This window comes from Anolis sagrei, chromosome 4 (assembly GCF_037176765.1).
Source record: "Anolis sagrei isolate rAnoSag1 chromosome 4, rAnoSag1.mat, whole genome shotgun sequence".
Classification (NCBI taxonomy): Eukaryota; Metazoa; Chordata; class Lepidosauria; order Squamata; family Dactyloidae; genus Anolis; species Anolis sagrei.
The window spans coordinates 86780471-86847158 of NC_090024.1; the positions used below are offsets into that span (position 1 = coordinate 86780471).

Below are 66688 nucleotides of genomic sequence, written 5' to 3' on the forward strand. Positions count from 1 at the left end.
CTATCACTGTGTCTCTTTTTCTATCATCTATCACTGTCTTTCTATTATCTATCCACTATCTATAATTTTCTATCACTATCTGTATATCTGTCACTCCCTTTCTATCAACTGTTTAAACTCTCTTGCTCATTCTTTTATTTATTTATTTAATTTGTATACCGCCCCACTCAGCCCGCAGGCGACTCAGGGTGGTTTACAATCAGCACCAAAATCTTAAAATACAATTAAAAACATTAACATAAATATAAAACCATAGCAAAATCAATAAAAGCGTGATCTGTCTATCTCACTCCCTTCCTCCCATGTATTCCTCTCTTTCTACCTATATATATCTCATCTCTCTCTCTCTATCTATCTTTCTGTCACCTATCTAACACCTATCCATCATTTATCAATCTGTCATCTGCCTCTCCATTCTGTCAATCCATCGATTAAACCTTTTTCATCTATCTCTACTTTGGGATAAGGAATACATCATCTGTATAAAATATACATGTATATGTGTGTGTCGAGTACACCACAGCAATGCGTGGCAAGGCACAGCTAGTGTCATTCTAATTTACTGGCATTTTTGGTCACCTTTCCACAATAGCAATGGTATTCAACCTTGCTAGAGCTGTGACCCCTTAATACAATTCCTCATGTTGTGGTGACCCCCCCCCCCCCAACCATAAAAAAGGCCCTGTCTCTTGTCCCCACCCGTCGCACCTGCGGAGAACACCTGATACACCTAAATTTGAATACTGGTGGGGTGGGGTATTTTCTCATTTGGGAGTTGTAGTTGCTGGGGTTTATAGTTAACCTACAATCAAATAGCATTCTGAACTGCACCAATGATGGAATTGAACCAGACTTGGCACACAGAACTCCCATGCCCAACAGAAAATACTGGAAGCGTTTGGTGGGCATTGACCTTGAGTTTTGGAGTTGTAGTTCACCTACATCCAGAGAGAACTGTGGACTCAATGATGAATCAAAACTAGAGCAAAAGCGGGTGCTCGCAGGTCCCATTTCGATGCCTGTTGACCTTGCAAGGGGAAGTCGGGCTGATTTTTTCTTGGGTGGGTAAGTCTCGAGAGGGAGGCATACATTTTCATGTTTCTCTCTTGAGGTGAGAGGGACACCGAGCACCTTAGGCATCATTTCTTGAGGCAACTTCAGGTGTGATGAGGCACAACTTGGGCACAGCCTCCCTCCAGTCTCTTGCCTCTATTTGTCCCTGTGTTCTTCCACACTTCTTTGCCAAGAGATGGGGTTTCGTTGAGGTGGAAACCTTGCTGCTGATGAGCTCCTCAGCTCCTTCCCTTGGAGAAGTGGGCTTCACACCCTTCTGCCCTTATCCCAGCCTCAACCTCACCCTTGTAATTTTTATTGCTGGTGAAAAGCCCACTAAATGGGGGACCCCGTCTTGAACTCCTCTGATCATCCGAGATTTCCTCTGAGCTCGACTTTGATGACTGTGCAGAGCTTTCCCCCTTAGAAGAACATGACCCTGTTTCATTTGTTCCTCTTTTCACTTGTTTAAATGACTAATATTGTTTCAAGTTCTTACTATCGTTTTCTTTATTAATAAATATACCTTATTATTTATACTGAGAAGACAGGAAAGCTTAGAGAAGACAATGATGCTGGGGAAAATGGAAGGAAAAAGAAAGATGGACCAACCAAGGGCAAATTAGATGGATGTTATCCTTGAAGTGACTGGCCTGAAATCTGAAGGAGCTGGGGGTGGTGACGGCTGACAGGGAGCTCTGGCGTGGGCTGGTCCATGAGGCCACAAAGAGTTGGAAGCAACTGAACGAATGAACAACACATTATTTATACTCCCTTATACATATTGTGTGTGGTATGCCTCATAGAACATAGACAGATAGAACTAAGCACTATGCAATTATTGGGGTTCCATGCGAAACGTTGACTTCAAAAAGGACTCTGGTTGAAAAAGATGTAACTAAAATTGTAAAAAGAACCAGTATCTTTTGCTTATGAATAGAATACAGATGTGATTTATAATAACATGATTTATGAATCCAAGGAAATTACTACAGTTGCCATATTTCTTCATACAACACAGCCATCAAGATGGACTGGTTGAAGAGAAGGGATGTGTTTTTCGCAAGGGAGCTGGAGCCCACTTTTCTCAATTCCTCTCTATTGCCCACTTAATATTAAGTGCAGCAAAATCTGACAGGAATGTAGTTGATGTTGGTCAATTGCTATCAACATTAGGGATACTACAACAGTGTCATTTGTCCATATGCTCACCTCACCCTATGTCTGTTTGTGATGTCACGTTGCTTTTGTGACACCTGGATTGACAGTCCTGTAGGAGCTGGGAAATTGTTTTTTCTGCCATTAAAACAAATAACCATTGGAATAGAAAGACAGAAAGTTGGGTTTCCTTCACTGGGTAATTGCCAGCGTCCTAATAACCTTGTGCGACAAAGAAAGGAGTAATAATTTCAAGGATGAATAGGATGAGATTTTTTCAGAACTTCTCACCACTGGCCACTCATCGATCACTGGGAAAGAAGGAGAATTTTGTTCCACAAACCAGATCTAGTCTGAACTTGCCACCACTAGTCATGTATCAGAAGCTGAACACCCACGACAGCCGGGAAGACATAGACTACGTATTCCTAAAGCTTTCTGGACTTTATGGCAATTTGAAAGACCCACTAAAAGAGATGCTGCTTCGGTGTGCTTATGAAGATGACGAAAAAAGTATGTGCTGCGCCCACACATTTTATACACTACTAGTCTATGTACTTGGCATTGCCAGATATGCATTATTTTGTACTATTCATTAGAATTAATCATTATTACCTTTATGATTTTATGAATGGTCCCTTTAGAAAAAGTATAACTGTATAATGAGACCTTTTATAAAATGACATCTAGGTGATGGGCTGTAATTTCCATGAGCTAAAGTCCTGTTCAGGCTGGAACTCCTATCACCCTGAGATTTGAGTATGTTCAGCTTTCATCCACTCCAGATCTGGCCAGCTGGAAATGGCATCAGCTCCAGATCTGGCTGGGTTGAAACTTCCATTGACACAGATCTCCAGATGTGGCTGGACTCCCAACTCCCATCATCCTCTATGATTCACCTCAAAAACCCACCAATAATTTTAGTTGGATCATGATGGGTCTGTGTACCAAATTTAGTTAATGTCCATCATGGGTGGAATGTACATGATTCTCCAGATGTGGATGGACTACATCTTCAATTATCCTCTTAACAGCCCACTCCCATCAGTATTATAACTTGGATTGTAAAGGGTCTGTGTATCAAGTTTAGTCCAGATCTATTGTGGGTGGGTTTCACACAGCTTTTTGGATGTGCATGGATCATCCTCTACCTCCACTCTCTCATCTCCAATTGATTTATATTGGGTAATGAAAGGTATGTGTGCCAACTATAGTCCAGATCCATGAAGCCATGTAGGAGGTTTTGTGGTTCAAACACGCATACATATTTTTATATATAAAGATATGCAGATGGTAATAAGACTGGAAACATTTTATTTGTTCTGTCTCCTGCATTAGGCAGCTTAAAAAGTTGGCAACTCCAGAGAATGTGAAAATATTTGCTCAGAGGAGATGTCTAGTAGGCAAAGCATTGAACACCTGATCATTTTAAAAGGGAACAAAGATTGGCAGTGTTTAAATAGCCTTGGGACAAGACAGGTGCAGCTGTAACTAAAGAGCTTTTATCAACACGGGATAAGAACTAAAAAAATACTCCTTTAGATGACACTTCTAGGTTGAAATGGATGGCTGCCAAAAGGAAATATTATGCCATGTTGTCACATGCTAATATAGTTTTTATGTGGCTAGTTCAGAATCTGAGAAAATTAATGCCTTAAGTCACAACATCTTAGCACCTAGAGCTTGAAAAGTTGTTTCCTGATCTTTTAAATAATACTAGTGATAACGAAGGCCAAAAACTATTTTAATGCTCCTTCGTGGAAGATAAATGTCTGAAGTGGGATAGAGAGGATTATATTTCAATAAAATTAATGCTTCCTAGAGACACATCCCATCTGGAAAAATCCAATTCAATATGATGGGAGAAAAGAGCATTTAACTTACTCAAGACTTTAAGGTGTTTAAAAATAGTAAAACAAGTGAAAACCCGTTAGGAAAAAAAGAAAAAAAACCCACCATACATGCCTGAACTGGAGAATAAATGGCAAGAAAGATGCACTCAAGCTATGCATGTTTGATTTAAAGAACGTTGATGATTGTTTGCTATGAGTTTGGCAATTTCCTTCCATATGATGCCTCTAATGTTCCCCTCATGTCACAATTCATTCCTTTCAGAAATAGAATGCTATCAAAAGTTGTACTGGTTTTGCAATGATGTCATTAAGAGAGGCATTTCTCCTTCCCAGAAGCTGAGTATCCCTCTCATGTTTGTGCCTTAGCATAGCGAGAAGCTAGAAAATGTGTGTTTTGCTATCTTGTCCATTGTATTTGCTGCATTTTAAACTTGTATCAGCCAAGATGTACGGTCATTATACAGGTTTGGAATCCTTTATCTGAAATGCTTGGGACCACAAGTGATTTGTATTTTGGATTCCCATCCATCACCCTCCAGATTATTGAACACCTGCATTTCCATATACCTGCATAATGAGGCATCTTGGAGATTGGACCCAAGACTAAACAAAAAATTAATTGACATTTCATAGACACTTTATAGCCTGATGGCAATTTTATACATTTTTTTTTACTAATGTTGTGCATGAAACAAAGTTGGTATGTTCAACCATCAGAAAATGAACAGGTATGGTTATCTCTAACAGCCTTGTAACAAATTTTGGATTTATGGGTATTTTAGAATTCTGTATTATCTTATTTAATATATCATTTTCATCTCTATCATTTGGAGTAGATATAAAGTGTTTTCACAATAATGTGTTACCCTGAGCCACAAAGAATGGTTCTTGGGCTTCAGGGGCATGAAAGCCACCTTGCTCCCCCTCCCCCACCCCTTGCAGTTTGGGTTTAAAACTGCTATTCTTTACACATTTACCTATGAATAGCTGTGATCAAGGAGGTTTATTTCTGAATATACTATAAGAGATCATATCATACAACAGTTACTTGAGTCTTCTAATTTCTGTTCTTTTACACTTAGAATATTGTGAAAATTACAATTAAATGTATACCCACACGCCTCAATTTACACAGCATTTGGTAGCGAAACTCCTTTTTATTAAAGCTTTTAAGCAGTCATTCAGCACCCACTTTTTCACCTTGAATTCAAAGTTTCTTAGTAGGATTGGCATTAGGAGGATACAGAAATAGAATCAAACAAGAAGACTTTTAAGATCAGATTGCAGGAGAATGTCTGCAGTATTAATAAACAAAGCTTGACCTGGCAAAGACCTGGATTCAACCTTAGCTTTATGTGCCTAAATGCAGCTGGCATAGCAAACAGCAGTTGCCTTCAGAATCCCTCAATATACATGCAAATAACAGCAAAATATACTTCCCTTTTCTTGAGTACACAAATCTGCGCCAAATATAAATCTATAGGTTTGGTTATAAAAATAGCAATCATAAGAAAAATGAAGCTTATAATACACTTTGGAATAAGCCTTCAAAGACCTCTAGAAAGTTCAAAATATTTTTGTCCACTTAAGCTGACCAGACTTGAGTTAAGAATAAAACATTTGCTGAAACATGTTGAACTATATTCTTTTCATGTTAATTCTGCCTCTTGTACTAATTTTGTATTTAAAAGTAATCCACCTTGTTTTCAACGAACCTCACAACCTCTGAGGATGCCTGCCATAGATGTGGGTGAAATGTCAGGAGAGAATGCTTCTGGAACATGGCCATACAGCACAGAAAACTCACAGCAAGCCAGTGATTTTGGCCATAAAAGCCTTAGACAACAAATTCACTTTTTCTTTGTTAACTGAGCTATTCCAGTAGCTTAACAATTAATAATGCATAGTCTAACTGCAAGTGTATATACACAACAAGGGAAAACTTTTGGCTAAGTTGATTGGATCCACACAAAGTGATCTCAGATCTTAATTTCTGGTATCTAATTACTTTTCCATATTTTCGAAGATTCCTCTCTAGTGGGACATTGTTAAATTGTGTACAAAAAAGATTTACATGTAATATCGCAAGTGAGTTGTGTGAGCTATAGTAGATACTAAAGTTGTTGATTTAACAGCATTCTGATGAATATCAATTTAGCCATCTTCTCTTGTCCTGGATATAAGTATTGGCAATTGTTAATTTATTGCATGTTTGGCTGCATCAGAGTGCCAGGAAAAATAAAAAAGTGCTGCTATCTTTTTGAGGTTTCAGTACTTAAGACTTAAGTTTCTTTTTCCTCCCTTGACTTCAGGTTTTAAAGTCTCCTATTTTGATATGTATCCAATGAAGGAACTACCTCAGGATATATATTCTTCACCACCACCTGATCACATGCCCCTAGTAAAAAGATTTTTTTCCAACAAGGCAGCCATAGAACATAAAGTGCCAGAAGTCTACAGAAACGATGCTCCAATGGCAACTATAGTTGCAAGGTATGATATATAGTAAAAGCTATTTTAAATGATCTTATATTTTATTATCTAGGTTTAAATACCTAATGGCATCAGGTTCTATCTGATCTTATAAACTAAGCAGAGTTAGTACTTGGGTGGGAGACTGTCAAATGAACACTGGATGCTGCAGACTATATTTCAAAAGAAAGAAATGGCAAAATCTGCTCCTATAGTAAATGTTTGTTGTAGATGACAGGCACCTTGAAGGTCCATACAAACATTTGATATTCAGTTCCTTAGTCACCTTTTATCCTACATTTAATTGTATGTTTAGCATCCCCCTCCCTCAATATTCATATTTTGGAGTTGGGGGATCCTCTTGATGTTCACTGGGAACCTTCTGGCAAGAATTTATTTGTTTGCATGTTATATTTATGTTAAAGCAGAAGAGTCAGCAAACCCGAGAATACGGCTATCCACAATTGTTCCTTCTTACCTATTTTTTTTTCTATTTCTTTGCTACATATTGCTCTTTCTTCAGGACACTCATTATCTCCTCATCCATTATATATTTAGGGATGTAGCCAAGTCACAGAGAGGTTGCCAGCTTGACAGTTAATTAAAATGCCTTTTATATATAAAAAAAGCTCTGGAAAGTTTCTACCTGGTACAATGCAAGATTCCAAAATATGAAACCTTAATGGCCAGGAAATAATCAGGTCACACTTTCTTATACAGTGTTCTCTTTGGAGCAGAACACCCTGTGAGATTTATACTTGTCAAAACACTGGAAATGGTGGAACGAAATAGAATCCCAAATATGACACTCTATGACATTTTTTTTGTGCTGAAGAGAACCACTGCAAAAGACAAAAGAAAACCTGAAGGAAGTCCAAACTAAAGGCTTTTGGAACAGGAGGGAATCAAACTAAACCTACCAAAGAAAGAGGGGAAAAGTGTAAACCCACGGACTCCTTTATTTTAAAAATTATGTTCCAGCTCATGAATGATGGATATTTGGACATAAGGATTAGTTCTCCCCGAGTTTTTTGCATTCCCTCACTGTAGATTCAACTCTGCCACTTCTTCCATCTCAGCATATCAAACTGAGAATGTCCTTACTTGACAGAAGATGACTATATATACTTATTTGACTGTAGTATTTATTTATAGGGATTTTATTTTCCACACTGACTGGGACACCAAGGTTATTCTCAATAATTTGAATTCATCCTCAATTCTATGCACGCAAGGAAACAGAAAAGAATGTTTGGAAGCTCTTACATGAGTTGCTGCAGAACTTTTAACTTCTTATCCTTCAGGATTTGAGAAAACTGTTTTAAAAAGCCATCTGCACAAATGGATTACTTTGATATACTTTATGCTGAATTTATATTCTCAGAGTCACATGAAATATTTTATCCAATTTTGTGGGGGTGCTTTTTTTTTCTAAAAGAAGCAACCACATAGTACATATGTTTTGGCACAGGGAGTAGAGGAAGGTGTTTCTCTCATTCTCAGGAAGGCATTTTATTTACTAAACACCCTGGTCAAGTTATTTGTCATTCTGTATTGGGGAAATGCCAGTATCTTTCCTATACATGATAAAAAGAAGTTTGGAGAAACAAAAAGAAAAATAACCATTGAGAAGGGAAACAATAAAGCAATTTACCTGAATTGCATGTAACAGAATGAAAACTAACAAGCTAACATTTTCCCCACAAATCAGCTTTCATCGTTTCAGATTTAAAAGCTTCTATTGATAATTTATAATTTACTAGTTTTAGGGGAAACTATATCTCTTTGCTCCTGGGTAAAAATCAAAGGCATCATACATTTAGCTCTAGCACAATTTTAAAATTGTTTTTTTAAATACAACTCATGTTTGAAGGGATAGTCCTATGAAACTCTTGCATCAAAATTGAGGAAAAGCTGTGTCACATCTTAAAGACTACAATATTTACTGTAGAGTGAGACTTCATAAACTAGTTCACTTCTTTCAATGCATGAAGTATTTTACATAAATTCAATTATAGAAATAGTTGGGCGAATGGTTATTGACATTGAGATTACAGGGAAAGGAAATCCAGAAAAATTAGAAAATTTCAGTGTATTGCTGGTCATGTACCCTAAATAGATTCTTGACACAAGTGTTAAATCGTTTACCAAATGCTAGAATGTTGATGTTCTGTGAATACCTGGATCTGAATTTTTATAGCTCATGTTATAATAAATTTGTTAATTTGGCCAAGAACAGCATGGGCTACTGGTAGTTCCACTAGGTAGTTCCACTAGTGAACTTAAGCTGCTGGTTCAGATGGAAAAAGCTTCTTTTCCTGCAGAACAAGAGTTGAATGGCTCTCAAGTGGAACTCCACTTCCGTGGTCATTGGGGTGTCTCAGTCCTACCCAGGTGACATTGTACAATGCTGTTGTGAAGCTCAAAGGAGGCTTTGAGCATGAAGATACAGAATACCTCTATGGTCAATGTCCAAAACTTGCTTGCACTGAGGAAATAGGGAATTACACTAGAGTAACTCATGAACAGATCCTGGCCTTTATTATACTAACCTGTAATGCTTATGAAATATCATCTAGGAAAGCAAGACACACAGACCTATTAGATAACTATAAAGTATTTGTTCTTAGTACAAGCATGGGTACAGAAAATATTTTAATTCAAATTTTCTAACAGAAAAAAACAGAGTTAACACCACAGTTCCCTCTATGACAGATTGACAGCAGAGAAAATGTCAAATTGTACAGCACTTGTTCTTAGTATAAGCATTTGTAAAGAAAATATTTTAATTAAAATACTCTAAGACAAACAATATCACCCTTCCCTCTCTACAACAGATGGACACCAAAGAGTATGTCAACACAGTATGACCAGAAATCAGTCCTTCGAGAGCTTGAGAAATTTGGTGAGATTGAATCAGTGACTCCTTTTGGAAGACAAACGGTCATTGTCGCATTTAGAGAAATCCGCTCAGCTTGCAAAGCAATGAGAGCTTTCCCACCTAATGGCCCGGAGAGAAATATGCGATGTTTCTGGCATCACAAATTCATGTCCAAATATAAAACACCCAAATTACGGAAGTCCAAAAACTCGGCGACATTACTAACCTTGCGACTTCAGTAATGGTGTCATCGATATAATAAGTGGATTACCCTTGTCAGCATTAAGGCACAATCTGGATAGGTAACTTAACTATTAATTAAAGGAACGTTGTTGTTGTGATAAGGAAACGAGTATTATAGAAATGAATTTTGCCTTGCTAACAAGACATCAGAGTTTTGACCTCTTCTGAAAAAATTTCATTACGGCATTCATGCACTCATCAGATGTCCATCTTTCTTGGAGGCAAGCACATTCTCGAGAGTTAGCTTCATGTAGCTTCTCTTTCTCCATCCTTCGTATTAACTTTTTAGAAAATGTCAAGGACTGTGAAAAGAGAGGTCAATTAACAACCTGTTGTTAGTTCCAAGCGATATTTCGTTAACAATTGAGAAACACATTAAAAGGCACACTCAACGCCTGGATTCCTGTTGGGTTCACTTTATTAGCAGTTGCACCATTCTCCATGTTTCAAAACATAGCTGTGTTCATTTGGAATATCAGCATGCAAAGGAATCTTGAAGCACCTTAGAGACTAACTGAAAGAGTGAAGTTGGCAGAATGAGTTTTTGTAGGCTTCAGTCTTATTTTCAGATGCATCTATGGAAGTAGACTCTATGAAAACTTATGGTCCCTACTTCATTCTCTGAGTTAAATCCCAAGGTGCTTCAATATCCCTTTGCATACTGTTTCTCCCATGTTGTATAAAAGTGGCATTGGAAGACTGAGCTCCAAACAGCTTATTACAATGCCTGACTTCCTTCACAGCCATAGTGCCAGTTGTGTTCCCCCACTCCTGTTGCTATGGCCTATGTCACTGTAGTTTGTGTCAGGATTTGGAAATTACCTGGCATTTTCTAAGTCAGGGGTCTTCAAACTTTTTAAACAGAGGGCAAGGTCACAGTCCCTAAAACTGTTGGAAGGCTGGATTATAATTTGAAAAAAACAAAAACATAAATGAATTCCTATGCACACTGCACATATCTTATTTGTAGTGCAAAAAACACTTAAAACAATAAAATAATTTAAATGAAGAACAATTTTAACAAATATAAACTTATTCATATTTAAATGGGAAGCGCGGGCCTTCTTTTGGCTGATGAGATAAGATTGTTGTTGTTGTTGTTGTGTGCTTTCAAGTTGTTTCAGATTTAGGTTGCCCCTGAGCGAGGGCTGGGTAAATGACCTTGGAGAGCCGTATCCGGACCCCAGGCCTTAGTTTGGGGACCCCTGTTCTAAGTAATAGCAGAGTTAATACCCCAGGCCTAACCACCTGTAAAAGAGGTAAGCAACTGTAATTAATGTGTGGTGGTTAATGTATTGGGAGTAGTATATAGATTTTAGTTATACTAAGTTCGATGAGGATTGTTGAGGGATGGATGGTGTATTGGAGGGTTCCTGCTGTGAATCGTGAGGAAGAAGCTGTAAAGTTTGTATATTTTGTATATACTGTGTAAACTGCTTCAATAAAGGAAAAATAAAAGCTTTCCTGCTTATTTGGGTGGCAATGAAAAAAAATAAAATTTCCTTACAAATTAAGCTGTCTGAGGTCAGACAGAGGAAGAGAATTTATGGAAGGACAATTCCAAGATAGGTTAAAAGTAAATGGAATTGTAGACCAGAGAACCAATCCTTATTCTCCAGCAGAGAATGGTGTAGCTGAAAGAAAGATTGGTGTGCTCAAAATAATGAAAGATAGCATGACATATGATACATAGGTGTCTAGCAGGCTGTGGGCTGAGGCTCTTCAAGCAGCTACACATGTTCTAAACAGAAGTTGGACCTCTTGTGTTAATGAAACTCCATTCTTCATGTGATACAATAAGAAGCCAAGCCTAAAATATCTGGAAATATTTTGTAGTTTTGCCAATGTACTGATCCCTAGGCAGTCTAGAAGAAAGGGGCAGAAAAAATAGGTTCTTTGGCTAAGAGGAGATTCAGGAATTACCCACTTGACTTAGAAAATAGAAAGGTAATGTTGTCCAAAATTACAAATTATGAGTTAAATTCAGAGTGGCAACATGTACAACAAAATTCAGAGGTATTGTTACCATAGATAATCCTGAAAATCTTAACAGTCATGGCAAGAGTAGTCCTGAAGGTAGAATGAGGCCAATTCCAGAATTTTTTGTTGTGTCAGAAGCGACCTGAGAAACTGCACGTCGCTTCTAGTGTGAGAGAATTGGCCGTCTGCAAGGACATTGCCCAGGGGACGCCCAGAGGATTTGATGTTTTATCATCCTTGTGGGAGGCTTCTCTCATGTCCCTGCATGAGGAACTGGAGCTGATAGAGGGAACTCATCCGCCTCTCCCCGGATTTGAGCCTGCCAGCACAGGTTTAACCCACTGCGCCACCGGGGGCTCCTTTTAGCTGATTGAAATGCAAGAGGTATTTCTAGTGTAATTACCCTTCTCCAGATTTATTTTCACTGATTTTCTACGTATTTTGTCCATAGTTATGCTCCAGTCGTGAATTGTGAACTTAGCTTGGTGGAAATCACCTTGGAAATTAAAGTTGTGCTCAAAAAGAATTATATGGAGAAGTAAAGTACTTATTTTCCAATTCCAGTTAATACTGCCAAATAAATCCTGCTGAAGTTCTTACCCAAAGCTGCATGCCAGGATGCATGAAATCATTCCATGCATATATTATATCACAGTGTAGCATGAAGAAATATCACAACAAAAGTCTCTGCTGTTTATTGAAAAGCATACTTGTATGACCTCCTCTTATTAATAAGTAGAAAATCACAGAGGTGAACAATCTTGGGTTCAATGGGATATTATCACATGTAAGTGTTAAAGGATATAGCCTTAGAGCTTTGATTCTTTGCAAAGTAAAACATTCAGAGTGAGAACAGAAAAGAAAATAAGGACAATGCCACACTTCTGTGAAACAGCCTTTCAATCTCTGCTTAAAAACTTCAAAACAGGGAGAGCCGCCAACCTCCAAGGCAGTCCATTCCACTGATTAGCTCTTTCAGCAGTCATGGGCAAACCTTTTAACATGGAGGCTGGGATGGGCGGCTGAAAATTACTGAAGTGGTGGGGGGGCGTGGGGCTGGAGCTGCATGTGCCTGCAGGACTTTCCTCTCGTCATAATGGTGTGGCAGGCCACTGCATCCTCCTGCTGAGAGGAGGGGGTGACATGTGGCTGGCTCCAGGGACTGAAGGAAATAGTGCAAGGGGCCACATCTGGCCTGCGGGCCTGGGTTTGCCCATACCTGTCTTACAGTAACTATACTTTTCACAAAGTTTAGAGTGGAATGTCTCATCTTTTGGTTTGTGTTCTAGTTTCTGAAAGAGCTAGATGATTCCTCTCATCCTTTACAATCAGGAACAGAGATCCTGCTAAGGTTACTCTCACTAAAGGGGTGCATAGCCAGGGCTTGCATAGCAGAAATGTCTCTAAATGGGAAGGAAAAACCTGTGCCTGATGGACTACACACTAATCCCAAAGCCTTAAGTGCCACCACCACTAATTTCTGACTCTACCAATTTCTCACTGATTTCAGAAAGACTGCTTTTCCCCCACACTGAATTGTTTTAGGATTTATGAAAGGGAACCAAAACATATTTTCTTCATCCAGATCACTAACATCTAACACTTACATTTCTGGGAAGACTTGCATATGCCTTCAGTCTTGTCCAGACTTCTTTCTGGAAAGTACTGTCAGGGAAAACCTCCGTCACAAGTCCCCAAGAACAAGCTTCTGCAGCCGTCAACTTTTTGTTGAAAAGCAGCATTTCAGTGGCCTGAATAAAAGCAAGAAAATGATTAAAATAAAATTAAAACATTTTTTAAAAATCTTATTGCAAGAAGGCTAAGAGCTTAACCATGGTATGCTTGCTTTTTGTGCAAAAGATCCCAAATTAAACTGGTACCTTCAGTTTAAAAGATTAGGTAGGACTTACTGGGAAAAATATCCTAAAACCCTGAAAATGAAAGTAAACAACATTGCACTGGAATGTCAGAGTCTTTGATAAGAAATCTTATTGCTCCCTATGTACTTGTTAAGTCTATTTTTAGCTGCCAAAAGTGTTGTGCAAATAAATGCTTTCTAGGACAGTGCTGTGCACCAAAGACACCATAAATCTCACACATGACCATTATTAATTGTAGTGACACTACATTCTGAAATGCTCTCTGGAAGACAGAGTGTATCTAGACCATGTGTGTCAACTGAAAGAAATGCTTCTTCAACTGGTTGAAAGCTATTTTGTTTGTTGGAAAATGCCTTTAGTCCCATCTCAGAAGAACGGCAGGATATCAAGTAAGTAAGTAAATCATGCAAATGAGTAAACTGAACACTAGACCTACCTAGAGAAACTTCACTTAATTAAATGATATTTAATTGAATTGACACTAACGGGTTCCATTCATTTCTATGGATCTAAGGGAGGACTGATGTTGGGTGTAACTCTGTTTCACCCATTTCTTAGGCTGGATCTACACTGCCCTATATCCCAGGATCTGATCCGATTATCTGCTTTGAACTGGATTATATGGATCTACACAGCCAGATAATCTGGGATAAGCAGATAATCTGGGATCAGATCTTGGGATATACAGCAGTGTAGATCTAACCTTATTTACTTCCATCACATTTCTATTCAAAGAAAGTAAGAAAGTAATGACACATTTCTATTCAAAGAAAGTAACGAGGACATTTCTTTGCTTCTGTGTTCAAGAAAGCATGCTGAGTCCCCTCCCACACATCTGGAAATATCCCACATTATTATTATTATTATTATTATTATTATTATTATTATTATTATTAACTTTATTTGTACCCCGCTAGCATCTCCCGAAGGACTCGATGCGGCTTACACGGGCCGAAGCCTCAAAACACAATACAATAAAACATAACACAACAATAAACAAAGCAAATCAAACAATTAAGCAAAATAACCACAACAATACATCAATACATCAAGACACTATTAAAACTGGTTCGGCCGGCGCAATGGGGTACAGGGTTAAAAGTGCTGGAGTGGCAGGAGGAACGTAGGATTAAAAGTGCGGTGTGCAGCAACATTGGTTGTGCTAAAGTGCTTCTAGGACTTGGGATGGGGATTCCTAATCTGGGAAGGCACATCGGAACAGCCACCTTTTTAGGTTCCTTCTGAAAACTGCTAGAGTAGGGGCCTGACGAAGCTCTTTTGGAAGGGCATTCCAAAGTCGGGGGGCCGCCACAGAGAAAGCCCTGTCCCGTGTCCCCACCAAGCGCGCTTGCGACGTAGGTGGGATCACGAGCAGGGCCTCCCCAGATGACCGGAGCGAGCGTGTGGGTTCGTAGATGGAGATGCGGTCACGCAGGTAGGGTGGTCCCAAACCGTTCAGGGCTTTGTAGGTAAGCACCTGCACCTTGAATTGGGCTCGGAAAATAAATGGCAGCCAGTGGAGCTCCTTAAACAGAGGGGTAGACCTCTCTTGATAATGAGCTCCAGTTAGCATCCTAGCTGCTGCCCGCTGGACCAATTGAAGTTTCCGAGCCGTCTTCAAGGGCAGCCCCACGTAGAGCGCATTGCAGTAATCCATTCTAGAGGTGACCAAGGCGTGGACCACCCCAGCCAGATCAGCCTTCACGAGGTACGGTCGCAGTTGGCGCACAAGTCTCAGTTGTGCAAAGGCCCTCCCGGATACCGCCGACACCTGAGCCTCAAGTGTGAGCGAAGAATCCAAGAGGACTCCCAAACTGCGGACCTGTGGCTTCAGGGGGAGTGTAACCCCGTCCAGCACAGGTAACCACCCTATACCCCGGTCCGGTTTACGATCGACCAGGAGGACCTCTGTCTTGTCGGGATTGATCTTCAGCTTGCTCTTCCTCATCCAGATCGACACAGCGGCCAGGCACTCATCCAGCACCCGAGAAGCCTCCTTGGAATTAGGTGGAAAGGAGTAGTAGAGTTGCGCGTCATCCGCATAAAGATGGCACCCAACTCCAAAACTCCGGATGACCTCTCCCAGCGGTTTCATGTATCTGCTCTGAACTGGAATATACTGCAGTGTGGACTCAGATAACCCAGTTCAAAGCAGATATTGTAATATTTTCTGCCTTGATATTCTGGATTATATGGCTGTGTGGAAAGGCCCTGATTTACAGTACTTTAGGGTTCAACTTTATTCAAAATCAGCCCAGAAACAAACAAACAAAGCATGAATATCTTACCTTGGACAATCCCATAATTTTGGGAAATGTATAAGAGGAACATCCTTCTGGACTCAGACCCAGGCTGCTAAAAGGTGTGTGAAATGTAGCCTGTAAAAAACAAAGGACTTTATCACCCCACTCTGTTGTCTTGCAGAAGCCATGTCCTTGAAGCCAACAAACATACCAATATGGAAACAATCAGGATAATGCTTCATGACATTCATGCTATGGTGCTGCTTTGGCAATCCATGGTCCTGCAATCACTTCCATAATGCCTTACTTTCTATGCATGTATGCTGTACCCAGTACATGTATACCTTTTGATTTTTTGATTTAAATTTGTCACACAATTATAGCAAAACATTTTTAAAGTAAAAGAAAAATATAAAAGAAACAAACATGGAGTAAAAACAATACACTGCTCTTATTGTGTGTGAGAGAGGAGGAAAATAATGGCCACTCATACTGCCAGAATATTGGAACTGCAGTAAAGTGGGACTGATCACAACAAAGGCAATATTGGAATAGCAGTGATATTGGGAGCTACTAAAACGTTTTTTAATTAGTGAAAAGATATACTCCAGTAATAATTTAAATGTAAACAGTAACCAGAGAAACATGTAACACACTCTACGTGGGGCTGCCTTTGAAGACGGCCCAGAAACTACAGTTAGTGCAAGGTCGGTGGCCAGGTTGTTAACTGGAGCGAATTACAGGGAGCGGCCAACCCCCTGTTCAAACAGTTCCACCGGCTGCTGATAAGTTTCCAGTCTCAATTCAAGGTGCAGCTTATCACCTTCAAAGCCCTAAACGATTTGGAACCTGCCTATCTTCGCGATTGCATCTTCCCCTACAGACTTATGTGATCTCTAGATCTTCTGGTGGCCCCCCAACTCTGGAACTCTCTCCCCAGAGAGATTAGACTGGCATCCATCCTGTCCACTTTTTGTAAAGACCTAAAAATGTGGATGTCCCACTGTGCTTTCGATTAGACAGTTCCCCAGATATTTTTGGCCTCCCAGCTATGACCTAAGATCCTGTCCTGTAGTTTACTTCTGTTCCCTGCCCATAGATATAGTGTTCTACTTCATATTGCTCTTCTATTCCTAATCTGTCATCTGGCCTTTTCTCTTTATCCATCAGCCCTGTCCTTGCAACTGATTTGCACCAAGCCGCCCAAGCTCAGTAATTGTTTACTATGTCAGGCCATTGGTTGTTTGCTTGATGGCTGTTTTATAGTTTTATGGTGTTGTTTTATGAATGTTACTGTGTTATATTTTAAACCATGTTGATTGGGCTTGTCCCTTCAGGAGAGGGTGGCAGGATACAAAAATAAAGTTGTTGTTGTTGTTGTTGTTGTTGTTGTTGTTGTTGTTATGAAAGTACCAGCCAAAAAATATATCATCTTGCTTGAATTTTTCCAGCATTATGTAATATAGCATAAAGAGTCTTCAATTAAAATGCTAAAAGCTCACTTTACAAAGACACAACTTACACCTAAACAATCGTTCAAGATATGAATAACAATCAGACTACAGATAAGTTTAGCTTGTGGACATTTGTAAACACAAATCAGATAATGAGTGTGGCCCTAGCTACTAAAGTCAATGTTTCTGCTGCTCATTTATAACACAAAGGAACAATGAAGCTAGATTTTGGTTTTTCAGACCCTCAACAGCTATCCAAAACAAGAACAGTGATGGCCTTGGACATGCTTTTACCCACGGAAGATCACAGCTCATTCCATAAAAGTCAGGGCCTAGATGTAATCAGTTAATAGAGACATGTCTGAAATCTGAAAAATTCACATTAATAGTTTATGATTTACTGGGACAGCAGTTATTTTCAGATGGGTTGGAAGTAATAAAGAATGAGTCTCCTGTCCAGATTCCCCATTCCTATCTCCTGCAAATAATCTTCCTCCACTAACTTGACATAATGAGAGTATGCACTTATGATCCAAAAAGAATGATAGAAATTCCAAATACCAACTCAAGGTCTTCTTGACTACTGACACTTAACTTACTGGAAAATTAGCAAGTTATTTCTAACAACCTTTTAATGCAACTTCTCCAGTTATTTCAAGAAGTACAAAGAAGGAAAGCTAATCCACAGAATCCAACCATTATTAATCAAATGCCACTGTAATTTTATTGTTGTTTGAAGCCCAGAGCAGCTTTGAGTCTTTGTAGAGAAAGAAAGGCTGTGTAAAAACTAAATAGATTTTATTCACCATCTGTATTAGATTCAATGAGATCTAATACAGAAGAACGGAAGCAACCATGCAGTAGACTTACTCTGTCAGAAGCATAAACAATGTCAAACAGTCCAAGGAGAGTTACAGCGATCCCGACAGCTGGTCCATTCACAACGGCAATCAAGGGCTTAGGAAAATCAATAAAATTGCCGACAAAAGATCTGGAAATAGAAAGGAACAAGACTGATACAATGATTTTCCCTATCAGACAGAAACTTTCTCATAATATAAAAATATGGCAACTGTAATAGAATGATGCTGTGCACTATAATATATGCCATCTCTGATCAAATAGTGCCAAATATCCACTTGAAATCCTAGTACTTTTTGTCCCTTTATGGTCTTTTCTTGACATCAGTTCATGACAGGAGATACCAAAACTATGGAAAATGCTATCTTTTTAGTACTGAACATTTGCATGCTGTTGCGCAATACGCACCTCACATCCTCAGCCATTTTGCATCCCAGGGTCTTAAGACAAAACTACTATTTTTTAAACTGATTGATTTCTATCATGCTGCAATGTCTCTTGGTGACTCAAACGAATGATGTTTCTGCTTCCCCTAAACAGCTCTGTAAGCCAAAGAAAGAAGGTCCAATTTGTTTGGGGATTTTCTCTTTGTTTAATATAATAGTTTCATAATATAGTGGGTGCTCTGCATTGTAAAATTGATTGCAGAATGGCAATCAATAAGAACCAAATAAATACAATACATAGTGTATTGCACTACAACTGGAAAGAAACCACAATATTATGAAGTATTTATGTAATTGTTCATTTAAGATTTAGAAATGCTTATTTCTGTGCCTCCCAGGTAGTAAAATGTGGGCAATTGTGGGCTCAAACTGTTGGATTCGGCAAGGATAACTCATTATTTTAATGGTGCTTAGTCAGTGTTCCACTATTTGCTTAATTTTATATATAGATCCTCTACAGATGAGGGAGACATAGGGCAGCATATTTATAGACATTTTTAAATAGATGGTTGAAGTCCTCCTCAATTGTGTTTTATCAGTAATGATTAAGACAAAAACCTACAAGTGGAAAGTAAATAAATCTATGTCTACAACACAAAACTATGACATATCTTATATTTTCCTAGGACACTAAATTTTTATTTCAGTCAAAATATACTTATCAATCGGACTCCTGTGAATGAAGTTCAAGGTTCGGATACTGAAGATGTATCTATATTTGTAATCCTAAATGCTTTAATGAACTCTTTGGGAGTTGCTTCTAAGTGAATGTGAGCAGGTTACAATCTGGGTTTTGGATTTTTGAAAAAAAGTGTTTTTTAATATGTTATTTACCACTTCATAAATATTCTGCACACTGATTACGTACAACTCAATACAAGGGAAAACATGTCCTACTTCAGCATCTTTTCACTCTCCTTTGCTCTCGTCTCTATTTCCTCTGGTGTGATGTCGACATAGTTATTCAGGTCATTTCCACTAGAGTAGAAATCTCCATTACCTGTAGACAAGCACAGAGTAAGGCTTCTGGACGAGCGAAATATATAAATTGGGAGCAGCAGTTATGTACACAATGACACATTAGATTGAAACATCAAACACATTGTGGGCATCACTGAATAAATTGTAGGATTTCAAGCACACACTTAACTTTCTTAATGATGTTATTAGGACTTGCAAATCCAAATTATTTAAATAAAAAGTTTTCCAACTGCATTGCTTGGGAGTACCATTTTTATTTGCTTAGAGATACTGAACACAATCAACACTATTTAGGATTTCCTCTGAACTGGGATAATATTGTATGATTTGCAGAACAGACAGGTCACAGTCGAAAGAAAACTCCAGTTTCATTTCATGGTAAAGAAGACAATGCAATGCAATGCTTCACAACCTGGCAGAATTATATGTTTTAATTTTTCTCTAAAAACAAGGACAAGGTCAACTGAATATGATCCAATAAAAACTAAATAAGCCCACATTTAAGATGCTAACACTTTTGTCCTCTTAATGTTTGGATTTATATGGACCAAGTTAGGTGGTTGCTAATGATTTGGATGGCAAAGTGGATCTTCTCCAAACAAATATAATGTGGCACAGAGCAGGGGATGATTCAGAGGGAAGAGTCTTGAGATTAACTCTTACCTAAACCTGCTACTTCTCCCATGACTTCCCATCCTCCAGATTTCCTCCCCAGCCTGGGTTGCTAGATGCATGCTTATGTTTGGGTGCCTTCACACTCTAGGCTAGTGGTTTTCAACCTGTGGGTCCCCAGATATTTTAGCCTTCAACTCCCAAAAATCCCAATAGCTGGTAAACTGGCTGGGATTTCTGGGAGTTGTAGGCCAAAACACCTGGGGACCCACAGGTTGAGAACCACTGGTCTAGACTTTCCTTTCCTCCATTTCCATCTCCCTTCTCAGACCAGCCATCTTGAGACTCATACTGTCTCTACTCTTTCATATAAGCCCAATGCCTAAGAAATGGCTCCATCCAGTTTATGACAACACACTATTTAAATGTACACTAACCTATATACCGAGCTTGGCCTAGGTGTAGGAGGGTCCGGTGCCTGCCTTTCTCCCCTTTCCAATTCTGAGAAAACCTACCTCACAATGCTTCAATGGCAATACTCTGGCAATTGTGGGCCCTTTATACCTTCCTCCATTTCCCTCATATAGCTTCTCACGTCTTATCTTATTTATTTCTTTCACATTTTGCTTCCCTCTTCTCATACCTGTCCCCCTTTCCTTTATCCTCCTTCCTCCCCTCCTTTTTCTTCTCCATTCTCTTCCTTCTCCCTTTTTCTTTCCTACCACTATCCCACCTCTTCCACTTTCCCCTCTCCAACCCTTTCTTTCTCTTCTTTTCCTTCCTTTTTTCCTCCCTCTCTTCTCCCATACATATACCACCTACCAATAGCCAATCGATTTCACTCCCTTTTCTCCCAGTCATATAACAGAGTTTTTGTCTTATCATCTTAAAGGCATGATAAGACAGAAGATTTTGATTCTTATCAAGGGATCAAAAATAGCACTTGTGCCTCTTGCTCTTCTAGGCTTTCACAAGAAAATAGGCATACCATGAAATTTTGATAATAAGCTCTAAAACAGTGCTTCTCGAGCAATCTCAGGGCTCAGAATTTTTCCCCAATGGGCCAGAAACCAGCACCATATTTTGACCCATTGACTACAACAGTCTCTTCCTTCTTTAGAGCTTCACCGGGGACCAGCATCTAAAGGTTCAGGGACCATCACTAGTCCAGGGACCATAACTTTGTTACAAAGGAAATAGAATCTGACAGAGGGGAGAGTGCAAGGCAGTACCTGTCACAACTGTGATAACAGAGTCATCCTTTGCTGCCTCCTCAAGTGCTTCAATGATCTCATCGTACATCTGCACAAAAGGATGAAAAATGTAAAAAAAAATTAATGCTCTGAAAAGTTAGAGAAAGAATAATCAAAGGACAGTTGAGATTACAACTTTACTTCATGGGCAGATCTGGGGTATCATTCAGATCCTAGAAATACAGGTTGTTTCTTTTTATCTATGAGAAAAATTATCTCAGGCAGGCGTGAAAAGCCTTTCCAACAAATTCAGCACATTGTGATATACCTTGCTGTGAGTTTTTCAGGGCTGCATGGCCATATTCCAGAAGCATTCTCTCCTAATGTTTTGTCCACATCTATGGCGGGCGAAATGTCAAGAGAGAATGCTTCTGAACATGGCCACACTCACAGCAACCCAGTGATTCTGGCCATGAAAGCCTTCGACAACACATTGTGATATACTTTGTGTCCCATTCTCAGAAACATACACATGATTAACCTTTATGTGAAAGGGAGGGAAAGTCTTGCAATCCATCTACTGAAGAAATCAACACTCTTTTTGTCATTGCTGATATGTGAGCTGCTACACATGGGGGTAAGCATAAAAGCTGTCTTGCATTTGTAAACACAGTACATCTTTACTTCCAAATATTTCAACAGGAGTTAACACAGAGCACAATATCAGGGCACCTTCCCCTCATCTACATTGACTATTTAATGCCATTTCAAACTGGTACTTAATAAAGAAATTGGATTGAGCAGATGATGATATAGGAAATCCTGGAACCAGTTTGAGGCCCAGATGGTGATCACAGAAACTACAAAGTATGGATGCAAATTAAGGGTGTTCATACTTCTTCATCAGAGTTTGCTATCTGGGCACCACAGTTTGAAGCTGAACTGCATTAAATTGTCAGTATAGTTGGGATCTTCTAAGAGAGAAATCAATACTAGGTTTCTACAGCATCCCTTATTTCTTGTCATGTATATGTTCATCACAGAATGGCTTCATTGATGACTGTTAGCTGCCAAACTCCAGTGAGGAAATGGGAAGTGGAAGGCTGATTTACTGCTGAATCTTCTTGTGAAAAACCAGTTCACTTACACACTGAAAGTTCAGATACTAAAGCAGAACTTGAAAAGCTTCTTGGTTCTGGTTTCAAAATACCAAACAGTAATTACTTTTAAAATTATTCATTGATTTCTCATTATTCCAAGGCAACTCAATACTTAGTTCTAAAAATCCACAACAGTGCTAAATACTGAACAATAGGATGTAGTGAGGAGATTTGCCATAAAAATGACAATAACTAAAACACAATTACAGTTACATTGTAAAAGAAGAGGTATTATTTGTTGTTATTGTTCATTCGTTCAGTTGTCTCCGACTCTTTGTGACCTCATGGACCAGCCCACGCCAGAGCTCCCTGTCGGGAGGTATTATTATTAACAAGTAATTTGTTATTTAATCCCAAGGACTATAATAAAAAGAGCTGCTTGTTTAAGTCATTTTGTTTGCTGAATTCTTTCCATTTTTTAAAGCAAGAATCTACTCATTTCCCTTTCCAACTTGGTGATACAAGATATAAAATAATCTCACCATTTTCATGCTTCACTTATTTATATTCTTTTCTTTCCTATAAGTGAAAGAAAGGCTGGATCTACACTGCCTTCAAATCAGTTTCAGAATGTAGATTAGCTGCACTGAACTGGATCATATGGCAGTGTAGACTCATAGAATCCAGTTCAGTGCAGTTAATCTGGATTCTGATACTAAATTATATGGCAGTGTGGATCCAGTCACCACCTGATACTGAAACTGCACAGCCTCTTACAACCATAGCCCTAGCTCTAAGTACAAACACAATTCGTCTCCTTATGTCTTCCTGCCTCCATTCCACACCTCAACATTTGTTGTTCCACCTTTGTTGAATTTTAGATTATGAACTCCTTAGTAAACTGCCATATAGCATTCTGGCAATGCTATATATACAAATTTGTTGTTCATTCGTTCAGTCGTCTCCGACTCTTCGTGACCTCATGGACCAGCCTACGCCAGAGCTCCCTGTCGGCCGTTACCACCCCCAGCTCCTTCAAGGTCAGTCCAGTCACTTCAAGGATGCCATCCATCCATCTTGCCCTTGGTCGGCCCCTCTTCCTTTTGCCTTCCACTTTCCCCAGCATAATTGTCTTCTCTAGGCTTTCCTGTCTCCTCATGATGTGGCCAAAGTACTTCAACTTTGTCTCTAGTATCTTTCCCTCCAGTGAGCAGTCGGGCTTTATTTCCTGGAGGATGGACTGGTTGGATCTTCTCGCAGTCCAAGGCACTCTCAACACTTTCCTCCAACACCACAGCTCAAAAGCATCGATCTTCCTTCGCTCAGCCTTCCCTAAGGTCCAGCTCTCACATCCGTAGGTTACTACAGGGAATACCATGGCTTTGACTAGGCGGATCTTTGTTGCCAGTCTGATGTCTCTACTCTTCACTATTTTATCGAGACTGGACATTGCTCTCCTCCCAAGAAGTAAGCGTCTTCTGATTTCCTGGCTACAGTCTGCATCTGCAGTAATCTTTGCACCTAGAAATACAAAGTCTGTCACGGCCTCCACGGTTTCTCCCTCTATTTTCCAGTTGTCAATCATTCTTGTTGCCATAATCTTGGTTTTTTTGACGTTTAGCTGCAACCCGGCTTTTGCGCTTTCTTCTTTCACCTTGATTAGAAGGCTCCTCAGCTCCTCCTCGCTTTCGGCCATCAGAGTGGTGTCATCTGCATATCTGAGGTTATTAATGTTTCTTCCAGCAATTTTCACCCCAGCTTTGCATTCATCCAGCCCCGCACATCGCATGATGTGTTCTGCATACAAGTTAAAAAGGTTGGGTGAGAGTATGCAGCCTTGCCGTACGCCTTTCCCAATCTTGAACCAGTCTGTTGTTCCGTGGTCAGTTCTGACTGTTGCTACTTGGTCCTTGTACAGATTTCTCAGGAGAGAGACAAGGTGGCTTGGTATGCCCATCCCACCAAGAACTTGCCACAATTTATTATGATCCACACAGTCAAAGGCTTTAGAATAGTCAATGAAGCAGAAGTAGATGTTTTTCTGAAACTCCCTGCCTTTCTCCATTATCCAGCGGATATTGGCAATCTGGTCTCTCGTTCCTCTGCCTTTTCTAAACCCAGCTTGAACATCTGGCAACTCTTGCTCCATGTATTGCTGGAGTCTTCCTTGCAGGATCTTGAGCATTACCTTACTGGCATGAGAAATAAGGGCCACTGTACGGAAGTTTGAGCAGTCTTTCGCATTTCCCTTTTTTGGTATGGGGATATAAGTTGATTTTTTCCAGTCTGATGGCCATTCTTGTGTTTTCCATATTTGCTGGCAAATGGCATGCATCACCTTGACAGCATCATCTTTTAAGATTTTAAACAGTTCAGCTGGGATCCCGTCGTCTCCTGCTGCCTTGTTGTTAGCAATGCTTCTTAAGGCCCATTCAACTTCACTCCTCAGGATGTCTGGTTCTAATTCATTCACCACACCGTCATAACTATCCTCAATATTATTATCCTTCCTATACAGATCTTCTGTATAGTCTCGCCACCTTCTCTTGATCTCTTCAGCTTCTGTTAGGTCCCTGCCATCTTTGTTTTTTATCATACCAATTTTTGCCTGAAATTTACCTCCAATATTTCTAATTTTCTGGAAGAGGTCTCTTGTCCTTCCTATTCTGTTGTCTTCCTCCACTTCCATGCATTGCTTATTTAAAAATAGTTCCTTATCTCTTCTGGCTAACCTCTGGAATTGCGCATTTAACTGGGCATATCTCCCCTTTTCACTGTTTCCTTTTGCTTTCCTCCTTTCTTGGGCTACTTCCAGTGTCTCAGCAGACAACCATTTTGCCTTCTTGGTTTTCTTTTTCTTTGGAACGTACTTTGTTGCCGCCTCCTGAACAATGTCGCGGACTTCTGTCCATAGTTCTTCTGGGACTCTGTTTACTAAATCTAGTCCTTCAAATCTGTTCTTCACTTCCACTGTATATTCGCTAGGAATGTTAGTGAGATCATATCTAACTGGTCTGTGTATTTTCCCTGATCTCTTTAGTTTTATTCTAAATTTGGCAATAAGAAGTTCGTGATCTGAGCTACAGTCAGCCCCAGGTCTTGTTTTCACCGACTGGATGGATGTCCGCCACCTTTGGCTGCAAAGGATGTAGTCAATCTGATTTCGGTGTTGACCGTCTGGTGAGGTCCATGTATAAAGCCGTCTTTTAGGTTGTTGGAAGAGAGTATTCGTTATACACAGCGAGTTTTCCTGGCAAAATTCTATCAGCCTGCGTCCCGCTTCATTTTGTTCTCCCAGACCATGCTTGCCTGTGATCCCAGTTGTCATTTGACTTCCCACTTTGGCATTCCAGTCTCCTGTAATGAAAATAATGTCTCTTTTTGGTGTATTATCCAGTAGGTCCTGCAGATCCTCATAGAACTGATCTACTTCTGCTTCTTCAGCAGCTGTGGTTGGGGCATATATTTGGATCACTGTAATGTTGAAAGGCTTTCCTTGCACTCGAATTGAGATCATTCTGTCATTTTTTGGGTTGTATCCAAGCACCGCTTTAGCGAATTTCTTATTAATTATGAAGGCTACTCCATTTCTTCGATGTTCCTCTTGTCCGCAGTAGTAGATCTGGTGGTCATCTGATGTGAAGTGGCCCATTCCAGTCCATTTCAGTTCGCTGACCCCCAGAATGTCTATCTTTAGTCTTGACATCTCACCAATAACAACATCCAATTTGCCCTGGCTCATAGATCTTACATTCCAGGTTCCTATGGTGTGTTGATCTTTAGAGCATCGGATTCGTCGTTCACCTCCAGTACCGTCGGCCGCTAGCCTTCCTTTCGGCTTTGAGCTAGCTGCGTCATCACATCTGGGGCTAGTTGAACTTATTCTCTGCTCCTCCCCAGTAGCATTTTGGCCATCTTCCGACCTGGGAGTCCCATCTTCCAATGGCATACCGACATATCTCTGGTTGTACTGGTCCATTTAGTTTTCTTGGCAAGGATACTGGAGTGGTTTGCCATTGCCTTCCCCAGGGATCACGCTTGGTCTGACCTCTCTGCCACAACCGTCCCGTCTTGGGTGGCCCTTCACGGTTTTGCTCATGACATCATTGAGGTGCTCAAGCTCCAGCGCCCCAACAAGGCGGCGATCCTTTGCTGGAGCGTATACAAATACACACACAGATACAAATAAAGAAAATTAAGAATACTGAGAGGAAAAAAAGAAAAATATATTCTAGGTTTTACATGGTGTTTCTTGAAAAGTGGTCTTCCCTCCCCCTTTTCATGATTTGTGAAATTTACCAGCCATACCTTTTTGTTGATAGCATTTTTCACCTTAGGACGATTTAACACAATCTTTGTGATGTTGTCTTTAGTAGTAACCTGTAGTGTTTGATAGTCAGGTTTGCTACCAGGAGAGGTTTCTTTAGCCACAGATGCTTCTGCAGAAACCAAACTGGATACGAGTTCAATGTATTTCTGCCTGGCACTGTCCTGTAAGGAGAAGCCCACTCCCATTAATACGAAGTAGATGACAGATTAAACTGCTGGCAATAAGAAACAAAAATTGTGAATACAGCATTAATAGTGCCTGAGTGAGAGATTCCCAATTCTTGCAGCCCAAGAACAAGCAATTAGAACCAATGCCATCAAAGCCAGAATTGGAAAATCGACGGCAGATTCCAAGTGTAAACTCTGCAAGGAAGCGGATGAAATGATGGATCACATACTCAGTTGCTGCAAGAAGATCACACAAATGGACTATAAGCAGAGGCATAATACCATTGCTCAGATGACCCTTATGCCACAAATACCATCTGCCTGTGACAAAGAACTGTTGGGATCACAAGCTTGAAAAAGTTACAGATAATGAACACGTCAAAGTACTCTGGGACTTCCGAATTCAGACTGACAGAATTTTGGAGCACAATACTCCTGACTTCACGATAGTGGAAAAAATCAAGTATGGATTGCCGATGTTGCAATCTCAGGTGACAGCAGAATTGACAAGAAGCAATTGGAAAAGCTTACATGAAATGAGGATTTAAAAATAGAACTGCAAAGGCTCTCGCACAAGCCAGTAAAGGTGGTCCCAGTAGTGATCAACACACTGGGTACAGTGCCTAAAGATCATGGCCTGCATTTAAAAACAAAATTGCCACCTGTCAGCTTCAAAAGGCCACCCTACTCGGATCTGCACGCATTATTTGCTGATATATCACAGTCCTAGACACTTAGGAAGTGTCCTACGTGTGATCCAATACAAAAGCCAGCATAGTGATCTTGTTTGCTGTGGACTCATCTTGTTATGTATCAAATAGTAATAATAATAATAATAATAATAATAACAACAACAACAACAATAATAATAATAAACTTTATTTTTAATTCGTCCTCTCCCCAAAGGGACTCAGGGCAGCTTCCAAAGGCAAAAAATGGCAAACATTCAAGGCCATATGCAATGACAGAATAAAACATGAAAACAAATTGCAATAAACATATTAAACACCTTGGCTAAAACATATAAATGAATCAGGCATCATAAATAACACAATAAACAATTAAAAACTGTATAAAAATATAAAAATATAGCTCTTCAATAAGTCAAGGTAATATTTACATCATCAGACGAGGTAGATTCGCTAGTAACTACTCCATCACTCTCTCCATAGGCTAACATACAAAAGTAGGTTTTTAGTTGTTTCTTGAAGGAGAGGAGTGAAGGGGCTGTTTTAATTTCCTTAGAGCAGGAGTTCCAGAAGGAAGGGGTGGCCACAGAGAAGGCCCCTTCTCTTGTTCCCACTAGCTGCGCTTGAGACACAGGGTTGGGACCGAGAGGAGGGCCCCCTTCGCTGAACGCAGTGTCCGAGCAGGTTTGTAGGCAGGGATACAGGACGGTGTGATGTATTGGTGAATAATGTGTGCAGATGCAGTAGGGTAGCCTTTTGCAGCTGGTAATTTTGTCAGCGCCAATTGTTTTTAAGTTCAGGCCAAGGTCTTTAGGCACTGCACCCAGTGTGTCAATCATTACTGGGGCCACCTTTAATGGCTTGTGCCAGAGTCTTTCACGTTCGGTCTTTAAATCCTCGTATAATGTAAGTTTTTCGAGTTGCTTCTCGCCTGGAATTGCAACATCATTGATCCATGCTTTATTTTTTTCCACGATCATGAGATCAAGATGACGATGCTGATGATAATTAATGTTTATTTATGCCTGTCATGTATCATGTCCTGCAATTGATGGTGGTTGGTGGTGGCAGACCTAGCAGTTGGTGATGGAAGGGTTAATGTAAATCTTAGTTCTAAAGGGCTGAGCAATTTGTAAGTAACAGTTTACAAGTAAAGCAATTAAGGGTGAAGACATGCAAGGGATAGGTTGCAGCTGGGTGTTTCTGGATATAAGGAACTAGACTTGGGACTGATCTTTGAGAGAAAAGCATCTGTCTATTTTGGTGGTAGATGCTGCTGGTTTTCCCCAAGGTTTGTGGATTTTCGATATCCTGACCTGTCTCCTGTACTCTTGGAACCTTGAATCTCTGAACTGGCTTTTGTCTACGATATAGACTCTTGATCCCTGGACTTAGCTCATTCAACTCTCAGCGTTTGACCAATGGACTGGACCTTTTGACTACGGTGTTATCTTGAACCTGTAACAGTGTTTTCTGTCAGTTTTGTTTTACATTCTGTGGCTGAGTGCTATGTTATGTTTTATGTTTTGGACTATTAAAACAGCCAGAAAGTAAGTGCTGTTTTAATTAAACTGTTTGATACAAAGTGGGTGTTTGTTTGATTCACCTCTGCCTGAATAACGGCAGAGACCTGGAATCGTGACAATGCCCCACTTTTTCTCTCAACAAGGAGACTAAAAGCAGTGATGATTCCTTAACATTGAGGCACGGCAGTTAAAGTGATGTCAAACAGTATTCATTCCACAGTGTAGATGCATGCTATACCTATTCCTGTTGTTGTTCATTCGTTCAGTCATCTCTGACTCTTCGTGACCTCATGGACCAGCCCACGCCAGAGCTCCCTGTCGGCCGTCACCACCCCTAGCTCCTTCAAGGTCAGTCCAGTCACTTCAAGAATGGCATCCATCCATCTTGCCCTTGGTCGGCCCCTCTTCCTTTTACCTTCTACTTTCCCCAGCATAATTGTCTTCTCTAGGCTTTGCTGTCTCCTCATGATGTGGTCAAAGTACTTCAACTTTGTCTCTAGTATCCTTCCCTCCAGTGAGCAGTCGGGCTTTATTTCCTGGAGGATGGACTGGTTGGATCTTCTCGCAGTCCAAGGCACTCTCAGAACCTATTCCTACACGTGTATATATAGAAGAATCTGGCTTTTGGAGAGCTGTATTTTTTATTATTTTTCTACCAAGCAAGTATCCAGATTTTCTGTGACACATGCATATCGTTTGCTCTATTCAGTTAATGAATATGCAAACTTTTGAACAAATGAATAGGATTGCAAGAAAAGTAAGTCTCCGTGTAAGAGCATATACACACCTGTGGCAAAGAGCCTAGAGAATTCCATGCATCCCATTTGGCCTTCTTGACAAAGTCCAACATGCCTGGTTTTGGAATATTACATGGACCTTCAGTAGCCTGCAGGAAGGGGGGGGGGGGAGAGAGAAGACAGAGATCTCTTTTAAATCCATTTGTATTAATGAATTAAAAGGTATTGCTTTATTACAAAATCATACTTCATAAGCAAGGACATTCTTGTTAAAAATCTTACCTAAATTTTTAGACCTCAATATCATACTTTGAACGACAACACAGAGGAAATTATCAAGGTTAAGCAGAGAATATGTTCAGTCTAATTCAGTGGTCTTCAACCTAGGGTCCCCAAATGTTTTTGGCTATAACTCCCAGAAATCCCAGTCAGTTTAGGAGCTGTTAGGATTTCTGGGAGTTGAAGGCCAAAAACATCTGGGGACCGCAGGTTAAGAACCACTGGTCTAATTTGACTTGTACAGCAATCTTCCCCCTTTCCCTGATGGGTAAAACGATACCCTTCTGTGAGCAAATATCCTGCACATGCCATCATTTGATACTTTTCAATTATTCTATGCTTCACATGCATTGCTTAATGTTTCATTTTTTAGTGTAAAGATGGAACCCCTGGGGGCACAATGTGTCAAGCCCTTGTGTCAGCAGGACTGCTGACAGACAGGTCAGCGGTTCAAATCTGGGGAGAGCGGGCTGAGCTTCCTCTGTCAGCTCCAGTTACCCATGCGGGGACATGAGAGAAGCCTCCCACAAGGATGGTAAAACATCAAACATCTGGGTGTCCCCTGGACAAAGTCCTTGCAGATGGCAAGTTCTCTCACACCAGAAGTGACTTGCAGTTTCTCAAGTCACGCCTGACATGAAAAAAACTTATTGTAATGACAAAATTAGTGACCATAAAAACAACAGCAATGATTAACAGTATGCAGTACGCGCAGACAAAACCATATGATCTGAAGCGTTATTGTAATTGTAAAATAATGACAATTTTGACCATATTGCACACATGTTAGAAGATTCAAAGACAAAATGAGCATAGAGGTTTACCCTTGTGGGTATATTGATATAGTATATGTCAGGGGTCCTCAAACTAAGGCCCGAGGTCCGGATATGGCCCTCCAGGGTCATTTACCCAGCCCTTGCTCAGGGTCAACCTAAGTGTGAAACGACCTGAAAGCACAAAACAAAGAACAACAATCCTATCTCATCAGCCAAAAGCAGGCCCACACTTCCCATTGAAATACTAATAAGTTTATATTTGTTAACATTGTTCTCCATTTTAATTATTGCATTGTTTTTAAGTGGGGTTTTTTTGCACGATAAATAAATTATGTGCAGTGTGCACAGGAATTCATTCTTTTTTTCCAAATTATAATCCGGTCCTCCAACAGTTTGTGGTACTGTGACCTGGCCCTCTGTTTAAAAGGTCTGAGGACCCCTGTTATATGTAAACTGAAAAATGTTTATGAAAATTGTTTTTGTGGTTACAACTAATTTCAGAGATATTTTTATTATTTAAATTTCTGCAGAAATACTGTATACAGATTTTATGAGCAGTCATTTTGATGTCATCTAATGTGATGGTGTCACACAATGTGGTCTGCACACAAACGCATGCATATACCCTGATGAGATGCCACTGCACAGGATGATCAATAATATATTAGAAAAGTGATTTGGCTATTAGTCTTGGAATATCATCAGACACAATGGTAAAGATGCCGCAGGCGTTCTGCAAAATGCTTGTTCTTGACAGGAAACTGTTAACAGCTCTATATAAGACATTTAATTGCCTTCAGAAATTATTCTGTGTAAGATTATCTGAAAAGAGGGATTAAGAAAAACTGGGAGAGTTACCAGACCAGAGAAGCTTAACTAAACTTGTGAAACGAGCAGGTTTATGAACAAAATAATTAAGAACACATTTTGTTCAATAGAATGCTTGTTTAACTCTTATCCAACCAGGACTTTTTAGTATCCCAGAATCAATTCACAGAGAACTAGACCGTCAAAATAGGTATTTTACGTTTTTGGGATGCTGTGTGGTTTCTGGGTAATATATTTTGGCAATACATTTTACGGTTTTGTTTCTTAAAAAGTTGTAAGCAATGTCCTCTCATTTCAGCCACTGGAGGTATAATCCCCTGTCCCCAACATAAAACAAATGGGACAAAAAAAATCCTAACAAATTCACTGCATTTGGGTACTTTTTTTATCCTGTGAATAGTAATATATTAGGGAAAAATTGCTTTGACATTTTGATGAAGGGGAAAGAACAATATTGAGAATTAAAGCTGACTCACAATGGGTGCCAGTAGTTTTATCCCATTTTGTGGGAAATTTTTCACAAATGGATGCGGGGACTGGAATTACTGGAGTTGGAAAATACCCCATGTTACAACTTGCATTGGATTCTTTTTCCTTTGCTGAATTCCCAATATTGTCATGGAACATAATTTTTTATGGGTCCGGAGCCATCCTGAGCAGATGGAAGTCTCCTACTCTTAGACAGAGAAGCTGCCAGCTCCTGATATATCATGGAAACAAACCGATCTGTTCTAAGAGGTTGTAAAATGTACATGATGTGGCAAAACAGAGCTGGGCCATTAAAAGAGCTGCAACTAGTCTGGGTTGTGCACCGAAATCTCAGGTTCCACATTCGCTTAAACATGCATCTACACCAAGAAGGCAATGTTACTTCTGCAACAGGCCAGGGGACAAAAAAATTGGTTGAAAATGAATCATATATGGGAAATGTGCTTGCAAATTACACTGGCACCGCACTGTCAAAGTAAAATGCTCCAGATGTATCCAGGCTGGGACAAATTGTCCTCTAATGAAGGAAATTCTCCTCAGAAGTTGCATTGTCACTGAGTTAGAAAATTCTCTCATTATATCACAAATACTAGATAGTCCTGCCAAGATATAACAATAGCTGTTTTCTTTAAGTTTCTACATTTATTTCCTAGGTTTTGTTGTTGTTCTAAAATTGAAATAAAATAGTGGGGTTTGGGTTATTGTTGTTTTGTTTTAAGACAGAAAAATAGTACTGGCAACGTTTTTTTTAAAAAAAAATAGTGGTGACAGCTATGTAAAACGAACATGGACATCAGGTCTTCTCTCCCTGTATTTGGATATGGTGAATATCCACAAACACTTCCGTGATCAACAACATCCTATAATACACTGGAATTCTCCTTAAGATCAGAATACAGATAGTGACTCACCTAATACAGCAAACGAGGCTTAAACAAACCAATCAATTAGGTCATATACAATTGTACATGGCTAAATAAAATTATTCCAACCATCTAGTTTTCAAAACAGTTACACTTTAAAAATGCAAATGATTGACGCTACCTGTTTAAACAAGGCATAAAGCTTCAGCTTTACTTCATTTCCAGGGTCATCCTCCAATAGCTTCAGACGATCTTTGGCCTTTTCAAAGTCTTCTTGGCTGAACTGCATGATATGTTTAGTTGTATGTAACTGGAATACAGGTAAATGAACACCGGATGCAGTACTCCTAGGAAGAAAAAGAAACAATTAAAAAAATCTCAGTAAAAAATGAAATGTTGGAGTTATTCATTATATGTTTAGAAGATCACAAACAATCACCAGTTAATCACTGACAAAGATCAGTTAATAAGTACCAAGATGTTGCATAAGAAACCGCGGCAAAATATCAAGGTGACATAATTAACCTTTGGACAAGATTATTTAACCCAAACATAGAAAACACATCATTCAATTCAATACCCTGCCTTGCATTGCTGTCTCTATGTGGAATGAAAGGAAAGGAAAGATAAAGAGGTTTTTTTACATAAATAATTTTTATTGTAAAGCTAGTGGATTGACTACATTTTTGGTTTGTCAGTTTTCTGCAGAAACATAAAGATCTGATGGTTTACTGATTCTGGAGAATGCAATGTAACCATGAGAGAAGCAATAGTTTTCTACATTCAAACCGCACACTTGCAAAGATTACCCCTGCACTTTATTGTTAGTCATAGTGAATGCAAGCCGTATTAGAAATGGAAGTTGTTAGTACTCAAATACCAAATTGGTTGGAATGAGTGGCATGCCAATAGCAACCAATCACAGCTCAGCTTTCATTTCTTATACTGCTGAGGTGAAATGTCAGCTGCACTGTGACTGATTGGTATTTCTTATACTGCTGAGGTAAAAGGAAAGCTGTGTTGTGTTTGGTTGTTATGTCATCTACTGCTGAGGTAAAATGAAAGTTGCTCTGTGATAGGTTATTATTTCTTTTACTGCTGTGGTAAAAGAAAAACTACATAGCAATTGGTTGCTCATGCTCAGTTTTCATTTCTTATACCGCTGAGGTAATATGAAAGCTAGGCTGTGTGTGGTTGTTTGGGCATCGCAGATTCCACTTTGTCTATTCCCAGACTGCTAATTTTACTCTAAACACACAAGTGTATTCGAATTCAATGTTGTGCCAATATTTCAGGGCTCAGTTTTCATTTCTTATACTGCTGAGGTAAAATGAAAGCAGGCTATGAATGGTTGCTTTGGGCATCACAGATTCCACTTTGTCTTCTAGTTTTACTCTAAATACATCTGTGTACTTGAATGCAACATTGTGTTTTACTTTCATTTCACTGTAAAAACATACGCGTATTGGAATGAAATGTTGTGTTGAAATATCAAGTCGACCGACTACTTTTTGAGTTTTGCGACCACAAACATATGCAGGCTGAGATGTTATATATAAAGATTATCTGCCTCTCCTAGAGGCTCAAGGCAAGCGACAACAGAGTTAAAACAGCAAAGTAGAACACACACACATAATACACACAGGTGAACTGCAGCTTAAAATTTACTGATAAAAGGCATGTTAAAATTCAGAAGTCAAAATTGACTGGGTAGGCCTGTCAGAAGAGATAGGACTTAATTTGTGTCTTAAATTCTGACAGCTGATCTAGCTGTTGGAGTTCTTCAGGCAGGTCATTCCACAGTCTTGGGACGGCTAATAAAAAGGTCCTATGGGTGACGGTTGCCAGTTGGGTTCTGGCTGGTTGAAATAAATGCCTCCCTAGAGAATCTGAAATTGTGAGACATGATTCTTCAGGAAACACAAAGGCAACAGGAAAAGAGAAAGAACACAATGCAGACAGATAAACTTGTTTAAGGAAACCATGGCCCCGGGGCTGCAAGATCTCAGAAGAGTTGTTGATGACAGACGTGGAGATTTCTCATTCATAGGGTCACCATAAAGTGACATCAATGTGGCAGCCATTGATGACAAATGTTTTTTTCCCCCTTTTATTTTTACATCCTGTTTGATTTGGATCATTCCCTTTTAGAAGTCCATCGTACTCCCCAAACATAGTTCCTGCATCTTTATTAGTCTGGCTTTCTCATTATAATTCCAAATGGTTTCCCTTATTTACCTCATTAAGCAATACCTTAAAGGCAGTAAAATAATTTGGTTTATCTCTATATAACACCAAGCTTCTGTCCTGCAGTTCATCCTTAATACATAGAGACATCCTTAGTTTTTAGAAGTCATTTCCACCAAGGACCTAACATCAGGATTATGACCTTTCCTAAAAGAGAAGGTTAAAAAACCACGTTTCCAATGGTGTGCTTCTCTTAGCAAGAGGTTATTGACCTTCCAAGATGCCAGCCAGAATCGGAGCAATTTTTAAAAGGCCACTAAAATCCTTAATGCAGTACAAAGAGATTTTGAAATCTGCACAGCATGAACAACTGTTTAGCTGGAGACCTGCTGTCAAATTGTGTGAGAGAACAATTACCTACAATGATAGCAATTTCTTTGGCAGACTTGATCTTTGACATGAACTAAGATCCTAAACAGTCAGTCTGTCAAATGCTGAAAAGGAAGAAGATGCAGCTTTTCAGCACTACAAAGGCTATGCATGTTTACTCAGTGTTCATTGAGTGTTTTTAGAATTGCAGCTAGGGTATGTATAAATATCTTGGTAGAAAAAAACAACAGTTTTTCTCTTAAGCAACTGTGAGATAAAGGACAAATTTATGCATATTAAGAAATGTTTGCATATAAAAAATGAAGTGTGATGAGTAATAGACTTCCTGAATTCTAGCAAGAACGGAAAACGTAATGTTGGTGGATAGGAGAAGAGATTTAAAGATAGGTTTAAAGTTAACCTTAAAAACGATGCCATAGACACCAAAAACTGAGAAGCCCTGGCCCTTGAATGCTCTAACTGGAGGTCAGCTGTGACCAGCAGTGCTGTGGAATTCAAAAAGGCATGAATGGAGGGCAAAAGGGAGAAACGTGCCAAGAGAAAGGCACACCAAGCAAACCCTGACTGGGACTGCCTTCCATCTGGAAACCGATATCCTCACTGTGGAAGAAAATGTGGATCAAGAATAGGTCTCCATGGCCACTTATGTATCCACCACCAAGACACTACACTTGGAAGGCCATCATCCTCAGACCATGAGGGATCGACTAAGTAAGTAGGTGGGTAGAATGGGATGTATATGAGGCCATGCACATTGAATGGTGTACTTTTATGAATTTTTAGATCATATTTAAAAAGGAATAGTTCTACATCAGGTGCTTACCACAAAGAAGCCATATTCTGTTCATCTTCTTTTTATAAGCACTATGATCAAATCATAGTGGTCCTGTGTGTCTTCGCATACACCCAATATCTTTTAAAAACTGAAATATTTCAATATATTCTCTAAATCCACCAAGCTGACAGAAAGTTAGGACACGCTAATGCTAAAGTGTCCAGTTCTACACCAGAAACAGCTTTAGACACAAATTAAAGTAAGTACAAAAGGCTTTACTTCAGCCAAAATAAAGAATGCAATAGTGAAACAATAAGTACAATCTCAATTATAATGCACAGTCTTCAAGCAAACATAAAACAAAAGTATTCACGTCAGACAGAAATTAAAGTATTTGATAAACAGGCTTACAAGTTGTAAACGACAAGAGCCTTCAGCAAGATCGGACGTTGGAATGAAGACACTGGTGCTTGGAATAGGAACTCCCCTGAAGTAGGTCAGTTACAGCCAGCACTGGGACCCTGACTTTGCTGCTAATTTACAGCCCTGAGCTTCCCAGCATTGCTATCTCTAGGATGCGTTTTGATCAGGTTTTCTGTACTAGCCTAGCGGATCTCCTTCTGACTTCTATCTCCTTTCTACATTACAGAAATACATCTGCCACTTCTCCTTCTTCTTTCTCAGCACTTAACCCAGTGTTTCTCAACCTGGAGGTTGGGACCCCTGGGGGGGGCGGGTTGTGAGGGGGTGTCAAAGGGGTCGTCAAAAACCATCAGAAAACCCATAATTCTGATGATCTTTGGAACCCCTCTGGCAGAGAAGGTTGAAGATCTCTCTGCCTGTCCTTCTCTTCCTTTTTGTTGTTGATAGACTACAACTCCCAGAATTGAAAAACAGACGCCCCCACAACTCCACCAGTATTCAATGTTGGCCATGTCGGTAGTGTGCCAAGTTTGGTGCAGATCCATTGTGGACTGGGTTCAGAGTGCTCTTTGATTGTAGGTTAATGATAAATCCCAGCAACTACAACTCCCAAATGTCAAGGTCTATTTTCCCCAAACTCCACCAGTGTTCACATTTGGGCATATTGAGGATTCGTGCCAAGTTTGGCCCAGATCCATCACTGTTTGAGTCCACAGTGCTCTCTGGATGTAGGTGAACTATTTATTTATTTATTTCCAACATTTCTACCCTGTGCTTCCCAAGTCCCGAAGGAGGACTCAGGGTGGCTTACAACACCAGCAATTCGATGCCAACAACATATAACACATTATGTACAAAATTATACAAAAGATAAAATATTAGATTAAAATACATTTAAAACATTATTATTAACATGTAGCCAAATCAATGTCTGATTTAGCAACCAACAACCCAGTCAAAAGCCTGTCATAGTCAAAATTCCAACATTATGATTACTGCCAAACCTGCTGTCCAAAGGCTTGGTCCCAAAATCATGTTTTGAGCTTCTTTCTAAAAGAGAGGAGGGTTGGAGCTCACTAGGGAGAGCATTCCACAGGCAGGGGGGCACCACTGGGAAGGCCATGTCCCTTGTCCCTGCCAAACGCACTTGGAAAGGAGGTGGGACCGAGTAGAGCATTCCCGGATGATTTTACATTCTGAGGTGGGACGCAGAGGGAGAACTACAACTCCAAAACTCAAGGTCAATGCCCACCAAACCATTCCAGTATTTTCTGTTGGTCATGGGAGTTCTGTGTACCAAGTTTGGTTCAATTCCATTGTTGGTGGAGTTCAGAATGCTCCTTGATTATAGGTTAATGATAAATTCCAGCAATTACAACTCCCAAATGACAAAATCAATCCTCCCCCTAACCCCACCAGTATTCAAATTTGGGCGTATTTGGTATTTGTGCCAAATTTGGTCCAGGGAATGAAAATACATCCTGCATATCAGATATTTACATTACGGTTCATAACAGTAGCAGAATTACAGTTATGAATTAGCAACAAAAATAATTTTATGGCTGGGAGTCACCACATCATAAAGAACTGTATTAAGGGGTTGCGGCATTGGGAAGGTTAAGAAACACTGATCTAACCCAAATCCCCAGGTACTGCTTCTTCAACCAACTGTCTCCATCTCCTTCAGAATCAGAAGTGCAGTCAACAATATAGAGACATTTAAAGCAGCTTGGGTGTGACAGCACAGTAACAATAGGCATTTCAGTCCAAAAAGGAGAAAATGAACAAGATACCTCAACCAAGAACCTAACACTCTGGAAAGCACTCTGATTAGAATAAAACCACTGGATCAATGAGATTTATTTCACAATTAAGCAACAGACTGAATGGGTCTACTCTGGTTAAGAGTAATGAACTGACTGCCAGTCCTCATCTGTCTTTATAACACAGGATCAATGGAAATACTTCAAGCTATTTACAATACTCTACTAGGCTGCAGCTGCGGTTCAAAACATTAAAGTGGTTTATGTCACTCTTTCCTAGGATTATCGAGTAGTGAAAAGAATTTCTGTAAACCACTCATCTTTTTTCAACCCTTATTTCAAAGAAGAAATCACTTCACTCTTTTCCTCTAAGAATGAGTGTAAAGTCACAGCTAGATTCACGGGGCGTAATCTTATTACGGATAATCCCATCAAATGAACAGCATGCCTGCAAGACAATCTTGTCAATATACAGGGTTAGTCAAAATGAATAGGCCAATTCGGGTACAATTAATTTTCTTATTGGCCTATTCATTTTGACTAACCCTGTATTCTAAAGCAGAAAAGCAGCATTGCTTTCATCCTTTTAATGATCTTTCCCCAGGCCGGAATTCTCCAGTGTCAAGAGATTTTTTTTATGTCAGGAAAGGCTTTTTTATTAAAAGATAATACTTTAATAATCAATTAGTTGGTCTACACTAATCTCGTTCTGGCTATTTTCCTGTCTTTATGCAATTAAAAATAATAAAAATTACCAGTTCCAGCACATACCTTGATTCCTGCAACTCTCCTATTCTCTGAAATGGGGGGGGGGGGGGGACCCTGAAATGCTGTTTTCACTTGCTTCAGGGTCTTTATGACTCTTCTTCTTTCTTTCAACATCTTTCTACCTGTTCTGTCTCATACTTGCAAACTATTTTCATTTTAGAAGACACAATTATCTTTTTTCATTAGCATTTTATCAAAGCAAAAATGTGAAAACATAATGTTAATCACTCTTTATTTGAAGCCAAAGGAGCATTACAACAGTACAAGGCAGTTCAGATTATCTCTGTTACCTCTGTTACGCCAAGCACAATTCAAAGCCCTAAACCAGGGGTCCTCAAACTAAGGCCCGGGGGCCGGATGTGGCCCTCCAAGGTCATTTACCCGGCCCTTGCTCAGGGTCAACCTAAGTCTGTAACAACTTGAAAGCACACAACAACAACAACAACAACAATCCTCTCTCATCAGCCAAAAGCAGGCCCACACTTCCCATTGAAATACTAATAAATTTATATTTGTTAAAATTGTTCTTCATTTTAATTATTGTATTGTTTTAAAGTGGTTTTTGCACAACAAATAAGATATGTGCAGTGTGCATAGAAATTCATTCATGCTTTAATCCGGCCCTCCAACAGTTTGAGGGACTATGACCTGGCCCTCTGCTTAAAAAGTTTGAGGACCCCTGCCCTAAACGGTTCTGGCCCAGACTACCTGTCCAAACGCATCTCCTGGTATGAACTATCACGAAACATAAGATCATCTGGAGAGGCCCTGCTCTCGACCCTACTGACATCGCAAACATGATTGGTGGGGACGAGGGACAGGGCCTTCTCATCAGTGGCTCCCCACCTGCGGAATACTCTCCTCAGAGACATCAGAATGGCTACCTCCCTCCTGTCTTTTAGAAGAAAAATCAAGACCTGGCTTTGGGACCAAGCGTTCAATTTTTGTGTGGACATTCATTGAGGTACTGGGATTTTTAATCCCACTTCCTTACTCCAGGTTTAGAGGCTGTCTGGAAGGGCCCTATGTGGCCAAAAAAATGGAGAAGGACAGCACACACAAATAAGTCTCACCCAATGACCTTGCATGATCACTGTTGACCTGTGAATACTGAGACTGAAATATGAAGTAATGTCAAACACTTTCTACTGAACATGCTTAGAATTAGAAGCTTCCTTGTGAAAGGAAAACAAGTGCATGAATACTAAACTTTCTTTCAAATCTTTTGTGTGGAAATGAAAACATCTATCACTTTCTCATTCATAGCAGAACTGTCTCTACATCTTCATTTAGAACACCACAAAAAAGCTACTTGATCTTTCATTTCAAATGTTGTTGGGGCTGCAACAAAGAGTGTACCAATTTCTACCTGGATGCTGGCAAGTTACACAAGACATAAACTGGTTTATTTTGCATTCCGGGCCCCCAAATAAAAGTTAACTGGTAAAACATGTTTCTACTGCTTTCGTCAGTAAGACAGCGACTGTATGATAACCACAGACACAGAGTGTGTTAGATCAACAGCCCTATTATGCAGCAATGATGATAAGATGTAGCAGCGTAACTGGGAACAAGATAGTTACAAAAAATGACATGCAGCTTATTAAGTGCTCATGGAGAAGGCAAAAGGTACCAAAGCATTTCACAATAACATTACTGTCCAAGTTCTCCAAACAGGGCATGAAAGGGTCACCACGTAAACTTGGCTAATTACGTCCAATCCTGAATTCATTTGAAGCATATAGATCACTTTTGCCCCTCTAGATATTTATTTCTTGCTAACTTCCAAGGCTTTCAATGGAAGTGGGAGCCAAGCAAAACTTTGTATAAAAGGAATATACAGACGACAACCAAAAATGGCCCACTTTTGCAAATAATGTTCAATGAATTAGCAGGAATACAAAAATGGTAGAATGCTTCATGGTAATGATTTCTTACTTTCATTAATGCTTAGAGCACAGAGAACAAATTCTAATTGTTTCCAACCTAGTAGATGCCCAAATGGCACTTCTGAGGTTATGCATAATTGAAACCACTGACTTTCACCCTGGATGGGACCAATAATATGAATAATGTTTCATATCTAAAATGAAGGCTCCTGGAGAGCTCTAAAAATGTTCTTGGTGATTGTATGTAGCTGCAATGTTACTTACTCCTGACCTAGGCTGGATCTACACTGCCATATAATCCACTTTGAAAATGCAGATTAACTGCATTGAACTGGATTATACGAGTCTACTCTGCTATATAATCCAGCTCAATACAGTTAATCTGCATTCTAAACGTGGATTATATGGCAATATAGATCCAGTCATAAATATGTATCTAACAATTCAACTCAGCTTTTGCATCTTATCAACATTTGATAGCACCTCCATGAAGAATGAAGACTTCTTTCTGCTCCAAAAAAAAAAAAAAATCAGATCTATAGACATAACAAATACAGCATAATTACCAAAACTAAATTTACAAATGCAAAATAAAAATTAGAATTAACCCCTACTGTATTTTTAAATGAAAATAGAAGGTGTTGTAAAGCATTTCCCTACTAAAACGCCAGTGTTTATATTTTAACTATTTCTGCAATTTTGTACCTGTAGTGTGAAGATTTGTAACTCATTATGTGCTCCAGTTTTGGAGGAAGGTCATGGTATAAGAATTGCAGGTGAACATATAACAAATGAAGAAATATGATGCAACTTGCTGGAAAAGCAACTGATAACAGGCCAAGTTCTTGTCGGAATAGTTATGTAGCTGTAGGTAACAAACATACTGGTACATTCACTGCCAGCAGCATTAAAAAGAGTGCAAGTGTGCCAGCGATAGGTAAAAAATGGGGGTGGGGTGGTGGGGGTTGTTAACATCCAGCTGCTAGCCCTAGAAATGCAAAATACACTCTTGATAGACTGCCTTGGGAAACCATCTATCTTTCACGAGTGACTTTCCAAGCCATCCTCCCCAAAGCTCCTCAAGGACCCACTTGAAAGCCAGACAGGATATTGGACTTCACCATTTCCTAACAAAATAGAACTCAATAAGATAATATATTTGCAGAAAAGTTTTTGCCTTTCATTAGCATTAAAAAAACTTTAGATGGAAGGCAAGTGAGGATGGTGTTTGAAGTCCAATTTGGGATATCAAAGTCTGAAATGGAAATAAATTACAAAACATTCCAAGGAAAAAACCAAAAGCATGGCCGAAATGAAGCAACAGTGTGATTAGTTAATAATAATAAATAATAAACATTATTTATTATTATTAACTAATCACACTGTTGCTTCATTTCGGCCATGCTTTTGGTTTTTTCCTTGGAATAATAAACATTATTTATACCTCACCACCATCTCCCAGAGGGACTCGGGGCAGCTCACTAAGCACTCAAAAGTGCAAACACTCAAAATACAAAAAGTGGAAGGACAATAACACAAAGCAATAACAACTAACACAAACATCATTAAAAAAAACCCTGATTAAGATTAGTAAAATGCAACAATAGCTGCAGAAAAAACCAACTGCAATCAGTATCAGTTTCATAAAGTGCACAATGAAATAATCTCTAGGTCCTCAAATTTCTAAGCATGGTCAAAGGCTTGTCTAAAAAGTCATGTTTCCAATTGTATAAGGAAGGCTTGGAGAGTGTGGGCTAGCCTAATCTCCCCCAGAAGGGTATTCCAGACTTGGGAAGTCACCACTGAGAAAGCCCTCTCTCTTGTCCCCACCAACCACACTTGAGCTGGAAGTGGGACCAAGAGGAGGGTCTCCTGGTAGATCTTAGTGCCTGCGCCAGTTCACAGAAGGAGATGTGGTCTCGAAGATAGGTTGGACTCAAAGCATATAGGGCTTTATAGGTAGTAACCTGTACTTTGAATTGGGCCTGGAAACTCATCGGTAGCCAGTGGAGCTGCTTTAATATGGGCATAGTGCACTCACTATAACCAGACCCAGTTAGTAATCTGGCCGCTGACCTTTGCACTAACTGCAGTTTCCGAGCAGACTTGAAAGGCAACCTCACATAGAGTGCATTGCAATAGTTCATTTTAGATATAACTAAGACATGGACCACTATGGCCAAGTCAGGCTTTTCAAGGTACAATTGCAACTGGCACACGAGTTTCAATTGTGCAAAAGTCCTACAGTGCATAACATACCTGCTTGACTAGTCTTTCCAGCTACCTTGCTTTTCGACAAAACAACCCTTATATCCTTTATATCACTTTAAGAGGTACCTGAAGATCAAATTTAATTATTATTTCTTTTATCAAATGGTGGTGGTGGGGAGGGGGAGGTCCGCAGGATGTTAAAAGGCAATGGGGAGAGACATTGCTTAACCCTGATTTAACATCTAATTACAAAACAGAAATTATACTTTATAAGTATTACAGATATCATTGCTACTTATGATAAAACAAACTAAATAATAGAGGTACCCCCCCCCCACCCCAACACATGTAAGAAAACTCTAATGATAGTTCTGTTGAAAAGATGGCCCAAAGTCAGATTCTCCCTGGGCCAAATGTGATCTGCGTACTGCTCCCAGGTACATACCTACTTGGACTCCTATTCCCCCACCCCATATCTTCCACTAAAAAATCCCGAAACTCAATATTTCTTGAATATAAATGTCCCTCCCTACTCTACAAATCCCAGGATTGCGTATGATGTTGCTACAGCTGTTCATGTGGGATCATAGCGCTAAATATTTCTACAGCGACACCTCCATATCTGCAGGACTGATACCCGCAATTTCATTTATCCATGTCCAACGAACTATCCCCATAATAACTTATGAATGTGAGAGCTGGACCATAAGGAAGGCTGAGCGAAGGAAGATAGACGCTTTTGAATTGTGATGTTGGAGGAAAGTTCTGAGAGTGCCATGGACCACGAGAAGATCCAACCAGTCCATATGCCAGGAAATAAAGCATGGCTGCTCACTGGCGGGAAGGATATCAGAGCCAAAGATGAAGGACTCTGGCCACATAATGAGAAGATAGGAAACTTGGATAAGAGAATGATGTTTGGGAAAATGGAAGGAAAAAGGAAGAGGAGCCAATTAAGGACAAAATGGATGGATGGTATCCTTGAAGTGACTGGCTTGAGCTTGAAGAAGCTGGGGGTGGCCACTGCTGACAGGGAACTCTGGCATGGGCGGGTCCATGAGGTCACGAAGAGTCGGAAGAGACTGAATGAATAAACAACAACAAACTATGTCCTGTCTAGGCATTTTCTAGGACTACAACCATTGTACTGTTGAGCTAAAAGTCCGTCATTTCAAAAATTTACATTCCTCTCACAAGCTATCCCTTGTGGATATGGGGGATGCACTGTACTCTAAAAGGACTCCCAGGAATTTCATTGTTTCAAGCTTGGTAATATCAGACAAATGCCTAAAATGTCTCTCTCTTTACACATTGTTGCATGCATTAAACAGGAAAACACAGAGGGGCTCCATAGGCTTGGCAGCAGCTTTTGTGCACATCTTAGGAATGTCCCTAGAATCTCCTACAAAACAAAAAAATCCATGGTTGATAGATGGTTCGTTCTGAAAAAAGGACTCCCTAAAAATATAGCGGAATAGCCAGTGGCATAAGAAAAGAAACTATATAACTGCATGCTGCGCCTTTCAAAACCTGCATTTTCAAGTAAGCAAACACTACATGGCTCTAAATATTGACAAAAAGATATGCAGCCGTCTTGAAACAACAATTTTGATTCCCATTGAAAATGCATAATTCAGTTCCTATAACAAATCTAATGCTTCGGGAACACTTTTAGTCCTAACAAATGACACAGTAAGCATCCCATTTAGCCGATAGCTCAACTGTTAAGAGTACACTCAGCACACTGACTTTCCCTCCCTAGCAATTGTAGATTACCAACCGCTACTGCCTTTAAGATTACATACCGTAAAGCTGCAATCTTTAGGGCATATGATCTGAAGTATATTCACTCAATTCAGCAGAACTATTCTGGAGTAAATTACTTGCAGGCTTTAGTTCTTTGCTGAAAGAATGGATCCGAGCTCCCCAAAAGACACTTAAAACTATTGATTCACTCTAGGAAGCCAGAGACTGAGAGAAGAACCATGATCTTCCCATCCTAGCTTAAAAGTGAAAATCAGATTTCCCTGCAGGTAGATTATACACAACATGCTCCATTTGTTGAGGGGAGGAAGATCAATTTACACCGCTATTTATTTTCTTCTTTCACAGATAATGTGATATAAACTGTCATGCATAAGAGAGCTCTCCACAGGTCTGGGAATTTTTCTTCCTATTCCAAGATAATTAGCATGAATCTCAAATCCGACAGATAAACAGCTCCTATGAAAATGTAATTAAATACTTATACAATCTATAAATTAATATAAAACAGGGAAAAAACCACCATAGGATATGGTGAGGCTTCCAGGCTGTATGGCCACAAAGCAACAGCATTTTCTCCTGATGTTTTGCCTGCATCTGTGGCTAGCATAGATGCAGGTAAAACGTCAGGAGAAAATGCTGCTAGAATACTATCATACAGCTTGGAAGTCATCAAACACTCCAGTGATTCTGGAGGTAAAAGCCTTCAACAATACAAAAAAACCCCAATAATTTATATACAGTACTAGCCGTCCCCTGCCACGCATTGCTGTGGCCCACATGGAGGTTCTGTGTGGGAGGTTTGGCCCAATTCTATCATTGGTGGGATTCAGAATGCTCTTCGATTGTAGGTTAACTATAAATCCCAGCAACTACAACTCCCAAATGTCAAGATTCTATTTTCCCCAAACTCCACCAGTGTTCACATTTGGGCATATTGAGTATTCTTGTAGAGTTTGGTCCAGATCCATCATTGTTTGAGTCCACATTGCTCTCTGGATGTAGGTGAACTACAACTCCAAAACCAAAGGACACTGCCCACCAAACCCTTCCAGTATTTTCTGTTGGTCATGGAAGAACTGTGTGCCAAATTTGGTTCGATTCCATTTTTGGTGAGGTTCAGAACGCTCTTTGATTGTAGGTGAACTATAAATCCCAGCAACTACAACACCCAAATGACAAAATTATAGTTTTCTGAGTGATTGTCACACCTTGTGTTGTGAGATGTTTTGTTGGGAAATTTGGTGTGATTTCATTCATTGGTTCTTTTGTTTTTGAGGTACTCATTATGCGCAGAGCATTTATATATATATATATATATATATATATATATATATATAGATTTGGAAATTTGCAGACCCAAAGGAACAGAATGGTCATATAAGAGGTTAGAAAGTATTCTGATATGTGTGTGTGTGTGTATGTGTGTGCATAAATTATCTGAATCTATACTGATTATTACATATTCCAGTGTCCTTTTTTGCTATAATTTCTACGCAGCCCAGAAACCGCAAACCGGATTTCCCCGCAGCATGATAAAATAATATATTACCCTTCTCTCCCTTTCTCATCTCTTGTGGATGTTATTTAAACTATTTAAATTTAAATCAAATTCTTTGTCTGCCATGCAGTCTGCAATTTTCTACAAATTTATAGGGTAAGACTTCCTATTGAATTTAATGGAGGTCATTTCTTGATTGCATAGGACGACGCAGAGTTCAGCTGCTGAATTTCTATATATCTTTCCACACATGGATAATATTTCAATTGGCTTTGAGAAATGTATGAAAGGAAGTACTTGTCTTGCTGAATTTCTGTTTTGCTCCAAATTATACTTGCTGCATTTGTGCACCTATGGAATTTGGGGAATTGTGTGCGTGTGTGTGTGTGAGGAGCAACTTGAGGAACTGCAAGTCGCTTCTGGTGTGAGAGAACTGGCCATCTATAAGTATGATGCCAAGGGTACGCCTGGATGTTTTACCATCCTGTGGGAGGCTTCTCTCATGTTCCTGCATGAGAAGCTGGAGCTGACGAACGGGAGCTCACCCTGCTCCCCGGATTCAAACCACCAACCTTTTAGTCACAAGTCCTGCTGGCACAAGGGTTTAACCCATTGCGCCACAGGGAGCACCATGAAATTTGGTAATAATGGGAGAATCTTGGCACCAAACCCTTCTGGATAGCAAGGGCCACCGTATTACAGTCTAAATTGAATGACTAGACGATGGGACTAGACAATGTTTTTAACGAAGAGACAATATAGATTTATGTTTTATTGATTTTGTTATGGTTTTTATTATATGTTAATGTTTTTAATTGTATTTATGGTATTATGGACATTGAATTTTGTCCTGTAAACCGCCTTGAGTTGCCTGCGGGCTGAGAAAGGTGGTATACAAATAGAGTAAATAAATAAATAATAAAATTCGACACTCGAGAAAATAACCTCCTGCACGTCAACCTAGTGAAAATATTACCAGGTATCCTATCGGAGCACATGAATCAACTCAACTCATACAGCTTCCTAGTAAGTATATCTATAATCGATCTTATAACTTTGGCAAGTGGAGCCGATTGTCTCTATTTATGCAAAGCTATTTAAGAGATAAAATAACAATCAAGACATGCACAATAATTGCATTGGAGAATAGCAAATATAATGTTAGTACATGCAAAACACAAATAAGTACTTAACATAACAGGCAATGTTACTTCAACGTGAAAACCTGCAAGGCTTACATAGGTAGGTTTAAGCAATCTAAAGTTTAGAGGTTGCTAAAAAGGGAGAGAAAAGTGTTCAAAAACAATATACAACAAAACATTTTCACCTACCTACCTACTTATAGATTTGAGCAGTTGCAACGTACAGGTTAAAGTCTAGGTTTTAGGGATCACAAAGTTATCTCTCCTTGGTCCTGATGGACTTTTCTGAGAAGACAATAAGGAGCCCTACCTTTCTCACTGCAACAGTGCAAGGAAAAGAAGGACAAGTTCACTAAGATCCTCTATTGCCAAAGCTTAGAGAAGATAGGGAATGAGCCAACAAGATTCTGTAGTCACGGGATTCTGGGGAGGGGTCTGAAAGAGGAATTTCAGCTTGAAGAAAGTAAGGAAAATGACTCAACAGGAGATCTCCTGAAGGCAACACCTCACCTTCAGAACAAACTAACTTTGAATCGGAGATCATTTTAAGAGATTAGGATGAGGGAGAAATTGCTTAATGTTTATTTCAATCTTGCACAGACTCAGGATGAGTAAGGCTCACCTGTGAAAGAGTTATTTCCATGTTTTGAGAAACTAGAAGCTTTGCACCAAAGGTGACTCTCTCAGCACCATTTCCCAACCATAAAGCATTGATTTATCCGCTACAGCAAGTTATAATGAAAGGGACACGAATTTCAGAAAAGGATGGTTCAATTGTGTCCCAAAAATTTAATTAGTATTCTCAGTGTCAAGTTGAGATAGATAATAATCAATACTGTCAAATGGATTTGTCTAGAGAGGCTAACTATTATCTGCACGCTCTAGGAATTTTTTTAGAATTTCCTGCCCTATTCAGGAATGCTATTTACTAAGCCATCTCTACAGATATTATTTTGTTATTAGAATATATGGCTAATTCTCGTTAATTCATCAAGGAGCCGTGGTGGTGCAATAGGTTAAACCCTTGTGCTGTCTGAACTGCTGACCTAAAGACTTGAAGGTCAGTAGTTCAAATCCATGAGATGGAGTAAGTTCCCATCAGTCAGCCCCAGCTTCCCTTGAGAGAAGCCTCCCACAGGATGGTAACACATCCAGGCATCCGGATGGGCAAAGTCCCTGTAGACGGCCGATTCTCGCAAAGCAGAAACAACTCGCAGTATATTCTCAATTTGCTTCTGACACAATAAAAAATCAAGGTGTTAAAAAGGGTGAAATATCTGTCAAAGTGAGTTGGAAGAAAAGAAAGAGATAGTGTTAATATCTTTAAAACGATATTAAAAATTTCACGTGAAAACAACAAACTAAAGTAATTACTACTCCCTATCCTAATTTTAAAAATATCTTAGGCTTCTATAATATAAGGCAGGGATTGGTTGAATGCATGACCTTCAAGATGATATTGTACCACAAATCCCATCCTACCTCGTGACTGCAAAACACTTTGCAATAACTCTGAATAAGCCTCCCATTAAGATAAAAAATAAACTACCATGAAGGATAAAATTTTGACATTATGAATGCCAATTTAAGTTGTCGAATTCAGGAACAGCTCTAAGGAGCTCAATGGGAGGGACAAGCAATTTGCAGAGAAAAGCTGGGTTTTTTTCAGGGGGGCAACAACCAGTAGAAGAATTCTTCTCGGAATAGATGAGGAAAAGATTATCTACAATAGATATAGAGTAGGAACTTTTTTTATTAAAAAAACTTATATTATTGGCTTCTTCCAAAAAAAATGTTTAAATATATTTAGCAAGCATTAATAAAATGGTAAGTTTGGAGAATATTCTCCAAAATGTATTCTCAATTTGAGGCAGATACACGGAAACTATTGCTTAGCAAAAATATTAAATACTTGCTGAACTATTGAATTCAGCATTGCAAATAAATAAATAACTTTTAAAAACATTCATTTTTCTTTTTTACTGAAAGAGAGAAAGAACGCTGCACATCATTTAAATCTGTATTCATACTGAGCACTTAGTGCTACATTTAGTCTTGGAAATGTTCCTTTTCTATGACAGATTGCATGTGTCACGTTAGAAATGAGAGCTGAACTCATTAGTTCAACTTTCAATTTGTTAGTTCAGCCTCCAAGCCACCCTGCATTATAAAGTGACTATGGTCAATGCGACAAAACCTTCCAATGGCCGTGTCTGTCTCCATACTCAATTTCCAGAGGACTATAATATAGATCCCACCAATTCAGAACTATCAGAGAGAATGAGTTGGATAAATTGTTATTTGCAAAAGGAAATTATGCTGGAGAATCAAACTACCCAATATACTCATGTGTAAGTCTAGAAATTTTAGTAAAAAAATGAACTCAAAAAGCCTGGGTCAAAGTGAGTATTTCATGTAATGTTTACTAAGAAAAAGAACCATCTCCTTTGAAAGTGATGAAGGAAAGGCCATAGGGCTTGCAAATATTACAAGGCGGACATGCACACCCACACACACAGATAGATATATAGGACTTACAAATATTGCAGGGGAAATGTACATGCACACACACACATATAGAAAGAGAGAGATGAGAGAGAGAGAGAGAGAGAGAGAGAGGTCTAAATAGATATAAACACAGATATATATATATAGGGCTTGCAAACATTGCAGGAGGAAAATGCACATATAGAGACAGAGGATTTGCAAACAGTTCAGGGGAAAATGCATATGTGAAATTAGTATATATAATTATAGATCTATATCTAGTTCTGCATTGTTTATATAGGCATTGAATGTTTGTTACTATGCTGGAAACCAGCCTGAGTCCGCATGAGGAGATAGAGCAGGATACAAATGAAGTTTATTATTGTTATTGTTGTTATGTTATTGTTGACACCATATTACTTTTGTTGACCCTACATTTCCACTTACAGAGTTAGTTTACTGTTTTTCTTTGAAATACAGTAAATATTCAAAAACATTTAACCTACTGATGCCTCAATTAATGTAATTTTATTGGTATCTATTTTTATTTTGAAATTTACTAGGAGCTGCTGCATTCCCCACCCTAGGCTTATACACGAGTAAATAAGTTTCCCCCAATTTTTTGTGGTAAAATTAGGTGCCTCGGTTTATATTTGGGTCGGCTTATACTCGAGTATATACGGGAATCATCCACGAAATAGTACTCAACTTATCAATGATCAAATGAATCATATGGCAGAGGTTTCTCTTGAAGTAACAACTTTTCCATTTTTATACTGATTATTTAATTATTTTTATTTACTTACTTTATTTTTATCCTGTCTTTTTTCCCTATAGGGACTCAAGGCAGTTCCCAAATAACAAGACACAATGCCATAGAATTTAAAAACAAAGTCAATACATATACATATGAATACATTTTTTTAAATTAAATATTTTTGTCACAAATACGAAAGTCAAACTATAATAAAAATTACATTTAAAAACTAAACATCCCCCAAGAATCCCACCCACATCTTCATGATTAGTATTTGTGAACAGTTTAACATAAATACATTTTAAATGAGTGAATTGCTATGGTATTTAAATAGCCTATGCTGAAAAATCTCTCACTGTGATTTGGAATACAGAAACCTACAATTAGTCGTTTGTATGAAACATCTGTAGATTGTTTTGCCATGATTAAGCTCTGAACTCTTTGCTTAAAATAACTTTAAAATGTATCAAGGAAGCAAACATATGAGGGTACGACATGGAAACTATCAATTAGGTTTTAGAGGAAAATAAAGAGTCAGGGTCCTCCCACACAGCCATATAAAGCAGAAAATGTGAGATTTTATTCAGTTGTGTGGATGGGGTCTCAGAGAGAATAGGCCAAAGGTTAGACTTGAATTGAATAATTTTACTCATAGTGCTAAACAGAATTGAAAATGTGCTGAATTTAATGAAAACTTCAATGGTGCAAAATATTATTCTCTAATATTCTCTCCTACAGTCTTATGCCATCCTCTATTATTCCACTGCTTATGGGAATCTCTAGGTTTGTTTTATTCATAGAAAAAGGATCCATCAGAAATTCAGATGAGCTTTTAGAAAGGAAAATCAGCTGTTCCGGTGAAGAAGAGGAGTGCATTATTCAACATTCTTTAATTTCAGAGAAATCCATAATAAAAAATAGTATTTTTATACAGGACAGAGTTCACAGTTACATAAAACAACAGTGAGTAAGATGTGAAAAATCCAAGCTAATCAATACACAGGAGCAGCTGAATCACCTTGAATGCCCTTATTTGTGTGAATGAAGGAAGAGAGGAGAGGAAGAAAACCGAAAGAAGAGAAAAGCAAAAGCAAAAAAGGAAACAAATAAAAAAAAACACACATATATGAAACTTAGACAAAAACTTAACTAATGCTAAGACCCAATTACGAAAAATGTAAATGAAAACAACGCTAAAATAATAAACACCAAAGAACATAACTCCCCAATCCAGAAATCTATATAAATAAAAATGTAATGTTCATTTGTGGGATTAACATAACTTAAAAACCACTGGATGAATTGACACCAAATTTGGACACAATACACCTATCAGGCCAACAAGTGACTATCACTCATAAAAACACTGAAAAACACAGCGGAAGAGACTTAAAAAGCAAAACAAACAAACAAACAAAAATACATTACAACTCATGCACAAAACCACACACATATATATGCAAACACACATATATACAAATATATACACACACAAAACACATACACAGACAGGGCCACAGCAACATGTGACAGGGGACGGCTAGTATATTACGGTCAGTCTTGTGTATATGTGTTTTGTGTGTATATATATTTGTGTATATGTTTATATATGTGTTTGTGTACATATATATACACAAACTGCTATGCGTTTTATTTTATTGTTTTGTATTACTGTTGTTATTGCTTTTATTACTGATGTTTTGTGGGCTCAGCCTCATGTAAGCCGCACCGAGTCCCTTGGGGAGATGGTAGCGGGGTATAAAAAAAGTTTTATTATATGTGTGTGTGTGTGGTTTTGCACAAGCGTTGTAATGTAATTTTTGTTTTTGGCTTTTGAAGTCCCTTTCGCTGTGTTTTTCAGTGTTTTTATGAGTGATGGCCACTCATTGGTCTGATAGGTGTGTTGTGTCCAAATTTGGTGTCAATTCGTCCAGTTGTTTTTGAGTTATGTTAATAACTCAAACTAACATTACATTTTTATTTATATAGATAATAATATATTAATACAGCATATTATATTAAGAAATATATTATTTTACTATTACAGTCAACGAAATACACCTAAGGTCCTTCCAGACAACCCTTTCCAGACAGTTCCTCTTGGGATTGAGGCCACACAGAAGCCCCTAACCCTGGGATTTTGCAGAGGATGGGGGGATAACTACATGCCCTTTTGGGTTGGGCATCTAGCCAGCCCACAGCCCCCATTTCCCCTTTCCAAAGCTCTCAGTGCGTCATTTTGACACATCAGACGCTTTCTTGGAGGGGCCTGAAGATTCAGCCAGGACCCTCTGGTACATTTAGAGGTAAAATGGGGATCTGGAAGGATAGGGTGAGAGTGCCACCCCACTCTTAGAGCCCGAAAAACCGGATGTCAATGAGGCTTGGCCTCTGGGATTGTGGAAGGCAGTCCTGAGAGTCAATCCCCACTGGCCCAACACCTAAAAAGATCTGGATCTTGCAGTAAGGTTTTCAACTTTTTTTAAATCCAGAGTAAATTGGAAAATTCCGGTCCACTCTGAATTGATCCAGATGCTGTCAAGGTGATGCATGCCATTTGCCAGCAAATATGGAAAACACAAGAATGGCCATCAGACTGGAAAAAATCAACTTATATCCCCATACCAAAAAAGGGAAATGCGAAAGACTGCTCAAACTTCCGTACAGTGGCCCTTATTTCTCATGCCAGTAAGGTAATGCTCAAGATCCTGCAAGGAAGACTCCAGCAATACATGGAGCAAGAGTTGCCAGATGTTCAAGCTGGGTTTAGAAAAGGAAGAGGAACGAGAGACCAGATTGCCAATATCTGCTGGATAATGGAGAAAGGCAGGGAGTTTCAGAAAAACATCTACTTCTGCTTTATTGACTATTCTAAAGCCTTTGACTGTGTGGATCATAATAAATTGTGGCAAGTTCTTGGTGGGATGGGCATACCAAGCCACCTTGTCTCTCTCCTGAGGAATCTGTACAAGGACCAATTAGCAACAGTCAGAACTGACCACGGAACAACAGACTGGTTCAAGATTGGGAAAGGCGTACGGCAAGGCTGCATACTCTCACCCAACCTTTTTAACTTGTATGCAGAACACATCATGCGATGTGCAGGGCTGGATGAATGCAAAGCTGGGGTGAAAATTGCTGGAAGAAACATTAACAACCTCAGATATGCAGATGACACCACTCTGATGGCCGAAAGCGAGGAGGAGCTGAGGAGCCTTCTAATCAAGGTGAAAGAAGAAAGCGCAAAAGCCGGGTTGCAGCTAAACGTCAAAAAAACCAAGATTATGGCAACAAGAATGATTGACAACTGGAAAATAGAGGGAGAAACCGTGGAGGCCGTGACAGACTTTGTATTTCTAGGCGCAAAGATTACTGCAGATGCAGACTGTAGCCAGGAAATCAGAAGACGCTTACTTCTTGGGAGGAGAGCAATGTCCAGTCTCGATAAAATAGTGAAGAGTAGAGACATCAGACTGGCAACAAAGATCCGCCTAGTCAAAGCCATGGTATTCCCTGTAGTAACCTACGGATGTGAGAGCTGGACCTTAGGGAAGGCTGAGCGAAGGAAGATCGATGCTTTTGAGCTGTGGTGTTGGAGGAAAGTGCTGAGAGTGCCTTGGACTGCGAGAAGATCCAACCAGTCCATCCTTCAGGAAATAAAGCCCGACTGCTCACTGGAGGGAAAGATACTAGAGACAAAGTTGAAGTACTTTGGTCACATCATGAGGAGACAGGAAAGCCTGGAGAAGACAATTATGCTGGGTAAAGTGGAAGGCAAAAGGAAGAGGGGCCGACCAAGGGCAAGATGGATGGATGGCATCCTTGAAGTGACTGGACTAACCTTGAGGGAGCTGGGGGTGGTAACGGCCGACAGGGAGCTCTGGCGTAGGCTGGTCCATGAGGTCACGAAGAGTCGGAGACGACTGAACGAATGAACAACAACAACAACCTGAGACATCATTTGGATGGGTTTTGAGCCTGTGTGGAAGGACCCCTAGTGGATGTATGAAAAAAATGAATATTTAATATTATAAAAGGTAAAGGTTTCCTCTTTAAGTCTAGTCCTGTCCAACTCTAGGGGTGGTATTCATCCCCATTTTGTGCCAGTGTTGTTCATAGATACCTCCTAAGTCATGTGGCCAGTATGACTACATGGAGCGCCATTACCTTCCCGCAGAAGGAGTCATCTGCATGTTTTTGAACTGCTAGGTTTATAGAAGCTGGGCCTAGCAGCGGAGCTCACCCCATTCCCTGGATTCAAACTGCTGACCTTTTGGTCAGCAAGTTCCATAGCTCAGCAGTTTAACCCACTGCACCACCAGGGGACACCTTATTTAATATTAAATAATAACAAAACTATTCACTTGAAACAGAAGTATATACTGTATATACTCTAGTTTTTTAGCTCCCCTTTTTAGGCTGAAAAAGCCCCCCTCATCTTATACTTGAGTCAACGTTATTTATTATTTTATTATTTTATTCTATTATTATTATTATTATTATTGCATTATTATTTTACTCTTTTATTATTACATTTATTATTTTACTCTATTTATTATTATTATTACATTTACTATTTTACTCTGTTTATTGTTATTGAAAGGATACGTAAGCACTGTTACATTGAAGAAGCTTAGAATAATGGTTTAATCAGAGTTGGAAAGGCTTGTCTTAAATATTAAATATTAAAAATATTGAACCCACTGACATCTCAATTAATATAATTTTATTGGTATCTATTTTTCTTTTGAAATTTACCATCTGCTGCTGCATTTCCCACTCTTGGCTTATACTCGAGTCAATAAGTTTTCCCAGTTTTTTGTGGTAAAATTAGGCGCCTTGGCTTATAATCGGGTTGACTTATACTCGGGTTGACTTATACAGCAAGTTCAGCAGCTCACCAGTTTAATCCACTGCGCCATCGGGGGCCACCATATTTAATAGTAAATAATATTAAAACTATAAAATATGAGTTTGTTAATTTTTTCTATTTATGGAGACTTTTTGGTTACCCTATACCAGGGCTCCTCAAACTTTTTAAACAGAGGACCAGGTCACAGTCCCTCAAACTGTTGGAGGGCCGGATTACAATTTGAAAAAAACATGAATGAATTCCTATGCACACTGCACATACCTTATTTGTAGTGCAAAAAAAACCACTTAAAAACAATACAATAATTAAATTGAAGATCAATTTTAACAAATATAAACTTATTAGTATTTCAGTGGGAGGTGTGGGCCTGCTTTTGGGATTGTTGGATTGTTGGGATAGGATTGTTGTTGTTATTTACCCGGCCCTCGCTCACTGTCAACCTAAGCACACAACAACAACTACAACAATCCTATCTCATTAGCCAAAAGCAGACCCACACTTCCCACTGAAATACTAATAAGCTTGTATTTGTTAAAATTGTTCTTCATTTTAATTATTGTATTATTTTGAAGTGCTTTTGCACTACAAATAAGATATGTGCAGTGTGCATAGGAATTCATTCATGTTTTTTTTCAAATTATAATCCGGCCCTCCAACAGTTTAAGGGACTGTGACCTGGCCCTCTGTTTAAAAAGTTTGAGGAGCCCTGCCCTATACTATGGACAGAATAGTTTTGCCGTTCCTTTTATTAATTTTTTCTTGTCTCAGGAGCAACTTGAGAAACTGCAAGTTGCTTCTGGTGTGAGAGAATTGGTTGTCTGCAAGGACATTGCCCAGGGGACACCTGGATGTTTTGATTACATGATATACTGTAAGATTTCTTCAGTCCATATCACAAAAACGTCAAAATAACTGCTTAGATAAAGATTTTCTACCTCAACAAGACCTAAAGTTTATGCCCACAGCGATCATACATTATCTAAATCACATGTTGGTATTTTTTTTTTCTTCTGTGCTGAATTTCTAAAAAATAATATGTTGTAGTTTAAGGTTTGTGCAAAAACTACTTCCTGATTTGATTAAGTAAGGTGCATCTACACTGTAGAATGAATGCAGTTGGACACCATTCTAAATGCCCATGGCTCAATGTTATGGAATCATGGCAGTCGTAGTTCGTTGAGGCAACAGAACTCTTTGGCAGAGGAAGATGAAGAACTTGTCAAACTACAACTCCCATGATTCCATAACAGATTCATGGCAGTTAAAGTGGTGTCAAACTGTATTAATTCTACAGTATTTAAAGACGGGCTTAAAGTCAACCTTAAAAACTGTGGGATAGACACTGAGAACTGGAAAGCTCTGGCCCTTGAACATTCTAACTGGAGGTCAGCTGTGACCAGCAGTGCTGCAGAATTTGATGAGGCATGAATGGAGGGCGAAAGGGAGAAACATGCCAAGAGAAGGCGCGTCAAGTCAACCTCAACCGGGACCGCCTTCCACCTGGTCCTATATGGAATAGTTTTAACAACTGCAGCATTTAATTCTATTGCAATGGTTATATTTTTAGGTTTTTAAAGTGTATATAATTTTCAAAGGTTGGGGACTGCTTTGCACCTCTGTTCCTGTGAAAAAAGTGGTATATAAATAAATATAATTTATATAAGTCCTCCTTCCTCCTCCTCTTCACAGGAGAGAAGCAGAAGTTGGTTATTGCTTCTCCTGACAGTAAAGTTGCCACATTTTCAAACCAGCAATAAGGGATACTCCCTGTATTTATGAGACGCAAAGATGGTAATCAGGTAGTACTAGCTGCCAACAGGTTTGAGTTCTACCTAAATACCAAATGAAAATATTGATTTCAATTGAACTAACCATGTAACCCAGTTCAGTGAGGATTTTATACAGCTGTGTGGAACGGGCCTATATGGCATTGTAGGTTTATATATAATCCAGTTCAAAACTCATAATGTGGGTTATCTGATTTGATAATCTGATTTACATGGCAGTCTAGAAGGGGCTTTAGACTGGATCTACACTGCCCTACATCCCACGATCTGATCCCTATTATCTTCTTATCCCAGATTATATGGCAAAGTAGACTCATATAATCCAGTTCAAAGCAGATAATCTGAAATGGGAATATGAGATATAAAGAAGTTAGATCCAGTCTAAGGTCCCTTCTTCTACACTACCATTTGATCCAGATTATCAAAGTAGATAACCCACATTATCTGCTTTGAACTGGATTATATGAGTCCACACTGCCATATAATCCAGCTCAAAGCAAATAATCTGGATTTTATACAGCTGTGTTGAAGGGGCCTAACGCTGGAGCTACACTGCCCTTCATCCTAGGATCTGATCCCTATTATCTTCTTATTCCAGATTATGTAGCAGTATAGACTCATATAATCCAGTTCAAAACAGATCATTTGGGATCAGAACCTGGGATATAGGGCAGTATAGATCCAGTCTAAAGCCCTTTTTAAACTGCCATATAATCCAGATTATCAAAGCAGATGACCCACATTATCTGCTTTGAGCTGGACACTGTTATATAATCCAGTTTAAAGCAGATAATCTGGATTTTACACAGATGTGTGGAAGGGGCCTAAGGCTGGATCTACACTGCCCTACATCCCAAGATCTGGTCGCAGGTTATTTTTTATTCCAGATTATCTGGCAATGTAGACTCATATAATCCAGTTCAAACCTGGGATCGAAACCTGGGATATAATGCAGTGTAGATCCAATCTAAGGCCCGTTCTACACCTCTATATAATCCAGATTATTTTATTTGAACTGGATTATCTGAAACAGCATTGCCATATAATCCAGCTCAAGGAAAATAATCTGGATTTTATACAGCTGTGTAGAAGGGCCCTAAGGCTGTATCCACACTGCCCTACATCCCAGGATCTGATCCCAGATTATTTTCTATACTAGATTATCTGGCAGTTTGGACTCCTATAATCCAATTCAAAGCAGATGATCTGGGATAAGAACCTGGGACATAGTGCTGTGTAGATCCAGTCTAAGACCCTTTCTACACTGTCATTTAATCCAGATTATCTGATTTGAACTGGATTTTCTGAGCCTGCACTGTCATATGATCCAATTCAAAGCAGATAATCTGGGATCAGAACCTGGCATATAGGGCAGTGTAGATCCAATCTAAGGCCCTTTCTACACTGTCATATAATCTAGGTTATCTGCTTTGAACTGGATTATCTGAGCCTTCACTGCCCTATAATCAAGTCCAAAGCAAATAATCTGGATTTCATATGGCAGTGTAGAAGGGGGCCTAACCCTGAAATGCCTGATATCCCTTATAATAAGGGACCCATATTGCGCCTGGCAGTCCTATAATAAGTAGGGCTCTCCAACTTTCAAACTGTCTAACGCTCAGCCGGGGGCGCCTCTTGCCAGAAGGGAGCCTTGTGGGCAAAGGAGAAACACACACAGAGAGAGGGCCTTGCTGCTTCTGTCTGCTGCGGCGCCCAGAGAGAGGGGGAGGGGGAGCAGGCTCACCGGCGAGGGCGCCAAGGAGTCCGGCTCAGGAGCCTGGCGGCGGCAGAAGCACCACAGCCAGGCATGGCGGCCAAGGAGAGGGCACAGCAGCGCCTACCTGCCGGGAAGGAGAGGAGGCGAAGCCGCTCCGCGAGGGCTGCTCGCTCGGCCGGGCCCGAAGGGGAGGAGCCTCGGGAGGGCAAAGGCGGGCTCCCAGCAGGGATGGCTCGCCCTCAATGGCTGATGCTGCTGCTGCTGCTGCGCTCGCCTTTCAGGGTTGCAGTTTCCAGGAAGGGATGGGAGGAGAGGGCGGACTGGGACTCTCATTAGCACCGCACTTTGACTCTGTATTATTAATCTGTACGGAGGCCCCGGTGGCGCAGTGGGTTAAACCACTGAGCCGCTAAACTTGTTAACGGAAAGGTTGCAGGTTCGAATCCGTGGACGGGGTGAGCTCCCATTGTTAGCCTCAGCTTCTGCCAACCTAGCAGTTCGAAAACATGTAAATGTGAGTAGATCAATAGGTACCACTTCTGCGGGAAGGTAACGGCGCTTCATGCAGTCATGCTGGCCACATGATCTTGGAGGCGTCTACAGACAACTCTGGCTCATGCTGGCCGCATGAACGTGGAGGTGTCTACAGACAATGCCAGCACATGCTGGCTTCATGAACTTGGAGGCGTCTACAGATAACGCCGGCTCATGCTGGAAACGTGACCTTGGAGGTGTCTACAGACAATGCTGGCTGATGCTGGCCACATGACCTTGGAGGCGTCTACAGACAACGCCGGCTCATGCTGGCCGCATGACCTTGGAGGCGTCTACAGACAACGCTGGCTCATGCTGGCCGCATGAACGTGGAGGTGTCTACAGACAATGCCAGCACATGCTGGCTTCATGAACTTGGAGGCGTCTACAGATAACGCCGGCTCATGCTGGAAACGTGACCTTGGAGGCAGGCCCGTAGCCAGGATTTCGTTTCGGGTGGAGGGGGGCTAATTTTTTTCGGGGGGGCTGAGTCTGAGTGAAAGAGGGTCTAGCTTAGCAAACCTTTTGTATCATTACCCCAATACCCCCATGCATATGGGATATATTGAGTATGGTGATCAGATCATGATATGAATAAACAACAGTTTAAATAATGCACCAGTAAGGCCTTTTCGCGAACCACCATGAGAATTTGGGGGGGGGGGGGCTGAAGCCCCTCTTGCAGAAACAGCCATTGCAAATGTTTACAAAACTCTTCCAGTATTTTAAAAAAGTATATAGGTAAAAGTTTTCTCCTGACATTAAGTCCAGTCATGTCCGACTCTGGTGGTTGGTGCTCATCTCCATTTCTAAGCCAAAAAGCTGGCATTGTCCGTAGATACCTCCAAGGCCATGTGGCTGGCATGACCTCATGGAGCGCCGTTAGCTTCCCGCAGAAGCGGTACCTATTGATCTCACATTTGCATGTTTTCGAATTGCTAGGTTGGCAGAAGGTGGGGCTAACAGCGGGAGCTCACCCCACTCCCCAGATTCAAACTGGCAACCTTTACGATCGGCAAGTTCAATAGCTCAAAGGTTTAACCCACTGCGCCACCGGGGGCTCCAAAAAAGTATATATATAAATATTAAATGATTAAAATATAAATAGACTATAAAATTTTCAAAAAATATAAATCTATAATATTTAGAATAAATATATAATATGTATAATCCAACTCTTGGTGATCTCTTGGACAACCCAGCTTCTGTGCAACAACAGATAGGACAAGTGATGGCCAGGTGCTCACACAGAGATCTCTGGCCATTGAGGAGGAGCAGCAAGAGCACCAAGGTCAAGGTGGACTCCCAGAGGTGATGTGTGGTACACTTTTTGTTGTTTCTTCATTCAGTCACTTCCAACTCTTCGTGACCTCATAGACCAGCCCACGCCAGAGCTCCCTGTTGGCCGTGGCCACCCCCAGCTCCTTCAAGGTCAAGCCAGTGACTTCAAGGTTGCAATAATAATAATAATAATAATAATAATAATAATATATTTATATTCCACCCTTCTCACCCCAAAGGGGACTCAGGGCAGATCACAGTACACATACAAGGCAAACATTCAATGCCGCTTTGTATAGACAGTATATAGACAGACAGAACAGAAAGAAGTTGTGTTGTTTTGATGCCATGGAAGGTTGGGCTTGAGTCCAGCCACAGAGGGTGTTGTTGCGGCATCCTCTATGACAAAGAGCCATTTGGACTTCCTCCTCCTTCCTTTTGGGTGGCCAACATTACCTGATCTTTCTTTATGGAGTTGTAAAACACCTCCCCCACTTTTAGCGGTACCTAATTTCTCTAATTACAGCTAAAGCTGTTTTTGAACTTCTTAGGTAATCAGTGAGCAGGGCTGACAGTCGGCTGCTCACGCCAACCCAGGGCTTTGAACTTGCAACCTTTCGGTTGATAGATCTTACAGTTGCTGGTGATTTTCCAGCTGTGCTAAACCTCTGGCCCATCCAACCATCCATCTTGCCCTTGGTCAACCGCTCTTCCTTTTTCCTTCCATTTTCCATTGTCTTCTCCAAACTTTCCTGTCTTCTTGTGATGTGCCCAAAGTACTTCATCTTTGCCTCTAATATTCTTCCCTCCATTGAGCAGTCGGGCTTTATTTCCAGGAGTATGGACTGGTTTCTTCTCGCGGTCCAAGGCACTCCAAAGAGTACATAAGAAGTGCTAATCCCTATCAACAAATACTTGTTTCTTTTCCTGCCTGGCAGATTTGTGCATTCAAAAGAGCATTCAAATGCATTCATATTTGTGAAATCTGCATAATATATTCAAGTGAAAGTTTTAGCAGTATTGAAATAGAACTTGATACTCATTCTTGGCATTTTTGGCACGATGCTTAGCTGTGTTATCAGTAGTGATAACATAGTCCAAATATACAATTACTGAGATGAGAGAAGTGCAGAAAATCAGGGATGAGCTACTCCCACAGCTTCCATCACTAATTTACTGTCTCCAAAAGTGGGCCTACTGCCTACAAACCCATCAGCTTGGTGAAAGCTAAAACAGCAAATTGCTAATTTCTATTCCCTTCTGCACCGAATATAATTTTGGTATCCCTTATCCGAAATAGTTGGGACCAGAAGTGTTCACATACAGTATAGGTGCCTGTATAAAAAATGACATAGGTTGACAGTAGAAGTGGTGGTAATCTCCAGCCACCATGAGCCCATTCTTCGTACGCTTTCCACTCCCAGAGAAAGAAGAGGAGCAGGAGGAGTGGAGATGACGTACAGTAAGTTGAGTTTGCAGCCAAACTTTGCACAAATAGCCACAGTGGCTCCTGCTGGTGTTCATCCACAGCCATTCCCAAGCTGACGTAGATGTAGAGTGGGATGCGGCAGTAGCAACGGCTGGAGATTTTCTCCAGCCTTGACCCAGAGGGGACCCCATGCAAATAAAACCCAGCCCAATTTTCTTCTCCCCATTCCTTCCACACATCTCAATCAGTGTGTTTCCCACTCCAGTCTTCTGTGGATAAAAACCTAGTAATCGTAGCCAACCTTGGCTGTGTCAGGGGTGCAAGATACCCACTTCCAAAGGGGCCGCGAGTGGCGCCTTTGTTCTGCTGAACTCCTGACTTGAAGGTCGGTAGTTCAAATTTGTGAGGTGGGGTGAGCTCCTGCTGTGTTAGTCCTACCTCCTGTCAACCTAGCAATTCGAAAACATGCAAATGTGAGTAGATCAATGGATACTGCCTCAGTGGGAAAAGGCAAAAAGATGCCCCATGTAGTCATTCCAAGCACACAACCAGGAGGTGTCTATGGATAACGCAGGCTCCTTGGGTTGGGAATGGAAATGAGCACCTCCCCCAGAGCAGGAGATGAGTACTGCCTCCAAGAGCCAAAAATGAAAGGAGAAGCTTTTGCCTTTGCCTATGTATTTGAATGTCGTTGTATTGTACTTCACTGTAACAAGGCATTTAATGTTTGCTTGTGTTTATTTACATACTGTAATCTGTCGGAATATAAATAAAGTGTTAATATTATTTTACTTACACAAAAACACAGTATGTCACATATCACAAAATCACAAGTTGAACACTTCCCAAGCATCTAGGACTGTGTGGTGTATTTGTGAATGATGCATGCAGATCCAAGTAAGGTGGCCTTTGGTAGTTATTATTATTATTATTATTATTATTATTATTATTCTACTTTTGAGATGGAAGGTACAGCACACATGTTCACTTGTTCAGATGGGGAGAGATGAAAAGATCTATAGCAGGAGATGTGGATTCCTGATATTTCACGATTTCTTGTGTCTTTCTCCAGCCTTGTCCATCTCTAGCTTTGCAAATACAGCAGAGATACGTATATCTTGTCGTTTCAAAATTGTTGGCTTTGGAGCATTTTGAATTATGGATAAGGAATACTCAGCCTTTAGCCCATTGCAAATAGTTTTATCCTATTCCATTTTTAGAAACTGAAAAAGCAGTTGGCGTGTTAAATCAATAATGTGCAATAAACCTGTGCATCTTAAAATGTTTTTCTGCTTGCAACCTCTTTCCACCTGATAATTTTTTTACATGACCTCAGGTATATAGGTATATAAAATAGGTATTTAAATCAAACATTTACTGATAATGACTCAGCATTAGGAAAGCTTGCTCAAAAGACAGATTTTCCTTTTAGTGGACAGTAGCTGAAACATTTCTGCAGAGGCCACTGTAAACATTACATGTTGTTCCTAATAGATTTTTTTATAAAGGGTCCAGTTCAGAAACCTTTCACTATTGCCTGATATTGAAGTTTGTTGAGTCTTACTGTGTTCAGTGGAAATTTCCCCCTACACCTTATGTTTTACAACTTTAATATTAAATTAATTAGCGTTCTCCTTCCTAAGAGGGCCATTCTGCTTTATGAGCCACCTGGTGAAGAAATAAATTCATATAAAACAAATAGTACTTGGTTTTTAAGTGAACAAGTACTCAGTAAAAATCTAGGCATAAAACTTTGCAATGTCTTTGAATTATGCAGTGCATTGTGGGTAGAGAGCCCATAGCAAGTTGTACTGCAGTGATTTCAGCTAGGACTGTGGTTAGAGAGGTCCATGCCCAGCGAGCGTATGCTAAACCAGATAGGCCAGGATAGAGAAGCAATTCACTAGGTTGAAGACAAGCCACAAGGATTTAGTACAATTTAGCAAAAAAAGGATGCAAGTATAAGCAATTTGCTTCAAAAGATGCCAGCATAAACATACAGAGAAATGCAAAACATCTTATACAGTTCTGACAGCTATTGAGACTTCCAGCTTCCTCTCCTGATTGGCTGAGAAAGAGGCCAGTCAGGATCTGTGCTGGGATTAGCTGGGAGTTCCCTTGACATCACAGCCTACAGGTGGTGATTCCTATGGCAGGAGAATGGCAGGTGGAGATTGGTCTATGCAAGGAGTGCTGTAGAGACATCCACAGGGAGAGCACAGTCCATGAAGAAACAATACTACAGATAGTACAGATAGTTTCTGATGAGTTTTTTTTTCTTAACTCAAACATCCAGTTCCGTGAGAAACAAAATCTTAGGCAATCAAGAACTTGGCTGTCAGTATAGGAAGTTAATAAATGCACATATAATAAGCCCCCAATTCTGCGGGAGCAGCAGACTCTCAACTTCAGGTTTAGTGGACAAATATCCCGAGCTGATTTTGCTGGTAAATAAGATCATCCATCTATACATACACACAATGGTTTTGATAGTTATCTGGATTGGGAAATAGCTGGAGGGATCTGGCCAATATCCCCTTTCCCTGGAGATTATGCAAACAGGAGTGATGAAGATGTGGATGTCTTCAAGTTACTTTTTGATACAAATAAGAAGTAGTTTATACACGATATATAAGAAATTGATACAGTACACAGTAAGAAAGATACATGTTACACAAAAATCAATTTATCAAAGGGATAGGCACAATAAAGTCTGAGGGGTACAGCTGCTGCCAGGTCCATTCCTGATCCTCAGAATTTTGTAACTTTGGATCTCTGGAAAAGGTTTTTAATAAAAAGGGGAAAAATCATATATTTGTTTATAGTATCTTAATGTACTATAAATCTTTTGGGGGAGGGGGGTTACCGTAGGGCTTGTTAACAGTATACGGAAAATGCTATTCTAGATGAATAGACTATTCAAAAAAGGAAAAGTTGACCTTAAATCTATGTAAAGTGCTATTTCCCCCTCCAGGGATAAAAGGGTTTCTTATTTATTCTTATTAATAAGTAGGTCATCCTAGTATTTTAAGACTGAAGAGTGAGTTCACTGTTTGAACTCTTCATCTGTTGAATAAAAGCGTTGATTGTTGTACTTCTGAACACAAAAGTACCCGTAATGCTTACTCTGACCCATAAAATATTTATCATTGTTCTAAAGAGGCTATTTAAACAGCAAATAAACCAAAGCTCTTTTTAAAAACTTGTTATTTCTACAGAGAGTGAGAAGGTAAAGCAGCCAACATAAAGCTTAAAAGAACTTAACGTAGTTCTACAATTGTGATTCAGTTACTCAAGTAAATTCAGAAAAGGTAAAATCCACCGAAGAAGAATAAGATAGCTGTGTAAGCAGCAGACCATGGAAAGTCTGGAGAAAATGACATAAGATTGCTTTGTACAAAACAGTGAAATGCCCACAGTTGTGATAACCAGGAATGAAAGAGACATTTCCTGGATCGCTAAGTGAAAGCCTTAGTGCCAGAAAGTAGATGACCCAACGCTGCCAAACTTGAGGATACTGCCATATTTTTCTCAGGAAAAACCTTTTTTTTTTTTGTCGTGTCAGGAGCGACCTGAGAAACTGCAAGTCGCTTCTGGTGTGAGAGAATTGACCGTCTGCAAGGACGTTGCCCAGGGGACGCCCGGATGAAAACTGAACTTCAGGAAAACTGAGAACCAATTATACTTGGGAATTTTTTTGTTATTATGGTAATTTATCTTTTAGAATTAGAGGAAATATTAGGTGCAGGCTCCCACTTTATTCTTACATATGGTTCATTAATTTTTTTAACTGCAACTCTCACCAAGTACGTTACACATTATAAAGTATATATGTGGTCTGTCCCAAAAGTAAGGAGTGAATTTTTTTTATGCACAATACAGAAGGGCCGGAAAAGGAAAGTGGGGGTTTAGACTG

The 66688-nt window shown here is 39.7% G+C and overlaps 2 protein-coding genes across 5 annotated transcripts; one reads left to right on the forward strand and one right to left on the reverse strand.

Moving 5' to 3' along the window:
• Nucleotides 1-2468: 2468 nt before the first annotated feature.
• Nucleotides 2469-9659, forward strand: LOC137096934 (testis expressed protein 56-like). Its single transcript, XM_067467515.1, has 3 exons — nt 2469-2724; nt 6377-6557; nt 9374-9659. The coding sequence occupies exons 1-3, from the start codon at nt 2469-2471 to the stop codon at nt 9657-9659; spliced, it is 723 nt and encodes a 240-aa protein (XP_067323616.1).
• Nucleotides 9179-59745, reverse strand: LOC132774561 (enoyl-CoA delta isomerase 2-like). 4 transcript variants are annotated; one of them, XM_060774765.2, is made up of 10 exons: nt 59653-59745; nt 33276-33441; nt 29910-30008; nt 26719-26901; nt 21350-21419; nt 19422-19524; nt 18088-18208; nt 15809-15898; nt 13248-13391; nt 9179-9962 (listed from the first exon to the last, which is right to left on the reverse strand). In XM_060774765.2, the coding sequence occupies exons 2-10, from the start codon at nt 33381-33383 to the stop codon at nt 9807-9809; spliced, it is 1074 nt and encodes a 357-aa protein (XP_060630748.1). In that variant the 5' UTR covers nt 33384-33441; nt 59653-59745; the 3' UTR covers nt 9179-9806. The 4 variants fall into 4 exon arrangements, with proteins under 4 accessions (XP_060630748.1, XP_060630747.1, XP_060630746.1 ...); XM_060774764.2 differs by having other exon boundaries at nt 33276-33438; nt 59653-59717; XM_060774763.2 differs by lacking the exon at nt 59653-59745 and adding an exon at nt 59556-59646 and having other exon boundaries at nt 33276-33438.
• Between the last annotated feature and the right edge of the window lie 6943 nt (nt 59746-66688).

Coding starts and splice junctions, on each gene's coding strand:
- LOC132774561 (XM_060774762.2), bottom strand. CDS start 59,620: ATGCCTGGCTGTGGTGCTTCTGCCGCCGCCAGGCTCCTGAGCCGGACT. Junction 30,009..33,275: donor TTTATGCCTTGTTTAAACAG/GTAGCGTCAATC, acceptor CCCTTCCTGCAG/GCTACTGAAGGTCCATGTAA. Junction 21,420..26,718: donor AAAATGCTATCAACAAAAAG/GTATGGCTGGTA, acceptor CCTTTTGTGCAG/ATGTACGATGAGATCATTGA.
- LOC137096934 (XM_067467515.1), top strand. CDS start 2,469: ATGAATAGGATGAGATTTTTTCAGAACTTCTCACCACTGGCCACTCAT. Junction 2,725..6,376: donor TTATGAAGATGACGAAAAAA/GTATGTGCTGCG, acceptor CCTTGACTTCAG/GTTTTAAAGTCTCCTATTTT. Junction 6,558..9,373: donor ATGGCAACTATAGTTGCAAG/GTATGATATATA, acceptor TCTCTACAACAG/ATGGACACCAAAGAGTATGT.